Genomic DNA, 71536 nt, shown 5'->3' with positions numbered 1-71536 from the left:
AGTGTTTAGTGTGCAAGCTTTTAAGGTTCTTTAGGTAGAGAGGTACCACTGTTACCATAGTTACCAATAGTCAAATTAGACAAGCAAGATGAAGTGATAAAGGATGCAATATTTGCATAGTGAACAAGATAGGCTGCAATTCACCCAACAGTGTGCATCCCAGGAGCTTCCTATTACAAGCACAGTGTGATCTGGACATTGTTTTAGACATTTGGCGATTGATTCTGCACACTCTAGTCCATTTAGAGCTACCATGCAAAGTGCACTCTTCTGCAGGAACTATTCTTTGCTTTGCTTTAATGAGAATGTTGTTGCCTTCCTAACCGCTTGACTGTTCTTCCCGCATACAGATTAAAAATAACTCCAAAATCAATAAAATGGCTCAGTATGGAGCACAGAGGAATCCTGCAAGCTGGGTCTCTCATATAACAGCAGCCGTGGTGTCTCAACCTGGTATGTAATGCATTTTACTTCCAATCCGTTTTAACCTATCACCTAAGAAATACAACCCCAAAGTGGAGCAATAATGTCATGTCTGCAATTCTCCCACAATAATTTGCTGTCGTTTGCAGAGGTGAATTCTGGGAAACCTGCACAATTTAACAATGTGGTGTCCAGTCTAGTTCAAGTTCATGCTGTTGGTATACTCTACCCATAACTCTGTGCCTGCCAACTTTTTACATTTATGGATTGCAATTTTCTCTAGTATTTACAAAGAAATAAGAATAAAATATGAGAAAACAAAAATATTTATTTCCCCTTATTCTTGATAAACTGTTTTTTTTCAGCTGGAGCAGAAGGCGAGATATTTAATTATTTATTTCTTGAGTTTGTAAAATCATTTCTTTGTTTTTAGAGAATGTAAATAGAAAGAGGACAGAAAATAGCATGCTCCAATGTAGCCAGTTATGTGGACACTGTTACAAGCTGTTACTGTAATGAGCAAGAGGTTTGGCATCGTAACAAAGAATTCTGATTGACCAGTAACAACATTTCCTTTCTTAGTGGTCAGCACTGGAAGTCTGAGACATTAATCTGTTCTTGAAAAACCCTGCTAGCACATAGCATCGCCCATGACCTTTGCTTGATGATGGTTACAAAAACATCATCACAGATATTGCTGTATCTTAGATGTCATGGCTAGAATTAATTAAATGTTAATTAAATTGCACTTAACATTTGTTCACAAAAACACTGTATGTTAGAACCTCAATAAAGTTTTTTTTTATTATTTGTTGTTTGTATGTTTTTGTTTGTTTTTTTCCTATATATAATACCCTTTTAGTCCATCCTTTCCAATTTGAAATAAGGGGGAATTCAGTTTATGTGGATTATAATTTACCCCTATATCTGCGTATCAGGATACAACTCAGTCAATCTTAGATCTGCTATTACAACGGCCTTATAACTGTCCATGTTCTAAAGAACTGTTTTAAATCCATTCAGGATTTCAAACAATATTTGTATTATAATTGTGCACATACACAGATCACTTATCTAAGAATAAACCACAATCATAATACCACAATTTAGTTCCGAACATACTATACCACTTCCCACAAGAAAGAAAAATAAATGCCTGGAGATCAGCCAAACATGGTTTCAGTTTGATTGTAATCATATGATTTTAAATACATTTTTATTAATATGATTATTTTTTATTTATTTATTTTTTCTAGTTATAAGAGATCCAGCTGTTGTTGAGAGGACAAATCTGTTGAACATGGCTAAGCTCAGTATAAAAGGTCTCATTGAATCGGCTCTAAGCTTTGGCCGTACTCTGGATACAGACTACCCTCCTCTACAGCAGTTCTTTGTTGTAATGGAACATTGCCTGAAGCACGGGCTTAAAGGTATACGCTCTGTATTGACGTGGGATGTTACAGTGGTGTCTACTGGAAGAACCTTACTTAGAGCTATCTATGTATTCAGAGGGAAATGATCTAATCGATGTTTTTATATTTAATCATACCTACGATTTGTTCTGTTGCTGCTTTCATTTGGGTAAATCTGAAGGTTGAATGTATTTGACTTTTACGATGTATTTCCTAATTGCCAATTGTCATCAGTTAAAACATATATGGTAATATTTTGCAAGTACTATATCAAAAGAAATAACATCTGTTGTGTTAATATAGTTCATATATTGCACGTTGCCCATTATGAAAGAATATTGACTATTTATTGTCCATGTATAGAGTACATTGCCCTTTAAACGACTTTCAAATAATTATAGAAGAAAATAGTGTGATCCAGTCACTCAAGGTCACTTTTGCAGCAGCTTTATTGGAATAACAGACAAATGAAGCAACGTTTCCACCTCCACAGAGGTCTTTGTCAAGCTGACAAAGATATTTGTGTAGGTTGAAACGTTGCTTCATTTGCCTTCTGCACATGTGACCTTGAGTGCCTATTTTCTACTGCATGGATGGGAGTTAGCCAGCCCCACGTTTGGTAGCACCGAGGTCTGCATATTATTATAGTTGTGCAGATTTCTTCCTTTGTATATTTCAAATAATTATAATCATTCATTACATCCTGCCATAAGAAGTGGACACCATAAGGTTATTACATTAATAGCATTCATTTGATCTGTATTAATCGACGCCTTGCATAATGTTGCATAGAAATGTAAACAGCTGTCTTGGGTTAGCATAAGTACTTTGATATTTATATATAACCTTTAGGGCTGTTTTGGAACAACTGGAAATATCAATATGTTCAAAACGAATGGCTAAGCAAGAATGTCCAGATAATATATAAAAATAATAGTTATTAACTTTTACAGAGTGTGCTTCAATATAGTATGGTTACAAGTTAAATATTGCATTGGGAAACATTATATGAAATATAATATAAAATATTCATGGGTACACAAGGAATGTGGGTCCTGTTCTAGTGAGCTTGCAGTCTATGGTGCGGTTGGAGGTGATGGAAACCAAAGATATGATTGAAGTATAAAAGGAAGTTTAGATGATGAGGAAAGAGTCATTGGATTGATGAGACATCTGAAGTAGAACAAAATGTCATGTTTAAGCAATGCATAGGACATCATTCGGTTGGTAAGTTATATATTTATTGGTGTAGTGTTTTTTCAGATACTGATCAACACTGTAGAATGTTGGAGTGATGAAGTGAGTGAAGGAATTCCATAAATACTGAAGATTTGTGTGAGGGAAGTTATGACCGAAAAAGGGGTATAAGCTAAAGCAGACAAAAGAAGTTATGTCTGTGTAGATTCAGGACATTAACTCAGGACTTTTTCTGAAAATGTATTGGAGCCAGCCAAATCACTAGTAAATGTTTGTAGTAGGGGCTACATGATGAATGAGGTAACAAAGGTGTCCTTGGTGGCATGAAAAAGGAACAAGTGGCAGATGTGTCAGCCGTATAGGACAATGTTGACTAATCCTTATCTCACAGATTTTGGAGATTCAGCATACAGAAAATATCTCCATTTACAACAACAGTAAAAACACATAATTATTATCATACTGAACAGAACCCCCACATTCAACCTATCCTCAGATAGCTATTTATCAGATAGATAAATGAACACTATAGAGTCAGGAACACACCCTAAATCACCCACTATCCCTCCTGCCCCCCTCCCCCCTTAGTCCCCTAAATATAGGAAAATCTTACTTTCTGTCAAGTATGCTGCTGCTGGCTCTGCCCCTTATCTGGCATCAGAAGTGATTCTCTAAGCCAATCACATTGCTTTCCCATAGGATTGGCTGAGACTGTCAAGGAGGCAGATCAGCGGCAAAGCAAGCACAAGCCAAACACAGCCCTGGCCAATCAGCATTTCCTTATAGAGATGCATTAAATCAACACATCTCTATGAGGAAGTTTCAGTGACTCCATGCAGAGGGTAGAGATACACAATGTGCAGCACTGCCCCAGGAAGCACATCCAATAGCCATCTGAGGAGTGGCCAGTGGAGGTATCCCTAGGCTGTAATGTAAACCCTGCCTTTTCTAAGAAGAAAAACGTGTTTACTGCAAAAAGACTGAAGGGAATGATTCTACTCACCAAAACAAATACAATAAGCTGTAGTTGTTCTGGTGACTATAGTGTCCCTTTAATCTTATTCAACATATCAAAGCTTGGAAGGTTTTAGATTTTAAGCAAGAATGTACTATTTTTTATATATGACCTGCAACAGCGAAAAAATTGTGACAATCCTAGGCATCTGAGGTATTCCTAAAATTAGTACAAACAGGTCAGCCTCTGTTAACACACGTTTCCTTGGCTGTATAGTGATCTATAAATTATAATAAATACATGCATGTTTCCATAATTACATCTATTTCAAAATTTATTTTTTAATGCTAACTCAAGTATTTATATTGATATGAGCAAGCACTAAAAACAGAATAATGTTTTTTGAAGCAGTAAATGAGTAAGAGAGACGTTATTGCTGAACAAAGACATAACAATAATAGAAAAACCTGTTCTTGAGTAACAAACTAGTAAAACCTGTTATATAGCTAATAAACAAATGATGTATGCATCACAATCTGCATACATAGAACCAAACTAGTTCCTTTCCTGGTAACCATTAATATTGTTTTTTTAATGTGTTCTTTTTTTTGCAGTGAGAAAGTCCTTTCTGAGTTTCAATAAGTCAATATGGGGACCTCTGGAAATTGTTGAGAAATTGTGTCCCGAGGCAGAAGAGATTGCTGCTAGTGTTAGAGACTTACCAGGACTCAGGTGTGCTATATTTCCAGAAACCTCTTGTTGTTTATTGACCATTATTACAGTGGACAGGCAATCTCTAGCTCTGTGAAAGCTGTGTAAAAGTAATGGACATTGTAGAAGTTGCCTGTCCAACATCTAACACTACTTTTGTCAATTTTACATCTTTCATTATTTTTTTATTGATTCATCATCAACATCTTGATTATTTTCCAGAACACCACTTGGTCGTGCGAGAGCTTGGTTGAGATTGTCAATGATGCAAAAAAGGCTGGCAGATTATCTGCGTTGCTTAATTTTGCGCAGGGACCTTCTGAGGTTTGTAACCATAAAATCTTTTATGCCATTAAGTTTATTGCATTTTAATATTTTCCTGCACATTAATCATTATGTAAGTATAAGTGGATATAATTGGCCAAGCAGGGCCCAGGTGACTACAAACTGACTTCCTGCTTCAGACATTATAACTAAAGTGTTTTTAGAATCATGTCTATAAATTGGATGTAGTTTGATGTCCAGTGGCAACATCCCTTTGCTTCTGTGCATTGTTGTCTATGCATTGGTTTGTGAAATATATGTTTGTGCTATGTTTTGTGTAATTATACATCACAAGTGCAAAGTTGTAGGACATATGTTAGTAGAATATTGCATAGCAGTGGTTTAGACTTCATGTCTTACCACTCAGCAGACCTGACCCACAACTGACCAACATATAAGGAATAAAATAAATTGCTATGTTTAATTGGATAGTTTTCACTTTCCTCTACAGTGAATATTATGAAAATCATGCAGTAATGATGGAGGAAGAAGGGACCGTTATAGTCGGACTATTGGTGGGACTAAATGTCATTGATGCTAACCTCTGTGTGAAAGGAGAAGATCTGGATTCACAAGTATGTCCCAAAGTATACTACACAATTTCAGCAGATAAGCATTCACCATTCTGGTAATCTGAGTTTGGTCTCCACCCATGGAACCTTTGTCTACTCATTACAAAAATGACATGCCAAGCCTTGGCTTGGGTGAAATCCAGATTGGCAGAGTTTATTTTCATTTTGACAATTTTACTGATTTCTAGTGACTGATATCTATAAATAAATATGCCTCATTAGTTAAATTAGTTTTGAGCTTTAAATAGATATCAATATGATAGGGTTGAGGTTCTCCCCATCCATCTTCAAATATTCTCTATGAATAGGTCTTCAATTTATCCTTGACTGGATACAGGTAGATGTATGAATCCATTAATTATAGAAGATCAGTCTTGATTTGTTTAATAACTAAATCTCTGCTTATATCTATAGCTTTTTAAATACATAATGTGTTTGTATTATGTTGTTTGAAGAGTGTTACCTTTTATTTGCTTATTAAATATTTTTTTAACATTAATGGGCAGTAGGACCAATGTTTTTCTCGTGCTTGTCATCTCAACTCAAATAGATCTAGATATCAATATGAAAGGGTAAGGTTCTCAATATCAATAAATAGATATCAATATGACAGGGTTGAGATTCTCCTCAGCTATCTTCAAATATTCTCCATGAATAGGTCTTCAATTTATCCTTAACTAGATACAGGTAGATGTATGAATCCATTAATTATGGAAGATCAGTCTTGATTTGTTTAATAACTAAATCTCTGCTTATATCTATAGCTTTTTAAATACATAATATGTTTGTATTATGTTGTTTGAAGAGTGTTACCTTTTATTTGCTTATTAAATATTTTTTTAACATTAATGGGCAGTAGGACCAATGTTTTTCTCGTGCTTGTCATCTCAACTCAAATAGATCTAGATATCAATATGAAACGGTAAGGTTCTCAATATCAATAAATAGATATCAATATGACAGGGTTGAGATTCTCCTCAGCTATCTTCAAATATTCTCCATGAATAGGTCTTCAATTTATCCTTAACTAGATACAGGTAGATGTATGAATCCATTAATTATGGAAGATCAGTCTTGATTTTTTTAAGAACTACATCTCTGCTCATATCTAAAGTTTTTTGAATACATAATATGTTTGTATTTTGTTGTTTGAAGAGTGTCACCTTTTATTTGCTTATTAAATATGTTTTTAACATTAATGGGCAATAGGACCAATGTTTTTCTCATGCTGGTCATCTCAACTCAAATAGATCTTTAATGTGAGATGTCGCTTAAGATCAAAGGTGTCAGAGTACAGAGTTCCATGAGCTCTAGTGAATCAGTTAACAGGGTAATTCTAAAGTGGAAGGTAACATGCAAATACTTTTGCTATATTGGAACACTTCCACCACGGTTAACATCTCCCCCTAGCTTCTATAAGTAGTGTAGTGCCCTCATTAGCATGAACTCTGCTTCTTGGTCTACCTCTTAGTTAATGGATTTGGTCCACAGGTCCTAATGGCTCATTAAACCTTTGCTGTTACTCCGAGAACATTTACCAAAAGTCATATTCTCTTCTAGCGGAGGGACCAGAGGAATTACAAATAACCTCTGAGGAATATATTTAAGAAATGATTCTCATTTTATTATAAAAGAATGGAATCTTCGAAAATTACATATGTAAAAATGAATAGTAGTAGTAAAAATATACTTATTACTTTTACACCCATGTCCCATGATTGCTCAAGGAATGATGGCAGGATACCGTTGGTTGGCAGGTTTTGACTTCTGATAATTACACTTGTGATAATTACACTTGTATAATATTACAAAGTGGCCCTTTAAAACTCTACACAGACTTAGAGTTGAAGAAGGTAAAATATCCATTATGCATTCTTCAAATTCTGATTTCCTGTTATTTTTTTGTGGCAGGTTGGAGTGATTGATTTTTCAATATATTTAAAATCAGAAGAAGATGACACTTCCAGAGAAGGGAGGTAATGTTAAATGCCATTTGCTATACCGTGCTTTGGAATACATTTATGTTTGACTGCTAAATTTTAATAATTAATGAAGTGATTAATGAACTATCTGGGCTCGGTTCAGCACATGTCTTGTAGAGAGACTCCCATAATGCCACACCCCAAAACACATTTATTTTATATATACTTACAGATACATAAATGGCACATTCTGCTGCACCTTGTTCTTATTCATGACATTTAACCATGGTAATGCAACCACAGCATCGAATCAAATTGCACATAGTCACATTCCATATTGTTAGTATATTTCACAGCCAATATAGATGTTGGGGGAAAAAAATGATTTTAAGGAATTGTAAATGCATTTTAAACAATTAAATCATAAGAAGGAGGGGGGGCGGAGCTAACCGTGCAGCAGAGAGGTCGCATTTTTTGGAGCTCCGTCTCTGACTACCACAAAGCTGTATTATATGGTGGAAAACGGGCCAGATATCACCCACAATCAACCCTGGTGTAAGCAGGAAGGCCATGGTCAGAAAATCTAAAAAGGCGAAAGCCGTCAAAAGCCCGCACGGGAGGGATATCGGAGAAATGCTCCGGGCCACGCAACAGGCCACATGGTCCAAAATGGCGCTGCCTGATGATCTGTCCTCGTACTCATCGGAGGATTTCACTACAGGAGTCCCAGAGGGGGCCGCATACAGACACCCTTCGGAGGGCAAGACCAAAAGCCTACCAACCGGGGACCCGGTCACGGCTGACCAGCTCAAGGCTATGTTGGCGGAACTCCGCAAAGATTTGGCAGCAGACATGGCTGGCTACCGTAAGGCCATAGAAGGAGCCACAATAAAAATTACTCAGTTGGAGGCCTGCACTAGCACCCAGGGGGAGAGGCTTCAAAATGTCGAACAGAAATTAACTGACCTGATCAACGGGCAAACTGCGACCGCTGACCGCCTAGACGCCATGGAAGATCAGAGGAGACGTTACAACCTCAAAGTAAGGGGGATACCGGATTCAGTAGCTCCTACGGACTTACCCCACTATATCAGGCGCCTCCTGGAAAGCCTGTTCCCACCGAAACAGGTGAAAACGGTTAAACTAGATGGCATGTTCCGGCTGCCGAAGTCACCTCGAGCTCCGAGGGCGGCGACCGCGGATCTCATTTTGCGGTTTCAAACACTGGCAGACAAGACCGCTCTTCTCACGGCACTGCGGGGCAAAACTCCCCTAAAGTTTGAAGGGTCGTTGCTCACGGTGTTTCCTGACCTGACCAGAAATACGATCAACTGGCGGAAAACACTGCAGCCCCTTCTACACCACCTCCGTACCAGAGACATCCAATACAGATGGGGCACTCCTCGGGCCATACAGTTTACCCATAACGAGACCCACTTCAAGGCACAGAACGGGCAGGAGTTGGAAACCCACCTGCAAACCATCGGCATACTGCCAAAGGCGCCAGAAAACAACAGAAGCCTGTCCCAGTTGAACCCGGCCGGCATCCGAGAATTCGTCCCACGGGACTCCCCTAGATTCTCTTCTGGCGGATCGCCCACCTGAAAAGATGGAGACCAGCCACTACTAGAAGGATTACCCTCACCACCCCGTTCCACCAACCACGCAGAAGCAATGGTCTGCATAGTCAGAGACTTCAACACTCGGACTTACTAACTCTCTCTGGACACTAACATATAACGTTGTCATAATCTTACTTATTAGATATACTTTTGTTTTTGTTTCTCATACACCTCAGTTATAGGGGGTACAGCCTATTTCTTATGTCTTTAGTGGGCAATACAAGGGGGCTTCGCTCTCACGAGGATGGCCACCGTTTATGACAGCCAACCACACAAAAGAGTACACGCCCAACTAAACTGCAGGTTCCCTGAACACCCGCACACAGACGCTGGCACGAGCACACTACACATAAAGGCACAATACAGCCAAATTGTAGAGTGATACCCTGACATTCCTCCCCCCCCCCCCCCCCCATGGGGGGAAGCCCTTTGGAGCCAACTATTTAACCACTAGGCTACACGAATATTGATCCATCACAGGGCCTAATCATTACAACACTGATATGTTTTTCCTTTTTTGCAATATTCATATCAATATAAAAAGTGCAAGAATAATATAGCCACGTTTGTTTTAAATGCATGTGTTACTCGTGAACAAATAGCTGTTGTGGCATCGTTCACAATGTTGTTACCACTTTGCACACAAAAATAAAGAATTTAAAAAAAAAAAAAAAATCATAAGAAGGAGCTTACAATGTTGAAGATCTCAGGGGGCTTCTCGATAAATTGGTCCTTCTTCTTGGCTGCATACGGTCACCAAAAATGAAAATATCTTCTGACCAAACTCTGAAATGGATAGACCTCCTGTTTATGCAGGAGAAAATTAAGGAGAATAATCCCTACCAATACAACATTTATAACAGTGATTGGCAGGGAGCCAAGATGGGGGCAGTTTTTATTTTCATAATTCTTAACAACACATTTGCTCAATACTTTTGTAATCCTGGAAAGTCTCCTTATTTATTTAATCTTATATTTCTGCACTACTAAATTGCACAGTATAAACCTGACTCACATACTACACACATTTACCGGCCTTAATTTGTATCAGTTCCTCAACCAAATGGATACTAACCCTGCTACGTCATTTACTACTGTGTGATATGTTGTTTCTCTTTTTGTTCAGATTTTGAATTTGTTTTGTATACTGTTCACTATTAGGCCTCATTCTTCATTGTGGACCTATGTCCACAACTCTCAACTCTCAACTACCATCTATACAGCAAGGCTTCTCAATGTAACTCTTGGAACTTTCGTATCTCTTGCACTTTGTATGTTTCATATTTCTTATATAACTTGAAAAGACTGGGGGGGAAAATTACTATAACAAAAAAAACAAAACAAAAAAATCCAGGAAAGTGATGTTTCAATTACCTTTATTAGTTTAGTTGAATTTAATATGGTTTGTGCATTCACTGCTGTGACTTTGAAATCTTTTACCTTTCTTGTATGTTCAACAACCTGTTTCTTGTGTTAAGAAACGTACACATTTCAGCAATTTTGGACCAGAAAAACTATGTTGAAGAACTCAATAGACAACTGAAGTAAGTTTCCTTACGTTTCAATCATGTGTTTGATCACTCTGAATAAATGTAATTGTAGCAGACACAGTATGACTCGTCCCAAGCTTAGGATCCAGACCTTTTCCACTCAAGGTCAGTGCCCTTCCTTCCAGCACTACCTGACTAGTTGTACCAAGGATTTTCCAGAAAGAGAAATTCAACAAAAGGGGTAGAGTTCCTCCACTCCCTGTACAAATATCACCCAGACACTTGATAAAATGGGGAACAGTAATGCTTTATTGAGACACAAATCCACCAATAACAGTAAGTAGCAGGCAGTCACGCTAACACGTTTAAATAAATTACAGTATGAATGAAGCACCATGATTATAAGACAGGGTGGGAAAAGACAAAGACAAGGGCTGGGTACTTAAAATAATTGCCTAACAGTGAGTTTGAATTTTTACTGAAACAATGGGACAACGCCCTGCTAGTAAAAACAACAAGTCCTCTGCATTGTTGTTTTGATGAAATTTACAGACATGATGGAGGAGGAAGGGAACACACAAAATGGACACTTAATACATTTAACATCCATCCATCCACACAATATACAAAGTATGAACTATTTACAAGCAGATAATTACCCCTAGTATCCACTTAGTCCAATTTCAGCCATGACCAAGAGTCCATAGTCTCTGAGGTTAAGGCTGGCCTTCAAGCTCCTTCATGAGCCATATTCTCTCTGTTTAATTGACCGTAGATGACATGAGAGCAGTTCCATAAGGAAGACATTTAAAAGCGGTGAAGTTTCTATTACAGGAATGATAAACACAAAATCCCTTCTCAGGAAAACCACATTAGAACCAATACATTACTGATTTATTAACAATGGTTTGGTGCATATTCCTTGGGACTGGGTGGTTCTAGTAGATTTGGGAAGTAAACATAGATGAAAAACTCCTGAATGAATGGTGAATCTTTATTACATGCAAATGTTCTTTATAATATAGAGTGTGTTTGATACTGTTCATTTTACATACTCTTTGTTGTGTTTTTTTGCCATTTTAGTGGTACTGTTAACAGTCTTCATACAAGAATCGACACAATGGAGAAATCGAACACAAAACTTATTGAAGAGGTAACTTGTTTTAATTGTATTAGTTTTAAATACATACAGACCATATAAAAGGTTTCTGGCTAGTAGGTTTTCCATAAATTCCAGCTGTGTGATGTTTTTTGAGTCTGGCTCTCATGGATGTCGATTCAGTTGTCAGTTGCTTATTGCCATTTAGCTCATATAGCATTCAGTAGCACTTCAACGTGCAACACTCTTCCACTTTCCCACTTCAGTTTGTCCTTTGTGGAAGGTGCACTCACAATATATAGTTTTGCCATTTTTGGGACAATGCACCTGCATATTGTGCACCAACCTTTTCAGCCTTTTTCTCTGATGGGGTTTATTCCCCTATTAACACACAGGATGTTAAAGATTCCAAAGAATATGCAAAAAATCCGTTACCAGTTCTTCCGCTGCTTTCTTTTTTAAAGGAACACGAAAGCGTTAGGAATACAAACCTGTATTCCTAATGCTTTAGTGTTCCTGTTCCTAGCATTATAAGTTCTCCACCCACTCTGCATATTCCATAACATTTAGAAGATAAAGCTTTTTACTTACCCTTACCCTTTTTTAAGCACAGTGGCTTCCTCGATGTTGCTTACAACTTCATGGAGGAGACATGGACTCTCACGACATGGGCCACTCCAATGCACCCTTTATGAGAAGCTTTGGGGACCTAATGCACATGTGCCGCAAGTGCTGCATGTGCATCCAAGCCTCCCCATAAGAAGTGCTTGTGTGTCTGGGTTTTTATTCGGTCAGTGCAGAAAAAGTGTCTCCGGTGGCTTTCAGTGTAACCGCCACTGCCGGTGTGTTTAACCCTTGAAGGTAAACATTTCAGTTTCCCTAAAACAGCAATGTTGTACCTTGAATAGTTGAATAGTTTACAGGAACACTGCACCCACTGCGGTGTCATTGCCTGGGAGACTTTAGTGATCCTAAACAATAATTTTTTTTAATAATTATTCTAGAACTTTCCATAGATATCTCGAATAACAAGATACGAGTAAAAATCATTACTTAACGGATTCCCACATAATGTCCTTTCTCACACTTTTTTGTATTTATTATTAGATTTTATTTATATGTGTAATGTCCTTTTTTTTATTTTAGTTGGCAATAGCAAAGAATCACATTATTAAACTTCAGGAAGAAAATCATCAGCTAAGGAATGAAAACGCAATGATTTTGATGAGAGCTCATCAACAACTACAGGTGCGTTTGTCTTATCTGTCAAGTTAAAGGGGTAATGTCACTTATCTGGAAATTACATCATTGAATAACATCCAGTAACAGCCATGTCAGCTCTACAAGAGGAGAAACATGACCATTGTTTCTGTTTCTCCTTCTTTCTCTATACTCTCTCTATGCTGACTGCCACGTACAAAAGGTGGAATTTACACTGATCAGCCACAACATTAAAACCACCTGCCTAATATCACGTAGATCCATCTCATGCTGCCAAGACAGCTCTGATGTGTCGAGGCATGGGCTTCACAAGACCTCTGAACGTGTCCTGTGGTATATGGCATCAAGACATTAGCTGCAGATCCTTTAAGTCCTGTAAGTTGTGAGGTGTGGCCTCCATGGGTCAGATTTCTTGTTCCAGCACATCACACAGATGCTTAAATGGACACTATAGTCACCAGAACAACTACAGCTTATTGAATTTGTTCTGCTGAGTAGAATCAATACCGTCAGGCTTTTTGCTGTAAACACTGTCTTTTCAGAGAAAATGCAGCGTTTACGTTACAGCCTAGTGATAACTTCACTGGCCACTCCTCAAATGGCTGTTAGAGATCCTTCCTGGGTCAATGCTGCCTAAAATGCATCCAAACATTCAGTGTCTCCTCCCTCTGCATGCAGACACTGAACTTTCCTCATAGAGATTCATTGATTCAATTCATCTCTATGAGGAGATGCTGATTGGCCAGGGCTGTGTTTGAATTGTGCTGGCTCTGCCCCTGATCTGCCTCTTTGTCAGTCTCAGCCAATCCTATGGGAAGCATTGTGATTGGATCAGGCTACCACTACTGATGATGTCAGCAGGCAGTGGGCAGGTCTAAAGGAAACTGAGCCAGAGCTAGCAGGTCCAGACTTGAATACAAGTAAGGTTTCTATATTTAGGGAGGCATGAGGGGGGGCTAGATGGTGGTTTTAACCCTATAGGGTCAGGAATACATGTTTGTGTTCCTGACCCTATAGTGCTCCTTTAATCAAATTGAGATTTGGGGAATGTGGAGGCCAGACAACACCTTGAAATCTTTGTCATGTTCCCCAAATCATTCCTGAACAATTATTGCATTGTGGCAGGGTGCATTATCCTGCTGAAAAAGGCCACTGCCATTAGGGAAAAACCACATTGCCAAGAAGCGGTGTACGTGGTCTGCAACAATCTCTAGGTAGGTGGTACGTGCCAATATAACATCCTCATGAATGCTAGTTCCCAAGATTTCCCAGCAGAACATTGCCCAGAGCATAACACTGCCTCTGCCGGCCTGCCTTCTTCCCATAGTGCATCCTGCTCTTCCCAGGTAAACGACGCACAGGTACCCAGCCATCCACCTGATCTAAAATCAATTTTAATTTATCAGACCAAGCAACCTCCTCCCAGGCTAAAGGTAAGAAGGGAGGGGGGATATAATGCCTGTTTTATTTTGTTTGTTCCCCCCTCCCCACTAACACGCAATCCCTCCTAACATATAGACACACACATCACCTTCACACACAGCACTCTCTCTCACACGCGCACATTACCCACACACACACTCATATTCCTCACACACAACACGCTCTCACACACAGCTTCCCTTCACAGACATGTTACCCTCACACACACACACGCACACACACAGCTCCCTCTCACACAAACATTACCCTCACACACACACACACTACCCTCACAAACACATACACAGCTCCCACACACATACATCACCCTCACACACACACACTTTACCCCTCACTCACACCTCACTCACACTTCACTCACACACACACACACATACTGCATACTCCAACAGAGCTCTGCACATGGTCTGCCCTGGAAGAGCATTGAACCAACATGCTCACTTTGAAAGAGGGCGTGCTTGTCATTGGTGATGACAAAACACACTCTCTCTGCCCCGCCCCCTTCTTAGTGGGCCACTGTGATTAAAAAATGCCCAAGCCAAATTTTTTTCCCAGTCCGGCCCTGATGAACAGTGTGGGACATTTCTCTTAAATGACTGGTTTGCTTTTCGTTCACTTGAATGATAACACTCTGCCCAAGGCTTGTGCGGGAAATACAGTATGCTTGTGGTGCAGAAAAATAATACTGTTTAAGTCAGTCTTGGTATAGGCTATATATATATATATATATATATATATATATATATATATATATATATATATATATATATATATATATATATATATATATATATATATATATATATAATATAGCAACATATTTGGCTCTCCTTTAGTGTAGGCAAGAATATAACACATTAAGCATGATGGTCTGCTGGATTGTAAGCGAGGTGTGTGTACATAACGGATGTGTTATGGAGGAAACTGTTTAGGTGAGCCTGTGTAATGTTGCTAATTAAGTTAACCCCTGGAGTGCCTCGATATAGTGTAAAGTGTACTCAGCCATAGGCAGGTGACTAAAAAATCAAAGATAACGCAAACTATAACATAGAATAAAATTGACGGCACCCTCAGCATGGGTGTAGCAGGGCATAGTAGAGCACCCTGGTGCCAGTTGTGACAAAGAAATATGTCCTTGAGGCATGCAGGTGATGTGTTTGGGGTGGCATGTCCATGTCAGCCAATGCCTCGGCTTGGTATAGTGGGTGAGTCTCTGGGTTTTGCTGCATGAGGGAGGTATGCCAGTGTATCAACTTCGCTTCTCTAGGCTTGAGAGGGTGTTTGTTTCTGGGATCCATGGTCCCGGACTATGTGAGAAACCAAGTCCCTCACTGCCAGGAGACTGTGGGGGCTTTGGGTGGTCCGCCGCTTGACGCGGGTGCCGAGTTTACGCCGTTGCGGCCTATGCTGTGCAGCTGTGGCCGGAGCAGCCCTCCGCCCCGATGTGTCTGAAGCAGGTTTTACAAATGCTTTCGGGGTGCTTTGCCCATAGGAGGCTTAGGTTTTCCTTGGCTCTTGCCACTCCGCATGTTCCCTTTTGCCTTGTGCCTTTTGCCAGAACCTCTCAAACACCTTATCCAAGAGTTGCAGCATGCCGTCCACCAAGCCCGGTAGGATTGTCTCTGGCCTGTGCAGCTTGCGCCCCTTCTCAGGGAACTTGTCCGCCATCTTTAATTCTTCAGCCGGATACACCATGTGGCAGGCATCTGTCGTCTGAGTGTGGCATGAGTAAAAGGGACTAGCCAGGGGGGACCGGGATAACCCCTGCTGGTCCATGGGGGGATAGCACTAATCGAGTGTCTTAACGCCAGTCAAAGCAGCCGCCCCTCCTCCGCCCAGTTGCTGGTAGGCTGCAAAGCCTCGAGTCAGGGTTTTCAGTGGCGAAGAAGCCCGCGAGAGGTGTCCCCCGTACCACTGGCATTTCAGGAACAAGCTTAGTCGTACTGTGCGTCCAGGTAAGTGTTTGGCTTGAAAATATTGTCGATTGTAAGGTGTCAGACGCGGGAGCACATGTAACACACGTCTGGACTGCTCAGTAGCCAGACTCTGCCCCTGTCCTATACCTTTAATCCCTTGTTATCAGTGATCTGGTTCTTTCAAGGGGGCAAGGAGACAGATCTGTATTCTGGAGAATGTAGGCCTACACAGTGGCTATACATTGTTCTAGACAGCAACTGTATAGTTATACATTTATTCTGAACTTTGATTTGTTTTTTTTTTATATCATCTTTATTGAAAAATGTATATCATTTTTTATAACATCTGATCTTCTATTTTTCTACTTATTATTGTATTGCTTCTGTACAAATAGTCCTTTAGTGATTTATATCTCTATGGAATGGGGGGGATAACCACTCTATGATTTTATGAGATATAAACAAAACAGAATCGCATAAATGAAAAAAGATGAAACTTCTAAAATATTTTCTGAGCTTAAACAGCATGAAATTCTTATTAGACCAGTCAAATAAGAGACGCTATCCCTTTAATCTAATATGCATATGTTGCATACACATTTCTCATTTAGTATTGTGATTTATTTACAGGCTACCAAGGCAAGTCTTGAAGCTGAACAGTCATACAGACATTCAAGACTAGCACTGGGTGAAATTTACAATGAAGCTTGTTCACAACATCACGAAGATTCCGAAATGGGGCATGTAAGTTTATCTCCAAATGTATGTGATAGAAAACATGGGTGGGGAGAAATGAGACTTCATTTAGTCATTCAGGATGTGATCCCCTAATATGTGGATAGGGAAATATTCTGGCATTTGTAGAAAATAAACATTTTATCTTTATGTTGTGATTTGTTACATGGATATCAGGTAAATGCCAAATGTTACTACAGTTACGACGGTTGGACTCCTTACCTTGGGCTGGGATGCCATGACACTCCTGGCACCATAACCAATATAAGGCACTGTAGTGGTTATGGTGCTTCAAGTTCCTCTAGGTGAATAAGTTGATGGAAGATGTTCTATTTTATGGGCTGTGATTGGTTATTCATATTTTGTTTTCAAATAAATCAATTTCTGTTCTCATTAACTCTCAGAATCTTTGCACCAGTTTTTTTCTACACTGGTGGACAGATCTGAGTAAAGAAAATACCTTCCTGTTTCAAACAACCTCCCACTTTTAGCTTTAAAATGTTAGCTCACGTGTACTATTCCTTTATTTGACAGGATGCAGAAAGTGAACTCGCACCTATGGAAATGCAGCATGAAATTGAACTTGCAATGAACATATTGGAGAAGGACATTCATGAAAAACAAGATACCCTCTATGGACTGAAGGAACAACTCGAAAATGTAAAAGCAATAAAAAATGAGATGTATCAGAAAATGCAGGTATGAATATCTGCTGTTATAACGTATAACTTAAATGTTCTCTGAACTGAAGCGTTCCATTATATCACCCAAGAATTGACAGGCAGATAGTCCATTACAGGAATTTCTAGAGTTATAAACCACCAGATCTAAAATAGAGTGGTTCATGGATGTCTTCGAATCCAAGAATTTGTTGAAGCAGTGACATCAGTAACTCTTTATCTTACACCTTACTCATTTAAAAACTTGAACCTCATCTCTCTCCCTAGCCATTCCAACTGACTATGACTATAGGGAGCAGAGATAATTATTGATGGCAGGATCTAAACTGAGAATTAGAGACACGAGATTCTCAGCATTGCCTCATGCCGTGAATGCCAGTCCTCTTGGTTTGATGATTCATATAACATTGCCGACTGATATAATATTATTTCTTTACAATGGCCAGACCCTGAAATTGCATTTATGCATTTAGAAAAAAATTACTTAGCACTGTTACAAATGTTACAAACAAATCAGAAAGTTACAGCATAAAAAGAAATGAAAAAAAAAAACCTAAATCCTGCAGCAAAAAAAGAGAGACATTCTAACATTCCTATGCAACGTAAGGGATATATCCATTAGGAACCACTAAATTCTGGTATCTTCCCCCCAAGTTGTAATATAATGACCACTGTCCTGTACTAACTACGATTGTGAGAGAATATGGTATTGTTACTTTTAAAGCATTCTGAAGAGGACCCAGACGACAGGGATGTCGCTGACAGACTGGGAGAGAAAACCAATCAAAGCACAGCCATGAAACATCTGGAACACAGGTAGGATATAATTTAGAACATTGTTTACTGATCAAATTAGTTTGCTGTTTACTATGAGATAATATAATATTCCAGAACATGATCGAAGGATGCTCCAAATAATAAAAATACCCTTATTGCCTTTAAAGGATATCATTCTTTCTCCTTGTTCACCAAGTAATGTGTGTGTATATATATATATATATATATATATATATATATATATTTAACTAATCATGTAGTGATGACCTGGAAGCTTGTTTATATATTTCTTTTGAAAGAAAACTTTTATTCTGGATCAGGGGTGCCCAAAAGGTAGCTCCCCAAATGTTTTACAACTACAGCTTCCATGATGCTAAGGCATTCAAAGGGAATGCAAAGCATCATGGGAGTTGTAGTTTTACAACATCTGGGGATCTACCTTTTTGGCACTCCTGATCCAGATGTTTTATTCCAGGAAAGGCTGCTGTCATATAAATCCATTTATCTCTTTCTGGACCAGTGTTAGGAACCTATCATTGTTAGCTAAAGATTGAACTTTAATGTTATAATTGGTTCAGATATTAAAAATATTGATCTTGTTGCATTTACAGAAAGTAACCAAAATTACTTTTTTTTTTCTCTCTCTCTCTCTCTCTCTCTTTTTTTTCCCCCTCCCTTATATATCTCCCACATATAATGTATCTACTCTTTGGAAATAAAGAGATAAGGATTTGATTTACAAGACAAGGAGCATCACAATGTCTTATATACAGAGTGCAGGATCAGAATGTGCTCCGCAATATAAACTTATTAAAGATATATCTTTCTAACATTGGGTTTAGTTGGATATAGTTATGTTTGCATAAGCACAAATAATACAAATAACCTGATACTCTGTAGACAATGAGTACAAACTTGGAAATATAAGTCACTAGAATATTTGTTATTATATATTTACACCTTTGTTATACTGTAATAAAAGCACATTCGTTGTGTGTATTAGACCTCTGTTTGCCATGATATGGGTGAAAAATGAAATATTTTGAGCTAAATATTTTAAAGTGGCAGTAAAAGTTATTTTTCTGAGTAGACCTTTTTGCACATTATATCTCCTTAATTAAAGAAGAAGAAAAAAGTTTAACTTTCTTGATGTTGCTCTATATTACATGTGCCTTTCTTTCACTCTCTGTTTCTTCACACTATTGGTAAGGTTTATTCTATATTATCTCCCAGAGGGCCAGGTTAAGGCAAGCCTGTTATTCTCACAGTATTTATTTATCGCTAGGCCTAAAGAAGTTAATTGTAGAGAAAATGATTCAAAGTATCAGTTCTGAAAATTAGTAATTGTAAATAAGTAAATTTTAAGTGATATTTATGGTATGTTTAATAAATTTATTTTTTGTTTGTTTTTTATATAAATTCTTTATTATTTGTCAAAATTCAAGTATAACAAGGCAAAATTGTAGAAAACAACAATAGTAGAAAATACAATGTCACATTTAAACAAACCGTTATTAACCCCTTAAGGACTGGACTGTTTTTGCGATGTTGTACATTTGCGACCAGGCCTCTTTTTTTACACTTTTGTGGTGTTTGCGTTTAGCTGTAATTTTCCGCTTTCTCATTTACTGTTCCTATACAAATTATATATTGATTTTTTCAGGACAAAAAAGGCTTTCTTTACATACCATTATTTATATAATCTCATGTAATTTAATTTTAAAAAACAAACAAATATGATGAAAAATGTAAAAAAATACATGTTTTTTTGACTTTTACTTGAAAAATCATTTACTCATCTACAAAAGCGAATAAAAAAACTGCTAAATAGATTAAAAATATTGTCCTGAGTTTTAAAATACCCAGTGTTTACATGCTTTTTTGCAAGTTATAGGGTTATAGGTACAAGTAGGATATTGCGATTTCAAAACATATATTCTTTCAAATTTATCAATAGTGACATTGTAACACTATTATCTGCCAAAAGTCTCTGAATAACACCCCACATGTACATATTTTTTTTAAAGTAGACAAACCAGGGTATTCAATATAGGGTATGTCCAGTCTTTTTTAGTAGCCACCTAGTTGCAAACACTGGCCAAAGTTAGCGTTCATATTTGTTTTCTGTGTGAAAAAACAAAAAAACTAAATTGAACGCTAATTTTGGCCAGTGTTTGTGACTAAGTGGCTACTAAAAAAGACTGGACATACCCCATTTGCAATACTTTTTGTTGTCTTCTTTTGCAAATGGTATGCCATCATGGGGGTAATTCTCATTCCTGGGCTACCATACGCTCTCAAAGGCAACATAACCAACCTGTCCATTTTCAATATAAAACTATTTGACCCATATATTTGACCCTGTAACTTTCAAAAACGCTATAAAATCTGTACATGGAGGGTACTGTTATACTCGGGAGACTTTCTTGAACACAAATATTAGTATTTCAAAACAGGAAAACATATCACAACAATTATATCATCAGTAAAAGTGCTGTTTGTGTGTGAAAAATGCGAAACAAAGTCACTTTCACTGACAATATCATCGCTGTGATAGGTTTTGCTGTTTTGAATCCCTAATATTTGTGTTTAGTGAAGTCTCCCGAGTAAAACGGTACCCCCCATGTACAGGTTTTAGGGTGTCATAGAAAGTTACAGGGTAAAATACAGTGCTAGCAAATGAAATTCTCTGCAATTTCGGCCTGGGTTGGCAGGCAGGTCCCTCAAATTGCAATTAATAAAATTACTTAATTATGTAAAAAATATTACATAAATATGCACGTAGAATTTAAATATATATGCATATTTATATATTTGAAGTCTACGTGTATATTTATATAATTATTTATGTAATTTTGTATATGGACATATGTATATTTCGTTTTATATTTATTTATTTATATATACATAGATATATATACAATTTCATTCTAAATGTATTTTGATATAAATATATATATTTTAATATCAAAATACAGTTAGAATAAAATTGCATATAGATATGTAATTTTTTTAAAATTTTTATTATTTTTAATTTTTTTAATTTACTTTGTATTTTATAATAATATATATATACACAATATATATAGTTATTATATATATTATATATATACACGTGTGTAATTTAATTAGAAGTGTATTTTTATATTAATATATGTACATATTAATATAAAAATACACTTAGCATGACATTATATATATGATATATAGACGTATATTATATAGGTATAATATACGTCTATATATCATATATATATATATATATATATATATATATATATATACACACACACACTGTGACCTTTATGGGCAAAGCAACACAGTCCTCTAGGGTAACAGGCATAGAACAACAGTCTCTGGTGCAAAAATGGTGTGGTTTATTTAGAGCGTGCACAAAATCCATACAGCAATCAGTTTGTTCAAAAACTGCAGCACAACAGAAAGGAAAATCTACAAAATAAATCCTAGCTCAAATTTGAGCACTAACTAAACATAAAGAAATGTCCCTTACTAACCAGGGTAATAAACTGCACAAATCAAAAAATAAGCATTGGTTTCACCAACCTTTAGCACATTGTTTAGATGCTGCTCTGCACAGACCTGCTCTCTCTCTGCAGGTCAGATTGTATCTGACTCTTTCTGCTCTGAGACCTGCTAATTAAAGCCTCAGCAGTTGCTAATTGGGCAGGTGAATGAGTATAGACTATGGAGGATTCTGGGTCCTAGATACCTTCCTTCTATTACCCTCCCATAGACTCTGTCACATATCCCCCCGCCAGCTTAGACCCATTGGTCGTAGCGACCTTTGACAACGAACAATGGACTCTGGATAAACCATCTGCATTCCCCTGGTCTTTACCAGCTCTATGCTCCATAGAGAAGTTATATGGCTGAAGACTAAGGAACCACCTAGTTACTCTGGCATTTGTTTCCTTGTTATGTCTCATCCACGTCAATGGCGCATGATCTGTGACAAGTTTGAACCTTCTCCCCAACAGATAAAACTTAAGTGTTTCCAGTGCCCATTTTATGGCTAAGCATTCTTTCTCAACCACTGAGTATCTCTGTTCATGGGGATTCAGCTTCTTGCTCAGGTACATAATGGGATGTTCTTCTCCCCTGTGTGCCTGAGAAAGAACCGCTCCTAGGCCCACATCAGACGCATCTGTCTGTACCACAAATTCTTTTGTAAAGTCAGGGGCAACCAAAATTGGGTCAGCACACAAAACCTCCTTCAGGGTACTAAATGCCTTCTCTACCTCGGGAGTCCACTTAATCATAACTGGGCCTTTTGCCTTAGTTAGTTCTGTCAACGGGTTTGCGATCGTAGCAAAGTTAGGTATGAATCTACGGTAGTAGCCCACTAAGCCCAGAAATGCCCGAACTTGTTTCTTTGTCACAGGACGTGGCCAATCCACAATAGCATCTACCTTACTTTTCTGTGGTTTCAGGAGACCCCTCCCAATAGTGTAGCCCAAATACTTAGCCTCCTCCAAACCTATCGTACATTTGGATGGATTGGCAGTTAGACCTGCATCTCGTATAGACTTTATTACTGCCTGAACTCGGGGAAGGTGTGTTTCCCAATCTGTACTGTGTATAACCACATCGTCAAGGTAGGCAGCCGCGTATTCACTATGGGGCCTAAGGATTCTATCCATCATTCTTTGGAAGGTGGCAGGTGCACCATGCAACCCAAAAGGTAAGACTCTATAGTGAAATAAACCATCTGGTGTGGAAAAAGCTGTTTTTTCTTTGGCCCGCTCCGTTAAGGGAACTTGCCAGTAACCTTTAGTCAGATCTAATGTAGTCAGATATCTGGACCGTCCTAATCTCTCTATTAGGTCATCAACCCTAGGCATGGGATAAGCGTCAAATTTTGATATCTCATTTAATTTTCTGAAATCATTACAGAATCTGATTTCTCCATTTGGCTTGGGTACCAATACTATAGGATTACTCCATTCACTTTGTGATTCCTCGATAACCCCTAGCTCAAGCATCTTTCGGACCTCTGCTTTGATGGCTTCTTTTCTGGCCTCTGGGATTCGGTAGGGTTTTAAGTTAACCCTTTTTCCAGGTTCCGTAATTATGTCATGTTTAATAACATGAGTTTTTCCGGGTACTGGAGCAAACACATCCCGATTTCTAAGAACAAACTCTCGGACCTCATTTCTCTGATGAGGTGCTAGAGTGTCAGCAATGTTAACCTCTGGTACTTTGTCTACTTTGGTCAGAGGAACTTTATCTGTCATGGCCATCAAGGCCTCTCTGTCTGTCCAGGGTTTAAGTAAATTTATGTGGTATATTTGTTCGGGCTTTCTTCTACCAGGTTGTCTCACCTTATAATTAACCTCATTGACTCGTTCAATGATCTCGTATGGGCCATGCCAGTTTGCCAGGAATTTACTTTCTACTGTGGGGATTAGTACCATAACCCTGTCTCCAGGTTGAAAGACCCTAAGTCTAGCATTCCTGTTATAACTAGCTTTCTGGGCTTCCTGAGCTCTCTCCATATTTTCCCTGACAATTGGCATTATGGCCTCAATGCGATCCTGCATTTGTGCCACATGTTCAATAACACTCCTATGAGGCGTGTGTTCCTGTTCCCATGTTTCCTTCGCAACATCAAGGAGACCTCTAGGATGTCTGCCATATAATAATTCAAAAGGTGAGAACCCTGTGGAAGCTTGGGGGACTTCTCTGATAGCAAACATTAGATGTGGGAGCAAACGATCCCAATTCTTACCATCTTTATCAATTACCTTACGGAGCATTGATTTTAATGTCTTATTAAATCTTTCCACTAACCCATCAGTTTGTGGGTGATACACTGAAGTTTTCAATTGTCTAATCTTCAATAAGTTACATAGCTCTTTCATCACTCGTGACATGAAAGGAGTACCTTGGTCTGTAAGTACTTCTCTAGGTAGTCCAACCCGGCTGAACGTAAACATTAACTCTCTGGAAATGGTTTTAGCTGAGGTATTTCTTAAAGGTATAGCTTCGGGATACCGGGTAGCATAATCTAGTACTACCAATATATATTGGTGCCCCCTAGTGTATTTAAGTAAAGGACCAACCAGGTCCATAGCAATTCTTTCAAATGGGACTTCTATAATGGGAAGAGGAATGAGGGGATTACGGAAAGTTTGGAATGGAGCCTTTCTTTGGCATTCTGGGCATGACTTGCAAAATCGCTCTATAGCAGAGTAAATTCCTGGCCAGTAAAATCTTCTTAGTACTCTCTCCCTGGTTTTTTCAATCCCAAGATGCCCCCCCAATACATGGCTGTGAGCAAATTTTAAGACTAGGTTTCTGTGGGATTGAGGTACCAGTAATTGCTCAACCTTTTCAACCCCCCTCCTCTCTATTCGGTAAAGTAAATTATTTTTTTCTGCAAAATAGGGAAGGGACAATTGGGTTTCCGGGTTAACAGGAGTATCTTCCACTACCTGAACATTGTTACGGGCAGCTACCAATGTTTGATCCTCCCATTGGGCAGCCCTAAAATTTCCTGAGCTAATACCTAGATGATGGAACTCCACCTCTTCCCTTAGATTGTCTACTTGGGAGGAATCACTTTCATTGTGTTCCCCTTCCTCACCCAAACATACGACAGTGGGTTCATTTTCACTATATTGCTCCAAATCAATCGTAGAAAAAGGGAAACCATTCTCTAACCCCACTGTTTCTGCCTCTACCTCTGTACGTTTATCCTGTTTTATTACAGTATCTTCCCAAATTTTCCGAAAGAGGGGAAAATCACGACCCAATACAGCATCATAAGGCAATGATGGTACCACCCCAACTCTATGTTTTATCACCCCTACCACGGTAGCAAATTCCACCTCGGCCGTGGGGTACATGTGGGTGTCACCATGTATGCATATTATATCCAACACGTGAATTTTATCTACTTGCTCACTCTGAAGTAAAGATCTCTTTACCAATGAAACCTCACTCCCAGAATCTAAGAGTGCTTGCACACTCCTCCCCTCCATATTTACAGATTTGACATGATTAATACCACCAGTACTTGTTAAAGCAGACATTTGTGTGTATACCAACATTGCACCATGTTTCTCCCCCCTCCCCAAATTACATTCCATAGGTTCATCAGTCTGTGGACAGTTACGTGCAATATGTCCAATCTCCTGACATCTATAACACTTTATCTCTTTCTCAGTCTGGCCTTGTGGCCGGGTTGGAAACCTGGGTACCCAATTTTCCAGGTAGTCAGTCTGTCTATGGGTCTGTACAGAATCTTTTTTTCCATTGGTTTCTTTAAACCCACCAGACTTCTTTGAAGGTATCCTGTTACCTTGCAATTTGGCGTTGAGGTAAGGTTCTTTACTCTGAGTTTCATTAGCAAACCGGTATCTCTCTGTCAAGTTCATCATTTCTTCAGGGTCCTTTGGATCCGCTTGACTGACCCATTTCCGTAGCGCTATCGGCAGACTCCTGAGGAAGCAATCCATAACCACCTTTTCAATGATTACTGCAGCAGAGTTGATTTCTGGCTGTAGCCACTTCTGGGCAAGTCTCAAGAGGTCATACATTTGTGACCTAGTAGGTTTCTCGGTATCATAAACTCAAGCATTATATCTTTGGGCTCGCACTGCAGGTGTAACTCCAAGCCGTGTTAGTATTTCCGCTTTCAATCGGTCATAGTCTTGTGCTTGGCTGAGAGGCAAATCATCATACGCTTTTTGTGATTCTCCACTGAGGCAAGGGGCTAATAATCCTGCCCACTGACCTGGAGGCCATCCTTCTCGGGTAGCAATCCTTTCAAAGGTTGTCAGGTAAGCCTCCATGTCATCAACCTCACTCACTTTATGTAAAAAGTCAGTAACTCTAATGCGGCGCCCCCTATCTGTAGTAGGGGTAGTTACACTTGACAGCAAGGTTTGTTGTAAAGCGCTTGTTAGTCTGTCTCTGTCTTCCCGCTGAGTTTCCATAATGCAGTCTATTTGTGTGGCCAACAAGCGGTTTGTCTCCTGTTGGACCACAACAGCCTGTCGCTGTGTCTCCATGAGGCTACTGATCTGCGCCGCTGTTACACGGTTTGTATCTTGCTGGGTAGTAGTAGCCTGTACCAAGGCTTTTACTAACTCTTCCATCTTGCTGGTTGTTTTTTTTTTTTTTTTTTCAGCCACTTGGTAAATACCACACACACCACACCTGCAGGCCTCTGTTTCAAACAACCAGTCTCAGTTTGCAGAGTCGCAGTACCTTAGGCCTCTATACCCACAGACCGTATAAATGTGCTTTAATTGCCCGCATTCTCCACCATCTTGTGACCTTTATGGGCAAAGCAACACAGTCCTCTAGGGTAACAGGCATAGAACAACAGTCTCTGGTGCAAAAATGGTGTGGTTTATTTAGAGCGTGCACAAAATCCATACAGCAATCAGTTTGTTCAAAAACTGCAGCACAACAGAAAGGAAAATCTACAAAATAAATCCTAGCTCAAATTTGAGCACTAACTAAACATAAAGAAATGTCCCTTACTAACCAGGGTAATAAACTGCACAAATCAAAAAATAAGCATTGGTTTCACCAACCTTTAGCACATTGTTTAGATGCTGCTCTGCACAGACCTGCTCTCTCTCTGCAGGTCAGATTGTATCTGACTCTTTCTGCTCTGAGACCTGCTAATTAAAGCCTCAGCAGTTGCTAATTGGGCAGGTGAATGAGTATAGACTATGGAGGATTCTGGGTCCTAGATACCTTCCTTCTATTACCCTCCCATAGACTCTGTCACAACACATATATAATTATTATTATTTTTTTTATTAACTTTAACTTTAATTTTTTTTATGATTTTACACTAGCAGGGAGACTGCCTGTCAGCACAGACAGTCCCCCTGCAGGCAGACACATGGACACCTATTGTGACCATGTGGTCGCCCTGTTGAGCGATCACATGGCCACAGGGGCCCTAATCTGCCATGGGGAGACTGTCTGGGCTGCAGGCAGTCTCCCCACAACGGGAGCACCGCCGATCGCCGCCAGGGCAATGACGGCGATCGGGTAAGTACATCTGACCGTTAGGACGGTTCAGGACCGTCATCGGTCGGCAACGCAAAAATGCCGATGACGGTCCTGAACCGTCCTCGGTCGTTAAGGGGTTAAAGGAACACTATAGCGTCAGGAACACAAAATTATTCCTGACCCTATAGTGTTGAAACAATAATTTTGCCCCCATGGTTCCCCCTTCCACCATTAAATATAGTAAAAATCTTACTTTTATTGCAGTCTGCTGCTGGCTCTGCCCCTGATCTGCTTGCTTCGCTGACATCATCAGAAATGATTCTGTCAGCCAATCACAATGCTTTCACATTGGATTGGCTGAGCTTGTCAAGGAGGCATATCAGGGGCAGAGCACAAGCCAAACACAGCCTTGGCCAATCAGCATCTCCTCATATAAATGCATTGAATAAATACATCTCTATGAGGAAAGTTCAGTGTCTGCGTGTAGAGGGTGGAGACAATGACTGTCAGTACTCACCAGAACAAATACAATAAGCTAGATTTTAACACATAAACAGTCCTTCCTTCAGAGAATGGAAGATATCATTGGTTCTGACCACTCATCGACATGTCTGTCTCTGCACGTTTACTTATTATAAGCTACACAAGCCTGGCTATAAGTCCACGTTGGCACTTGTTCTTTACAATATATGTGGCTTTGACTCACAGGCACCAGTGACCTTCATGTTAACGTTGCTTTCTTCTTCGATAACCTTTGTTTTGGGACCTCCTATCCAATATAACTGACAGAACCCTGATGATAAGCCCACTTTGGCATTTTCTAAATAATTGTGTGGCACTGATTGATTAGCACCTGTGTTACAAATCACATGAACTGAATTCAAGAAGTGAATGGAATGATGTTACACCATTATTGGCTCATATGACCTTCAGCGTGCAAACATGCCTCTTTAAGAGAGTGTAGAAGGATTTGTTTCAATGATTCCTGCTCCTGTACCTGGTCTCCAATAGAGAATGGAAGTTAACCTTTGTCAGGGATACTCCTAAACTTGTCTATATCTATTTATGTTTGCAGTATGAACTCTGCAATTAAGTTGGTGTGAATGTGGCTGCCTAGACCAGTGATGGCTAACCTGAACACCATAAATTGTTTCTGGATTACATTTCCCATGATGCTCAGCTAGATTTTACACTCTAAAAGCTAGCTGAGCATCATGGGAAATGTAGTCCAGAAACAATTTATGGTGTCAAGGTTAGCCATCACTGGCCAAGACCCTACTAAAGAAAATGGTAAGTCTCCTAAAACATGTTCCTAAAACATTTATTTATCAGACGTTTTACTTTGAAATAAAACAATGCATTTTTTTTTTTTTTTTACAGACTAGGAAACCTTTGGCTTTGCATTGCTAATAGCATACCACACCCAGTCATTGGGGTAATCATGGCTGGTCTAATTAGCCACTTGAGATGTACTGCAGCTGTTACTGAATTGTGAATAGCTCTCCCACTGAGGGAGAAGTCTTGATATCCAAAATGGAGGTTTGCAGTTTTCTGATTTCTCTAAATGTAAAGATTGTGAAATGTCTGCACAATTCCCAGTATTTACATGAAAGAAGGTGCTATATGAGATTAAATGTCCATGTCTCCTCGTGGATCATGAATTTAGAATGCCTTATCGTCTGCTCCATTAAGAGCCATCTGTTTGAATATAAAAGGACACTGCAGACCCCTAAAACACTTTAGCTTACTAAAAAGTTGGATGTGTGAAGAGTGTGTCCTATTTTTTTCATTTTACAAACAGTGCAGATTTCAATACAAATTGACACTTTTATTAGTTAACCTGGTTACACCCCCTGGCTTTCAAGCAGAAAACTGGTTCTGTTACTTCCTAGTTTGGTTAGCTCAGTGGAGCTAAACTCAAGAAGCAGGCAAGGCTCTGTCAGGGGCATTGAAAATATCTGTTAAGGACATTATAAGGCTCCTTAAAGGACCACTCTAGTGCCAGGAAAACATACTCGTTTTCCTGGCACTAGTGTGCCCTGAGGGTGCCCCCACCCTCAGGGACCCCCTCCCGCCCGGCTCTGGAAAGGGGAAAAGGGGTAAAACTTACCTTTTTCCAGCGCTGGGCGGGGAGCTCTCCTCCTCCTCCTCTTCACCTCCGTTCCGCCCCGTCGGCTGAATGTGCACGCGCGTCAAGAGCTGCGCGCGCATTCAGCCGGTCGCATAGGAAAGCATTTACAATGCATTTACAATTTACAATGCTTTCCTATGGACGCTTGCGTGCTCTCACTGTGATTTTCACAGTGAGAATCACGCAAGCGCCTCTAGCGGCTGTCAATGAGACAGCCACTAGAGGACACAGGGGGAAGGCTTAACCCATTAAAAAACATAGCAGTTTCTCTGAAACTGCTATGTTTATAAAAAAATGGGTTAACCCTAGCTGGACCTGGCACCCAGACCACTTCATTAAGCTGAAGTGGTCTGGGTGCCTAGAGTGGTCCTTTAAGGGACATTAAAAGGCTCTGTCAGGAGCATTGAAAGACTCTGTGAGGGGCAAACACTGTTAACTGTATTTTTCAAAGTGTTTAAATCTTTTTGCTCCAAGTCTAACTCAAAATCCCTGCTTAAATTCAGTTCTTTTTAAGAGCGTTATCGAAATCAGCATCCTTTTCAGTCAAGTTGTAAGATTTGTATTTTTTAAAGTGTTTTTTTGTAACCAATAAACAACCATGAATTTGGACAGCTGGTTAACCCCTTAAAGGGACACTCCAGGCACCCAGACCACTTCTGCTCATTGGGTGCCAACTCCCACTACCCTTAACCCTGCAAGTGTAAATATTGCAGTTTTTCATAAACTGCAATATTTACATTGCAGGGTTAACTCCACCTCTAGTGGCTGTCTATTAGACAGCCACTAGAGGTCACTTCCTGGGTTCTAGCACAGGTTTCCTGTGCTAGAGCGTCGCTGGACGTCCTCACGCTGTGTGAGGACCTCCAGCGTCGCTCAAAACCCCATAGGAAAGCATTGAAATGATTTTTCAATGCTTTCCTATGGGGAGACGTAATGCGCATGCGCGGAATTTCCGCGCATGCGCATTAGGTCTCCTCGGCCGGTGAGCGAGATTAGTCTCGCCCACCGGCCGACGTAATCACTAGGAGGAGCGTCGCGGAGGCGGAGACAGCGGCGAGGGACATCGCCGCTGTCCCAGGTAAGTCACTGAAAGGGTTTTCACCCCTTCAGTAACCGGGGGGTGGGAGGGAGAGGGACCCTCCAGTGCCAGAAAAACGGATCGTTTTTCTGGCACTGGAGTTTCCCTTTAAGGACGGAGCCAAATGTACACGTTGTGAACGAAACAAAATGTAAACAAAACCTGGCATTTGCGCTATGTCTGTCACCTTATTATATATCATTTTATTCAGGGGGAACAGGGCTTTCATTTACTATCAAATATTTAGCTATGAAACATAATTTAATATAAAAAAATGGGAGAAAATAAGATTTTTAAAAAAAAATTTTTAGTTCTACATGACATTTTAACTGTCAATGTCATAATACTGTTTGCTTTTACTGCAATAAAATACACATATTTGTATTCAGCAAAGTCTCACGTGTAAAACAGTACCCCCTATGTACAGGTTTTATGGTGTTTTGGGAAGTTACAGGGTCAAATATAGCGTGTTACATTTGAAATTGAAATTCGCCATATTGGTTACGTTGCCTTTGAGACTGTATAGTAGCCCAGGAAATAAATTTACACCCATAATGGCATACCATTTGCAATAGTAGACAACCCAAGGTATTGCAAATGGGGTATGTCCAGTCTTTTTTAGTAGCCATTTGGTCACAAACACTGGCCAAAGTTAGCGTTAGTATTTGTCTGTGTGTGAAAAATGCAAAAAATGCCAATTTTGGCCAGTGTTTGTGACTAAGTGGCTACTAAAAAAGACTGGACATACCCCATTTGCAATACCTTGGGTTGTCTACTATTGCAAATAGTATGCCATCATAGGGGTAATTTTCATTCTTGGGCTACCATAGGGTCATAAAGGCAACGTAAGCAATCTGGCGAATTTTAATGTGAAAAAAATGAAACACAAGCCTTATATTTGACCATAAAACCTGTACGTGAGGGGTACTGTTGTACTCGGGAGACTTCGCTGAACACAAATTTGTGTTTCAAAACAGTAAAAAGTATTGCAGCAATAATATCGTCCGTGTAAGTGCGGTTTGTGCGTGAAAAATGCAAAAAACGTCACTTTTACTGGCGATATCATCGTTGTAATACATTTTACTGTTTTGAAACACTAATATCTGTGTTCAGCGAAGTCTCACGAGTAAAACAGTACCCCCCATGTACAGGTTTTATGGTGTCTTGGAAAGTTATAGGGTTAAATCTAGTGCTAGCAAATTAAATTCCCTTTACTTTCGGCATGGGTTGTCAGGCAGGTCCCGCTAATTGTAATTAATTAGGATACCTAATTATGTAAAAATATTACATAAATATATGTGTAGAATTAATATATGTGTGTATATATATACATATGTGTATATATATATATATATTTTTTTTAAATATTTTTATTTATAGTGATATATACGTATATATTTATGTATATAGATATATATATATATATATTATTTCATTCTACGTGTATTTTGATATAAATATATATATTATCACAATACAGTTAGAACAAAATAAAACATAATATTTTTTAATATTTTATTTTTAATTTTTTTATTTTATTTTTTTACGTATTTACATATTTTTTTATATTATATATAAATATATATATATATAACAATAATTATATATATATATTTAATCAGTATCAGTCTACGTGTAATTTGATATTATTATATATATAATTTTATATATATATATATATATATTAACCCCTTAACACCGCAGCCAAATGTACAAGTTGTGAACTAAACAAAATGTAAACAAAACCTGGCATTTGCGCTATATGTCTGTCAAACCGTAATTCACCTCTTTCATATTAAATGCACCCCCCCTTATTATATATCATTTTATTCAGGGGAAACAGGGCTTTCATTTAATATCAAATATTTAGCTATGAAACATAATTTAATATGAAAAAAATGGGAGAAAATACGATTTTTTTTATTTTTTTCGTTCTACATGACATTTTAACTGTCAATGTCATAATACTGTTTGATTTTACTGCAATAAAATACACATATTTGTATTCAGCAAAGTCTCACGTGTAAAACAGTACCCCCTATGTACAGGTTTTATGGTGTTTTGGGAAGTTACAGGGTCAAATATAGCATGTTACATTTGAAAATGAAATTCGCCAGATTGGTTACGTTGCCTTTGAGACTGTATAGTAGCCCAGGAAATAAATTTACACCCATAATGGCATACCATTTGCAATAGTAGACAACCCAAGGTATTGCAAATGGGGTATGTCCAGTCTTTTTTAGTAGCCATTTGGTCACAAACACTGGCCAAAGTTAGCGTTCGTATTTGTTTGTGTGTGAAAAATGCAAAAAACGCCAATTTTGGCCAGTGTTTGTGACTAAGTGGCTACTAAAAAAGACTGGACATACCCCATTTGCAATACCTTTGGTTGTCTACTATTGCAAATGGTATGCCATCATAGGGGTAATTTTCATTCTTGGGCTACCATAGGGTCATAAAGGCAACGTAAGCAATCTGGCGAATTTTAATGTGAAAAAAATTAAACACAAGCCTTATATTTGACGCTGTAATTTTTGAAAACACCATAAAACCTGTACATGAGGGGTACATGTGTACATACTTACACACAGATACACACATACAGTGGTGTATTTAGGATTTGTGCTGCCCTAGGCAGGAATCCCCCCCCTTAATTTAAGTTTTCCCCACCCCTTCCTGTCAAGGCCGCACTTTGACTGACAGACACTCACTCACTGACAGAAGCATACACTCATTGACAGACACACACTTACAGACACATAAACACATACACATTTCTCCCAACACTCACAAATTATTATTTTTTTTATTTTATTTTAAATCCACTCAGCCTCCCTGGGAGAGCTGGAGTGTACTACTTACCTGTCCAGTAGGGCTGCTGGGCGGGCAGGCAGGGGGCGAACAAGCAGAGTAGGCGGCGAGGGAGCTCTAATCTTCCTGCTCAGCTCCCTCACACGCCGCTTAGTGATGCCGGTAGCAGGAGTGACGTCATATTCCGGTTCCCGGCTTCATTAAGCGGCGCGGAGGGAGCTGAGCAGGAAGAGCTCAGGTGAGTATGCTCCCTCGCTGCCCACCTGGGGGGGGGGGGGCTCAAAAGTGGCCAGCCGGCCAGCTCTTGAGCCCCCCAGGACGCGAAGCAAACAAGGGATTTGCCTGGGCGTTTGGGGACGGCTTGCGGAAGACACGTCCCTGCAGACATACACACAGATACAAACATATACCTTGAGATACACACACATACCTACACACACAGATACACATACCGGCACATAGATACACACATACCTACACATGCACACGGGCGCACACACACACATCCCTACACACAGAGACTCCCATACACACACAGATACAAGGTAATAGAATATACAGGCAAAACTCCAGGTACTGAAGGTGTATTTATTGAAGGGTAGAACACCCCATAAAAGTGCGACCTTAATCATGCTTAAGTCCCTCTAGAGCCAAAACGTTGCACTTTTATGGGATGTTTTACCCTCCAATAAATACACCTTCAGTACCTGGAGTGTTGCCTGTATATTATATTACCTTGTATTCTTGGACGGATTAGCAGTGTCTGTCTAATGCAGAGTACCTCTGAGGCTGTGGGCCGGAGTGAAGAGCGGAACCTGAGTGCAGTGGACTACGTTGTCTGTGGTACACACAGATACACACACACAAACACACACATTACATACTCACAGATACACATTGCCACTCACAGATACCGACACTTACAAATGCACACACATACTCACAGATACACACTGACACTCACAGATGCACACACATACTCACAGATACACACTGGCACACACAGATGCACACACTGACACACACATTATTATTATTATCGCCATATATATAGCGCCAACAGATTCCACTTTACAATATTATGAGAAGGGAAATTTAACTATAAATAGGACAATTACAAGAAAACTTACAGGAACTATAGGTTGAAGAGGGCCCAGTTTAAACGAGCTTACAGTCTATAGGAGGTGGGGTATAAAACAGATTAGGACAGGAAATAGCAATCAAATAAGGTGGGAGTGAAGCAGAGCTGGAGGAGAGAGTAGAGTGCTGCCCTTTAGGAGAGAGCAAGAGACAGGTATGTAAGGTAGAGGTTACTCGGGGAGGCCATAAGCTTTCCTAAAGAGATGGGTTTTAAGGCACTTCTTATATGATTGAAGACTAGGCGAAAGTCTGATGGCAGTAGGCAGGCTATTCCATAGGAAGGGAGCCACCCCCGAGAAGTCCTGCAAGTGTGAGTTGGCCGTACGGGTGCAAGCAGCAGACAGGAGAAGGTCATGGGCAGAGCGGAGAGATGGAGAAGGGGCATACCTATGGATCAGTGAAGAGATATAAGAGGGGCTAGAATTGGTCAGTGCTTTATAGGTGTGGGTTAGTACTTTGAACTGACTTCTATAGGATACAGGAAGCCAATGTAAGGACTGACAGAGATGGAATCTACAGGATTTGGCAACATACTGGATGTGAGGCCAGAGTCAAGTATGACGCCAAGACAGCGCGCTTGCAAGGATGGACTTATGTGGATACAACTAATTTGAAGGGAGAGCAAAAGAGTAGGATCAGTATTAGGAGGATGGAAGACATGGAGCTCAGTTTTAGAGCGATTGAGTTTCAGAAAGCGGGAGGACATCTAGTCAGAGAGGGAAGAAAGGCAAGCAGTGACACGTTGCAGAACGGCAGAGGAGAGATATATCTGGGTGTCATCAGCGTACAGATGGTAGTGGAATCCAAAAGAGGTAATTAGCGTCCAAGAGAGGCAGTATCAAGAGAAAATAGAAGGGGACCAAGGACAGAGCCTTGGGGGACTACAACCAAGACAGAACGAGGGGAGGAGGTATCATTAGAAAAGGAGACACTGAATGAGCGTTGGGAGAGATAAGAGGAAAACCACGAGAGGATGAAAAAAATTGAAGCTGTGCCACTTTCCAACAACACAGTTTGGCGCTGTATTCATGATCTTGCTGATGACATCCATACTGAACTAATTTCTCGACTGCATCAATGTGATGGGTACTCACTGCAATTAGACGAGTCCACAGATGTTGCAGGGCTTTCAATTTTGTTGCTTCTGTGTGAAACTTTGAAAACTCATACCACTGGTGGAAACATATTTAACTGTATCCAGAAGTTCATGAACACACACAGTATAAATTGGGACAAATGTGTAGATGTGTGCCATAATTGAAAATTATATGTGAAGATATGGGTAGTCTGCACTCTGCTCTGCTTTTGCATTCAGAAGTCCATTGGCTATCACGAGGTAAAGTCCTTGTTAGAATGTTTGAATTGCGTCGAGTTGTTTGCATATTTCCAGGATCATAAATTTGGATTATTTGATCGATTAACAAACACATTGTGGTTATCCAAAGTAGCATATCTTGCAGACATATTCCCAAAATTAAATGACGTATGTTTATCACTCGAAGGAAAAAGCATTAATATTTTTAATAGAAGGGGGGGCGGGGCCGGACCGCCAAGCGGAGCAGACGCATGATACTATGGCTCCTGCTATTTTCCTGCAATACGATTGAAAAACGCAATTTCTGGCGCTGGCACACAGCAAACAACCGCACTGTGAGGTGCTAAATCTGGAGATCGGTCAGCAGCCTGATTCCGGGCCACTTTTGGGGAGAAAATCAACCACTATCAACCATGCCATAGGTGCCATCATTAAAGCAGGCACAGGGGCATGGTTAAGTAAAACGGATGTAGTGAATGTCTTCAAGTTACTTCCCATGCACCCTTCCCTTTGGCACCTTCACAGCATTAAATGGCAAGGGTTATATTATTTCTTCACCCGTCTCACTTTTGGCTCCAAAAGTAGCCCACGTATTTTTGACACATTTGCAGAGGCTTTGTGTTCGTTATTACTTAATGTGTGTGTAAATGTCCTTCAGTTATTCACTATCTGGATGATTTCCTCACGATTAAGAATAACACACTCCCCCCAAGTAGTTTGAAACACGTTGGCTTTGTTTGATTCCCTCACAATCCCAGGCTCCCCGCACAAGATGTTGGGTCCCGACACCAACATGCAATTTTGGGGGATATAACTAGACACTGTACACATGCAGGCTAGCCTCCCTCAGGACAAAATTGAGCGTACCCTGGCAAGCATAGAACACTACCTACTGCAAGGGTGTTGCACCCAGAAAGAACTGCAATCACTGCTGGGATCGCTCAACTTTGCAATGCGGATCATTCCACAAGGTAGATCTTTCATTTCACATCTACTATCCCTATTTCCACAATTCACCTCAGACACTTCACGTATCACGTTAGACAACCACGCAACCTCTGATTTACGGATTTTTTTTTTCCTCGCCTCTTGGAACGGGCGAGCCATGTTTATACCACGCCACTGACACTTCACCTACACTGTGGACAGATGCCGCAGCAAACAGGTTTTGCAGCCATCTGGGGAGATCAATGGCTTTGGGGACCATGGCCGACCAAAGTTAAATCACTGCCCAAATTCATAGAGACCTCAGCTTTATTTGAGCTGTACCCAATCGTGGCGGCGGCCATTGCCTGGGGACCACATTGGTCCGGTCACATGGTTAGGTGCTACTCTGATAATATGGCTACATGCCATATTGTCAATAAAGGCCGGTCAGCGCCCCTGGTAATTATGAGACTCCTAAGACGACTGACTCACATGGGTAGCGGCCACCTGTCAATTCTTTATCACATGTATTCACGTTCCGGGGTGCACCAACACCGGTGCTGATCACTTGTCTCGATTTCATTTTCAGGATTTCTTCATGACACTACCCTCCGCTTCCAGACTGGCAACTCCTGCCCCACTTTTCCAGGACATAATGGATTAAAGGCTTTGTTAGATCACGCACGTCACATTTCTCACCTCGCACTTTCAGTAAACACTAGGAACACATGCGACAGGGCTTTTCACGTATTCAAGAAATTCATCACTGAATTCCACATCCACGACATGTTCACGTTAGAATCAATATTGGGTTTCACTTCTTTTTGCCACATCAACCTTAGATTATCATTTAACACTATAAAGGCATTAAAATTGGACGCACATGTCCCCTCACAAAGACTACCCATAGACAACATATTCCATTCACTAGTCAATTTTAGATTCTTCTCCTTTCGAACCCATAACTAATACCGTAATAAGGACAGCTATATATTTAGCTTTTTATGGGTTCCTCCAACTCAAGGAATTCACGACTAGGACCATTACAACCTCCGACTACCTAAGAATTATGGACTTGCAAAAAACAACCATTACTTACTCTTTTTAAAACAATCAAAAACCAGCACCGTAGGTCATACTATTGAAATCCCCTTGCATCCTACTCCTAATAAATGGTGCCCCGTACAAGTTTTTGACGCTTATTTTCTTTCACTCCACAAACAACCTCTACAACCTTTGCCCGAGCTGCATGGTAACATTCTGACAACAAAATTTATGCTTTATGTACGTCCACTGTTGACTAGGCTCGGCCTAAACCCCAAATCATTTCTCAGGTCATTCTTTCCGAATTGGGGCAGCATCTGCTAATCACGTACCCACTCACATTATCAAGGCAATGAGACGCTGGAAATCCTCAGCCTACACACTCTACATACCCAATCCCGTTAAAGAATTAAGACAAGCTTTCTGTGACTTATCTAAATAAAGTTGGTTAACCGTATTAGGTCTTATGGTATTTTCTTTTAGAGGCTGTTTACCCAGCAGCAACTAAGTCCTGGAAACCAAAATTTTGAAACAGAAAACAAAAATGTTGAAAATCTTAGTGCGCATGTGTCACGCGTGCCACAATTCCACAGTGGAAAGCATCGCAACCTGTACGTTTGTTCCACCGCCAGGACCTCCCAGCTAGCGCACACATGTGCACCATCGTCTGCCCGGCACGGTATAGACGGAAGTAATACAGACAGGGGAGACGCAGACGTCCGGGGTGCTTATCCCTGGAAGCTCTCCGAAAAAAATAAAAGCAGAGCCTCCCGAGCCTCAGCCCTCTCACCATACTCCTGGGAAAGAACTGGGGCTGTCTTAGATAAGAGGCAATTTATAGTGCCAAAGGTTAATTGGGGGAGGTTCTTGAAAAGTTTGGGGGATTGCCTGCCTGTTTTTCCCCCCAAAGATTATTAATCCCATTTGTAAAGCACTGACTCTAATCTGAAGGGAAAAAGAGTGTGTGTGAATGTAAGCCTGGAGTATATCTGTGAATGCTGGTATGCGCACGTGTGTGAAGTGTATACCACTTCCACACAGACACAAATACCCAGACTGACAAAGCAGTACACACGCAGACACACAGATACACAAACAGGAGCCAAGAGTGATTGTGTGGAGAGGGTGAAAGCCATTCAATAAATACCTTTCTTTGCAGCCCCTGGTGATCTATTGTCTGTTCTCCTTCCTCCCTGGTGGCTCTCGCTATCCTGTCTGCAGACCATGCAAACCGTGTGGCAAGCTCTGGCACGTGCAGTTTCAGAGCGCTGCCATGGCAATGCTCTGTGATCGGCTAAACGGAAGGTGCACAGTGCTTTATATCAGTTTCATATGAACCCTTAAACCCAGCAGCACATATTGCTAGCCACTGGGCCCTCGGTCATGGACTGAGGGCCCGACTGTCTCGAGTCCCAAGCGTGTGTCCGCGTAATCCACCAGAAATCAGCTGGCGACCCATAGTTTGGGAAACCATGCTATAGGTTTTCTATTACTATCAGCCAGTGGCTCACTGGGTCAAACCCAAAGAGAATAGTTATCCTAGAGTAGTGTGTAAATGTGTGTTTTGGATGTATGTCTGATAATATATTAACATTTTGCTATTGGGGTACATTTTATGGAATTTGTCAAGAGATACTCAAGTGCAAAAAAATTAAATAGGGAACTGAGACGACTAATTCTATTGTCCTCACCTGGATTTTAGTTTTAAACCAAATATACTTTACCTATTACACACTAGATTAAAGGATTATTTTTTAAAATCCTGTTTGGATTACTCCCTCGCCTCTTTTGTACATATATACGGTACAAATAGTTTACAGCACCACAGATTTTGGACGTGTTGATATGCAGAGTGTTCCCTGTATCCAACATTAAAAAGGCATTTAATTCTGTTTACACAGTTTGTAAGCACAGACACTTCAGATTATAAAAAAATTTATTCAAAGTCAACTTTTGCATTTGAACAAATGAAATTCTACAGTTAACAATGTCCACTGTACTCCGTCCACTAAAATTTTAAGAACATATTCCTCAAGTCCATACAAAGTTTAAACACAAAATGTAATTAAAAATAAAAAAACAACTGTTTTCTTCCACAACTTCCTTTAGATAACGAAATCATTTACTAATACATTCCACGCCATCCAGCTGCGCCCATGCTCTCATGCTGGCCATAGTAGCCGCCACTGTTTCCAGTACTGCCCCTTCCTGGTGAAAATGGGAATATAAAGGGGAAAAAAAGGAAATTTATAGTTGCAGATTTTAAAATCTGAGTCTGAATGTACTTAACCAGTTAGCATACCCCCACCCTGAAATTACTTCTGCCCAATATACAGCCAGAGAATATGAAAAAACACAAATCAGCATATTTATACTAACCATAGCCACCTAAGCCATCAGGATTTGGATAACATCCACTGTAGTTGCCAGTCATACCCATTCTGCTCATAGCACCATAACCAGTGCCATCTGTTGAAAGAATAAAGTTTACAGAACATCAACAAAACAACATGCAAGTATTTTTACACAGTATGGTTGCAGGTCTGAAAGGACAATCTAGTAATGAGACTGAGAAGCAACACATGAACATCATTAAATTGCATACCTAGTGCTTCTCTGCCATAACAACCTAATCCTGTGCCACCACCAGCTGTTGAATTCAGGAACAACTCAATGTATCGATGTTCTATACAAAGGAAAAAAAATTATATATAAATATAAAGATTCTCATTACCCAGCTTTGTCTACGATTTCACAGAAAAGCCATAATTTTTAATTTTAAATGGAGGTACTTACGCATGTTATTTTTGTCTTTAGACATTGCTGCTACTGCATCCTCATGTGTAGCAAATTCTACATCTGCTTCTCCTGTTGCTCTTCCATCTGCACCAATGTCTATGTGAACTCTGATTGGTGCCAGAGGAGAAAAGAACTGCATAAAAAAAAAAAACGAAACATTTTAAGACTAGAGGACATTACTATAAACTGAATTATAAGATGTTTGTTTTGTTACACATAGCTACATGCACAACATGGGGAAATAAGGCTACATATTTACACTATTATAGTAATTAGGAGCCCATAAAGTACAACCTAACCACTAATACTTACACCAGCAATGTCACTTTCTGTAGCACGGAACGGTAGTCCTCTCATGTGAACAAAGTGCCCACTGTGAAATCCTGTGGCTCCATCACCACCACTGTAAGCCTGTGCGATGCCTGGATAGGGAGGCAAAAATTGATTATTCTCCTGTGGAGCTTAAGGTTTTGTTTAATGCCTTTTAATAAAATAAAAAGTAAAGCCTTACTTCTCCCCTCTCTAAGTCTGTCATCAAAACCATCTGTTCCATAGCCATAGTTGTTATAACCACTGAATTCATCAAAACCACCATAACCTAAAGAGTAAGGAGAAGGGAAAAAATATATATATCCATCAGAAGTCAAAGATCTCAATAGCTTTGATTTTGCAGTAGCTCCATATAGGCATGAGGGCAGCTCTCCACTGGACTAAAAGAGTGAGCCTTCAGTTTCATTCTACATACAGAACTTGGCCAGTGCCAAATAGACAATACTTTAAATGGACATCAAAACCACCTTAGCTTTTTAGTATATAAATCATATCTGCAGCCTCACTGCTTAATTAACTGCCATTTAGGGGTCAGTGTTTTTTGTGTTTATGCAGTCCTAGTCACACCTATTTGCATGTGAACAGTATCCGTATACACTTCCCATGAAGAGTCAGCTAAAGTTTAAACTTACTCCATTGCAAACTACGTAAAATGTTTGATTCTTATCCCCTGTTCTATTCATAGCTTACTAGACCAGGTCGGAGGCTCCATGATGTAATTAAAGTTCAATTTACAGAGCTGGATATTAAAAAACTTTTAAAGATACAAGCGATTGAAAATGAAACTATTTTGTTTTCATGCAGCCTGAGTTAGTCACAGCCAGAGATGAGACTAGGGCTGCATAAAAAGAAACCTTTTTTAACTCCTAAACATAATTGAGCAGTGAGACTTCAGAGGCAGCATCCATACACAAATACAGCTTTATGAAGTAAGATTAGTGTTTATGACTATACTGTCCCCCTTTAAGGAAGCAAATTATTATATTTGACACGATCAAATGCAGAATAAAAGGCAACTTACCACCTCCATATCCACCACCTCCGCCACGCATTCGGTCATAAATATTCCCACGCCCAGCACCAGTGCCAGAATAAGCTCCACGACCACCTGCCATTGGTCGGTCATACGGGCCAGGACGCTGACCTAGCATTCTCCTCGGAGGATCATAAGATGTTCGGATCTCAGTTCGACTACTCTTAAATATCTCAATATATCTACGCAAAAGTTTATAGAAAAGGAATATCAGAATTTCATTGCAATTACACACAAAATAAAACCAAACACTGTCATGTTAATCAAAATAAAATTTACAAATACTGATCAATTTTGATAAGAAAAAAACAAAATTTAAAGAAAACAAGAAGTAAAGAAAACAAAAAAGTAATACATTTTATTGCTTAACATTGACTGGAATATAGTTTAATCATCACACCACCCCTCCCACCAAAATGGAACCCAAAAATAAAAGACAGATTCACCATCCCAGTCTGTCCATCCCCACCTGTGCCCTATTCTCTCCTTGTGTTTCCCCAGAGCATTTTCTGCTATCTCCTTTGAAGCAAACTGCACGAAGGCCTCCCCTGTGCTTCTCCCCTGGTAGTCGACCGTCAATGTTATCCCATTTGGCACGATTCTCAACCCTTTAACCCAAGGACAAATAACCCCATCAGGGGAACAGTGTTAAAGTCTGAAACAATCCCAACAATACTGACAGCTTTAAATTTCCCATCACCTAGCAGCAGATCCATATTTAAAAGCTAGATTTCCCACCACCCCGCAATTACCACATTTACACAGCAACTTTTAACTACACGTAACTTATTGCTAAACTGGTGTCTTTTGTGTCCCAGTCCTATGGTTTTTAAAATACACAGAAAATGACTAAAAATGGGAGCTGACACTGGCATGTACACTACAAAAGCTTCTGGTACAAGCAGAATAATTATGTTACTCAATATACCTGAGAAAAACTGTACAATCTCCTCTTTGCTGCACCCAAAAGGTAGCCCTCGTAGTCGCACTGTTCCATCAGTGGCTGTGTCAACATCTCCAGTGCTATTGTGTTTCAAAACCCATTCCATTTCTGTGTTATTTGACTTGAACACTGGAAGAAAAGGTGGTTTATATATTAGTATTTAAGACAGAACGAGATCCCAACATTTTTTTCACAAATGCCATATTAACACCTGGAGACACCTAAAATTACCTTCAATGTATCTGTGTCCCATATATTTACGGTCTTTCTCCAAAGCTTTTTTAAGATCGTCGTCTGTTTCCAGAAGAATGAAAGCCTCCCCACTTGGACGTCCTTCTTTGGATGTGGTGAAGTGAATACCACTAATTCCATCAAGTATGGCGCAGTCTGAACAAAAAATAAATGCAATTAAAGTCTACATTTCATATACACACATACATAAAAAAACATCTAGATTCTATATTGTTCACACCAAGATATAAGTGGGATTTGTGATACGTGCAGAGCCTATTTGAAGTTTTAATTGAATATAAGAACCAAAAAAGGAAGTAATTTTGATAGAAAAAAATATATAAATACACACATACATCGCAAAAAACAAAACATACAAATATTGAACACTCAAAAACTAGAGAAATCTCAAACTATACTTCATGGCAAAATATTTTAACCCCTTAAGGACCAAACTTCTGGAATAAAAGGGAATCATGACATGTGTCCTTAAGGAGTTAAATAAAATATTGGATAGAATGCAGTCAGTGACATACAATGACCAAAGTTGAAACTTGGAATGAATGTCTCACCTGAAAAGAACTCAAGCACTTCTTCACGTGTGCAAGACCATGGCAGGCCACGAACTCTTACAATGTATTCGTCTGACATTATTTCCTACAGTCCTGAAAACAATTAAGGTTCATTAGTCAAAAGGACAGATAAACATTTATAAACTAGCTATGGCACTTACATTTTAAACACTTATATAGACAAAAGCCTGGTAGATACAATGCACCACTATATTTGGGAGGGTAAGGAGAATGAAGGTGGACTTTAAATGCAAGTAGATAGATGCACTTTATATGGAATCACTGTCTGGTTTTTGTACCATTTGCCAAGATGATACTGCAGAGTTCCAGAACACAAACCCTCCAAGAATAAAAGCATATGCAACATGTTGCACCAGGGGGAACTATCAGACTCAACCTAGCCTCAAAGCATGATCCAAGCCAGTGAAGAAAACTCAATGAAGTTACAAGTGTATCACATATATAAGTACTGTGGATAATTATATCTGCAGCTCATAAAATGTATTCCTTTAATAGACAAGAAGAGTAATTGTTTTAAAAAAAGGGAAAAATTAACAACTAAACGTATTGGCAATACTCTACACAAGAATCTTAAGCCTTATGTTGGTTAATGTTCCTCAGCATCCAAAATTAACTTCTAATAGGTCGAACATAGGAAAAAAATATATATAAAAAAGCGCCGAGATAACCAACACAATGTACTCAAGATCATCATGTGCAATAGTTAAGAGTTTAGACAAACTTTGAACAGTCCTCGGATGACATGCAAAAAAGCATAACATACTCAATTGTAATGTTCACATGTTAAACACAATGAAAATTAAGCGACGTTCTCTCGAAATTAGCACACGATAAAGCAACGTGTTTCTTCCTGAAAACTGAACATATCCTAAGTTTCAGTGTTCAGACCATCTGTTTGAAATATAGCCAGTCAAATTTTCCCTTTTCTGACAACCTGATGAGTAAGAAGAAGCTTATTCGACATCAGCGGGAATCAAACCTGCCCGACCTCATCACAGACTGGAAACTTGTGTTATAATCGGGAGCTATACCGCCCCATTGAAGGGCCCGTCATTCAGCCACATTCACACACGATATCCAGCAATCCCAGTAACTGGGCGCCCAACACGAGCGGTCTGTGAGCGTTGTCTCCCGGTAACAGGGCACCCAACACATGGTCTCCCGAGAGCGACACACACAGCGAGGTAACCCGCTCACTATGGGAGACACATGGCGCAGGCGGGATTGCTTTACGGCCGAGTAGGCCGTGAATCCCAAGCCAGCCTTCCCAGCCGCCAACGGAAGGCTTGGTAACCTCTCAGCTGCCGCTACCATCATCGAGGGCTCCAGGCCGCCCGGGTTACTCACCCACATCCCGGGGTACCGGCTCTCCCACACGGAGGGCCCGGGTAACATTACACAAAATGGCGGCTGCGGCCTAGCCTGACACGCCGCACGGCAGCGAGGGATTCATATCGCTGGGCGGTGGGTACTAGATATCGGCGATACCCCGGCTCGCGGCCCGGCCGACCGATACGGTGAGAGGAATAGAAAAAAAACAAATAAAAGAATAAAAATAATAATAAACCGTCCCCCGGGCAGACCTGGCTGGGCCGCTCGGAGTAACGGCTGGTGCCCACACCGGCACTATGGCGCCATAGGACGGTGATCCTCCTCAGAGGCGAAGTGCGGGGAGGGCGGCTCACCTGTGTGTGGCGAATCAACTGCAGCGAGCGGTGAAGAACGGCTGAGTGGCCAGTAACTGCTCCTTTTCATACACAACCTGCGCGCTCCGGCGTGCTCTGCGTGATGGCGTCACTGCCGCGAGGCGTCGTGGCTCGAGCGGGAAACTTCTCGGGGAGGAAGTGACGTAGGGCAAACGGAGACTTCCGCCCTGAGTGCTTGTTGTTGTTGTGAGCTGCAGCTACTTCCGCCCTCATTGGTTATTCATTGGCAGTGAGTGCAACAGATAGTCTTTCCTCTATGATGGCTTATCACTGCATTGATTTTATTTTTCTTTAATATGTAACTAATTTGCTTAGTTAAGCAGTTAATATTGTTCTGTATTATAAATCATGGCGTGTCCCCCCCAGGAAGGTTAATGTGATAGAAACATTTAAATACATAAAGGGAATCAACAAAGTAAAGGAGACGACTATATATAAAAGAAGAAAAACTACCACAACAAGAGGACAGTCTTAAATTAGAGGGACAAAGATTTAAAAATAATATCAGGAAGTATTACTTTACTGAGAGGGTAGTGGATGCATGGAATAGCCTTCCATCTGAAGTGGTAGAGGTTAACACAGTGAAGGAGTTTAAGCATGCGTGGGATAGGCTATCCTAACTATAAGATAAGGCCAGGGACTAATGAAAGTATTTAGAAAATTGGGCAGACTAGATGGGCCAAACGGTTCTTATCTGCCGTCACATTATATGTTAAACCTTTTAAAACAGTCAGTTTGGTTTGGCTAATCTATTGTATGGAAATATGCAGTATTCAATAGATTATTTTAAGAAAATACAGCATGTGGCAGTTTCAGAGAGGGGATATATAATCCGTGTAACCACTGCAACTCCCTCACCTTGCAGCATGCAATGTTATTATTAAACTAATTATCATTATAAATAATAATAATTAAATAGTACTGCTGTGTGGATCAAACACTCTACAGCCGGGTATCTCAGGGCTCAGAATTAACACTAGCCTTTAGCAAGCAGAAATTCACCCTTGGTGAGTTGAGTCATGGACCCTCCAGGCTTGCAGAGGCGAGTAACTTTTCAGGTCTGGCTAGTAGAGAAATTTTAATCCCTGATTATATCTATAATGGTAACTGGAAGCTTGAAAATGTTTCTACCATTCTGGTATGGTTACCTTCATAATGAAAAATTCAAGTGATTTCTGCAGCTTAGTTTATGTTAATACTAAAAGGGTTAAATCGTGTTTAGTCACTCTACTCAGAATTATAGCAAACAGAAATTCAAATACACCATTTAGGCAAAAATAGCAAAACTCTGCCAATAGCTTATTTGGATAATATTTTACGCTGTCTGTTTGCTTAAATTTTGTCATTCAGATTTCAATTCTGTAAGTTTTTCAATTTAGCAACTAAGCTCTTCAGTGTATCCTGCTTTCAAGGAATAGTATTTGTGGGCATATTAAGATCAAAGTAACTGGTAGGGCTGGCCTGAGACCAATCATCCATTTTGCAACAACATCAATGATACCACCATCTCATTTACTGCACCACTTTCCTGTTTAGTGTTGAAACCTATTTTCTTTACATTACAATACATTATCCACTTACAAAACACTCTATTTTAATTAAATCAATAAATGCAACTAAATCTCTAATTCCCCTCCACTGGAAAAAGCCATTCAACCATACTTATATAAATGTCTTTATACAGTTAAAGAAATGCAAGATAAGTACCAAAAAAAACTGGTTTTACTGGATTTTTCCCCAGCTGCAGCATAGATGTCAGTTAGTAGCTGCTAAAATCTCTCTGCATACCATCATAAATTGTTAGCTTTCAGACACAAACCCAGCATTTCAACCTATTTCTATGTAATTAAAGGGACTCTCCATTTTCCTGGCACTGCAGGGCCCTGCAGTGCCCCCCTCCCTCCCAACCCCATCCCATGTTGCTGAAGGGGTTATTATTCCTTCAGCCACTTACTCGAATCCAGTGCCGATGTCCCTCTTCACTGGGTCAGGTTACGCCCACACTCCTCACCCACCAACGTCAGCCGTCGGGGGAGACCTAATGCGCATGCAGTCAATGCTTTCCAATGGGGATTTCGGCGACGCTGGAGGTCGTCATGCATGTTTAAAACACTTTTTGCGTTCTAAGAACATGGAAGTTCCTCTAGTGGCTGTCTGATATACAGCCACTAGAGGGGGACTTAACCCTGCAGGGTAATTATTGCAGTTAATAAAAACTGCAATAATTACACTTGCAGGGTTAAGGGTGGTGGGAGTTGGCACCCAGGCCACTCCAATGGGCAGAAGTGGTCTGGGTGTCTGGAGTGTCCCTTTAATCAGTTCATTCCTTTCTCATATCCTCTGTACAGTCTATGCTCACTCATTTTTTTGTTTTTTGACTTTGCTAAATGTTTCAGTATTGTGATGGGAAATTGTTATAACCAATATTTACTTATTTATATAATAAAAAGCATGTTCAGTAAAAAGTATTTACACAAACAAAAAAGTATTTAACAAATCAGAACAAGTATAATTGTAATATGAACAAAAAGCATACAATTTTATCAATTTGTGAGTCTTGGATTTTGTTAGCACGCTTACATTTTTCTGTATACAGAGTTAAAAAACAAAAAAACAGACATTTGCAGTCAGGACTAAATTAAATATTGTTTAATGAAATAAACACTTATTTTTATTTGTTTCTTCTCCTTTGGCATCTGAGTACTCTTCGCAATACCAAATGTACTCTTTTCAGGTAGTTTTTCATCGCTTCTCCAGTTTCTTAAACTTTGCCTCTGTAAAATAAATAAAATACATTTTATCATATTATATATGGAAAATATCACTAAAACAAAACAACCAAAAATATATGTAAAGTTTGCACCTAGTCGCTTTGAATAGGCATCTAGTTTATAAGCCGCATTTTCCAAAGATGCCACTTGTTCTTCAATCTGATTTATTTGTTCCAGATATGGCTGAAGACTTGCATCTGTAAAAGACTAAAGTCAGTCACTCTTTCTGTATTATGAAGGATGATAAGTTAATATGATCACATTTGTATAGTGCAGAAACCATGGTCGGAGTAATATATGTTTTTAATTTAGATTTTCTTTTTTTTGTTTTTTAAATCACATCAATAATTTATTACGATTGGTGAGAACTTTTATATACTGAGGAGAATGTAATGCATACATGTATCATGGGAAAAACATGGAGTTTTGGGGTGTTTGATGTTTGTTTTCCTCAATGTAAGGATTTCAGGACATAGCGTAATATTCCCAGGATCACATGTCTGGAGCCAGAACCTTTATATTCTATATATCTCACTGGATCACAGGTGATTGATTTCTCCCCCCATTTCTACAATAACACGTACATTCATTATAAACAACGTTTTCTATATGTAAACTGTATGTTACAGTAACTGCATGTAAACAGGCTTGTGAATTTTTTTCTATTTGGGGATAGATTAACAAAAGGGGGTATTCACCTACCTACAAGGGCTCCTGCCTAGGGACTAAAGAATGTCTTTGGGGAACAATTTGATCCAGCTGCAAGACATGCACATAATGGGATTTGCCTAATTAGATAAACAGGGACCTATTTGGTTAGACAGGGAATACAATAGGCTTGTGATGTAAGTAACTCAGGGACTACCAGTAAAAGGTTATTTATTTACAGTAAAACTGTTAGTCTAATATTTTCCAATGTACTCACAGGTTTTGTTCAGGTCCTTGAGATTTCTACTAATATTTTCTGATATATCTTTCATTTCCATGTACTTCAAACATGTTAGTTTATTCATGTTTTCTAAGAGCTTGTAGTCTTCACATGTGGCTGGCAAAAAACAGTTATGTTGGAAAATGAATACTTACACAAATTAAAGTAAATTACAATGATGTGGTATTTTCCTCATCTATTCGAATCAGTATCAGCTTCTTTATTAGAATAATACTGTATTTTAGAAACATCAAAATAGTGTTAAAAGGGACACTATAGACACCAAAACCACTTAATCTCATTGAAGTGGTCTGGGCGCGGTGTCCCTGTTCCCTTAACCCTGCAATGTAAAATATTTCAATTTTAGAGGAACTGCAATGTTTATTTGGAAGGTTAACTCTGAATCTAGTGGCTGATTTCAGTACATGGAATGTAATTGAAGTTAGTGGCTCTGGGGTTATGTCCTCTTAATTATATAAAAGGCATGTTTCCCTGTATAACTGGTTCCCCTAAGCAAGAGCTAACAGACCACCTGACCCTCTGAAATACTACTTCCTACCCACCTTATGTTAGGAAATCTTTGCTTGTAGGAAGTGGATTGTACAATATGGTCTTTGTTAAAAGTTGGTGTGAGCACAACTGTGACTTTGCATGCATGAGGGCCCTCTACCCCTTATGGAGCTCTAGTTTACTACCATGTAATATGATTACAATCTCAAAACAAAGTATTCAATATGTGTCTTGCACGTTAGTACATGAGCAAAACTGTATCAAATATTTTTGAATCTTACAGTAATTTGGCTTTGCAGCAAATTTAAACTGCCTTGTTAATTCATTGTTTAAAGCCAATAAACTGCAACAGTGCTGGGTACTCTATTCCAAGACAAGAATCCAGACTCGAATATAGTGTTTTTTTTCTTTAAAATTGCATTAAAAAAAATGTATAACAATAAACGGTGCACAGCCTGGGACTCACAGTAGGTCCTCGGTGTCTGAGGAAGTGCTGTGCAGGTACAAGACAAATTAGCATCTTTCCTGGTGTGCACCCTCCTCGCTGAAGTATTAGTATTTATACATTTCTTCGTGATATATTGATGGAATCAAGCTAAAATATTTATTGCTACTATTGAGCCCCTATTTTTGTCCTGGAGAATAGGACCCGGAGCTTTTGCAGTTTAACCGCTTAAGGACACATGACACGTCTGACATGTCATGATTCCCTTTTATTCCAGAAGTTTGGTCCTTAAGGAGTTAATGTGATTTCTGTGGGTGGAGAACCTTCCTGTCTGGACTCTGCTGGTAAGATTTATGGATTCGCTTTTGTCATGTATTGTTGATGCCATTGGGCTCTGAATGGAATCTGTTTAATTATTCAAATCCAATGTGCAAATCCATGAACAATAGCCAAATTTGCATCCAAAATGTATAAATGAATACATTGAGTTTTCTCATTCAGTTTGGCAATATAGCTGCAAATTTGGAGCTTTATAGATAGCTCTCATTTATAGGGACAACACTGGACAGATATACAGAAAAGGCCAAATAATAATAAAATAAAGGTCAACACACATTTATGTTGTATTCTATGGAGCAGTAAAGTACACATGTTAAATACAGTGAACCTCCAAACAATCAGATGGCTATTGTAATACAAGCTTTTGAGTATGGAAAACATTCATTGTATTCATCAGAATAAGTTATCAATGTTAATTACAGTATTTTTACATACATATCAATAGTGTTCTCATCATTGTTTTCTAGTTCATGTATACAATTTCTAATGCTGATACTGATTAGAATAGCAGAAATCGCCTACTGCTATTCAGACTAGTACATCTTATATTTTTTATGGAGCAGGCATTTTAAACAGATATTCCACACATATCTCAGAGGATCTAACTCTGTTAACATAATTAATCATGTGCAAAGAGTTCTGTGGCAGGACAAAGCCACAGAAAAATCTGCATGGGCCACGTAAAGCCTTGAAGGGATATTCCAGGCACCCAGACCACTTCTGCCCATTGGTGTGATCTGGGTGCCAACTCCCACTACCCTTAACCCTGCAAGTGTAATTATTGCAGTTTTTATAAACTGCAATATTTACCTTGCAGGGTTAAGTCTTCCTCTAATGGCTGTCTATCAGACAGCCACTAGAGGGACTTCCGTGTTCATAGAACACGAAAAAAGTGTTTTAAGCAATGCTGGACGCTATGTGAGGACCTCCAGCGTCGCCGAAATCCCCATAGAAAAGCATTGAGTAATGCTTTCCTATGGGGATGTCTAATGCGCGTGCGTGGCCATTGCCGCTCATGCGCATTAGGTCCCCCCCCGGCTGATGACGGCGGGGGAGGAGAGCAGGTGGACTCCGGTAAGTCACTGAAGGGGTTTTAACCCCTTCAGCAACTTAGGGTGGAGGGTGGGAGGGAGAGGGGCACTCCAGGGTCCTGCAGTGCCAGAATCCCTTTAAGGTAACTTAATGGCTGACTGATTTAAATTGACTCAACCTTCAGAATGCTATAAAACACAAAGACTTAGAATACTTTTTCATGCTTCCCAGAATTCCATATGATATAAATGAAAGTAACACTCACCTAATAGTTCCCCAGTGAGATAGCAGGACATTTTGTTAAACATGTCTTTGCAGAGCTCATTGATATCTGCTTCTGGTGGTTCAACTGCTTCTTCAGCTGTTTCGACCGTTGGGTCATCTAAATAAAGTTTTTTGAAATTTTCTATTACTGAATGGTCAACATACATAAAAAATACAATTCAAACGTAAGGCCAGTGAAAGCATAGCTAACTTAGGGATTTTTCCAGCTTGGCTATTTTGACCTTAAAGGGTTTTTCCAACCCTTTTTGTATGAATAGAGTAATGCCACCTGGCATTATTCTCTATGTCCCCCCAAAATAAATAATTTAAAAGATTATTTTAAAAGACGTTTTACTGTACTCACCTAAACCCAGCAAAGCTCTTGGTGACCCCCCTTCTAAAGTCACAGTTGTCGCACCGAGGTCCAATCAAAGGTTTCTCATAGAGAAGCCTTTCACTTGAGGATTTAATGTACTCAGAGTGCATGCGCGCTCTAAGCCCGCAAGGGAAGGGGGAAGAGGAGGGTGGTTGATTTAAAAAAATATCAGATGGGATGGGGAGGAGGAGGGGAGACAAGAGTTTTTATCTTGCAGACTGTTTTTTTATGCAGTCTGACATTCTGGCTGCCAATATAACGTGTGCAACTTATATCTGGATGTGCAATGTTTGAAGCTTGAACACATGCTCATCCAGACTTCTACCACCATGGCCACTTCAAAAAGCAGAAGTGGTCATGGTGTTTGGAGTAACCCTTTAAGTGTGAAATTCATTTTGAATTTTCACTTAAATCTGATATTGTTTTATTAATTGCTATTACCGGTACTTTGTTTTCCAAGCAATTGTACTATAGATGGCCGTTTATGTTTTTTTTTTTTTTTTTTTTAATGTACACATTTGTTTTTAACAGGTAGAGCATATTTAAATTTCTTTAACCCCTTAAGGACACATGACGTGTGTGACACGTCATGATTCCCTTTTATTCCAGAAGTTTGGTCCTTAAGGGGTTAAAGGACCACTATAGGCACCCAGACCACTTCAGCTCAATGAAGTGGTATGGGTGCCAGGTCCCTCTAGTTTTAACCCTGCAGCTGAAAATATAGCAGTTTCAGAGAAACTGGCTATGTTTACACTAGAGTTAATCCAGCCTCTAGTGGCTGTCTCACTGTGAAAATCATTGTGGCAATCACTCTCTCCTTCTTGGGTAACAGGCTTCCCTGGGAGCAGCATAGGGCCTGGCAGGGTCACTACATATGTCAGCTCACGCTAGGAGTTGGCAGCAGCACAGAGAGTCTGGCATGAGGTGTAGCCTAAACAGAAGCCCTCTTCAAATCTACTGAACCGCCTGAGCAAGTTTCTCAATTGTTCTGTGCTTTTGTATAGTGTACAATTGCATATAGTGTATTACCTGCCCTAAACATTATATTATGACCCTTGACTTTGTCCTCTGACCATGCTTGCGCAAAGTTTACTCTATGCAGTGAGCCCATGGGCAGAGTGCTTCTACTGTGTTTTAAGCACTTGTATGGTGCTTTCCTGTTGGGGACCTGCCCCTTATGGCATCATTAGTGATTTGAAAGGCATCAAAGGGACACAGTAAGTCCTTAACCATCTCATTGAATTGTTTATACTGCCAGGAGTCCCATGGCACTGTCTCTGCATTCAGTGTCAAACCATTTTCACACACAGCTGGCCACTACAGAAGGTATGGCTAAGGCAGAGATTACACAAATCCTTATAGCCATACCAATTCATACCAGCAATGGGTGCTATTATAGGCTGAATGCTGTCAGCTGACACACACAGCCGATCACAGCCATCCATTGTTGCTCAGGCTATTGCCTCCTTATTAGCCCATGCAACACAAAGAGGATGGGCTGCTGGGGACTCTCGCTTAGCATTACCCATGACCTTTATCAGTTAACAGTTTGCTTTTTAGAAATGTTGTGATTATAAAGACATGATCAAACCTTGAGATGCTGGAGGCTGTGGTGCAGGAGGTGCTACTGGCTGTTCATCCAACTGCGGCTTTTCAGGTCCCTCCATTTCAGCCATAACTGTGAGAGGTCCTTGGCAGAGTTCTGTAGGTTTGACAATGAAGCAATGAAAACTATAATCTGAAATAACCAAAATAAGTGTCACAATAAAATGGTGACTCTAGATGAGTTTAGGATATCATCTGTTAACCCCTTAAGGACACATGACGTGTCTAACACGTCATGATTCCCTTTTATTCCAGAAGTTTGGTCCTTAAGGGGTTAAACAGCATACATTTTTTCTCAATGGGAAGCCTGATATGCTTTCAGACTTTAATTGGTGCCAAGTTCAGGACTTCGACATTGAAAACAGGGCTTAAGACAGAGGAACTAGGGTTGAGCAGACAGGGGGACTCAGGACAACTAAAGGCAAGAAAGTGCCCAGGATCTCCAGGCAACATAACAACCTCATAAAAATGAAGTTGTTATGGTGCCCATATTGTTCCTTTAATCACTTATAACCGAAATTATGATGAATGTAAATGGTTTCTTCAAGAAGCAGCAAATTCAAAGATGAAAAAAGATGTCACTGTAGCTGAGTTGGAGATTCTTAAAAAAAAAACTGCTATTTTAACCTACAAATTATAGTTTTGTTTTCAAAATCAGTTCAATGTGCTGTTTCACGAATAAACTACTTGCACTGAGTAGGATGAAAGAGTTGAAAAGGATCATTCACTCCAGTGTAAATTGTTTAAAATTCTAAGTGAATTTAAAGAAATTCGTCAAGCACTATAGCTACTGCTGTAGTGGTTTTGGTGCCAGGGGTGTCCTGGTGCCTCTCCCACTGCAAGTAGTCAAACTATTTCACAGTGGTTTGACTTCGGGATGTAATGATTATGATGCTTAGCCTGTGCGTTTTGATTCAATGCAGTTTGGAGATAAGTGAATAAACCCCTAAAGTGTAAATTGTTGTATATTCAAAGTGAATATCAAATTTTAAGCCAAAATAACTGAAAGGAAAACATAACTCAGTTTTATTCAATAAACTCCAACTTTTAATAGATCAAAGCCATAAGATCAGCTATTTCAGCCTCAAATGTGCTATTTGGACTCAATTCGCCAAATTTCAGTTTTTAGTAAATAAGCCTGACTTGAGAGATTTTTTTTATTTATTTTTTATCCATTTCAGCTATTGTGTCATAAAGTCTGGCGTTCATTTTGAAATACAGATAACTGATGCCTAATGGGTTTACTATCTAAACATTAAATTGTATTGAACTGAAACCTAAATTGGAAAATGAAAGGTAAAATAGCAGATTCCATAAAAATCTACAACTATAATAACTGATTGGCCATTTTTACTTTTTTATTTTTTTTTGATTGAGATTACAATTCATTGTTTAGTGAATAAACCACTTAAAGAAAGTAACCTGTTATCAGCTACAAATCAAGTCTCTCTGGGCTCGTGTGAAACATTTTGCTCACCTAGCAGCAGCTACTTCCGTGTTTACATCACAGCAGCTACACGACCCGGTGGCACATGTTACAACACGTCACCCTAGAAGTGCGCTTTGAGGCCTCGGCGGCCATGTTTAGTGCTGGCAAAGCTGCCCAATCTCCCTGCCACACTCCAACATGGCAGCACTACTTACAGTTTGTGCTGCTGGATATCTAGATCTCTCAAGGTTATCGTGTAAGGTTGGCCTAGTCGTTTGAACTGCACTCTCCCATCAGGGTTTTCAGGTGTCAAGATCACAGACTTCGGTAATGATACAATGAAACGGATACAGTGTTGAGTAACTCCTTTGGGTGAATGCCTGATAAGGGCACAGTGTTGTGTTAACGCCGTCATTTCCTGCCTTGGTACAGTACAGACCCCTGGGTAAGACATGTGCTCATTTCTGGGTGCCACTGTACTTACTATATTCTGTTGCGATTGACCTTCCTACTTGTGCTATGAGGCTTATGTATCCAGAGTAATACTGGGTTAACGTTCTAAATGTTCAGGGGCATTCCATTGTTACCATGGTGACTGCTCCACTTTTAGAACTTTTTTCTCCAGACTTACTATTTATACAGAACCCCCTAAGACAGTGTTTTGGATATGTCTGTATAGTATGCTGGTTGGCACGGTACCTTTTTTTATTCAGTTCAGGACAATCTTTGTGTAGTATATTTCTGTGAGGCTGGGTTTTTGAAGATCACTATCTATAGTATTTGTCCTTGTGAACAGTCATTGTTTTGGACGAGTGGTTAAAATAGCCCCAGCAGCTCAAACAATATAGGACTCCTCATACATTGTTGTAAGATGTATTATGTAGATGGATGTCCTTATTCGAGCAATGCTAATTGAGTTATTTATGTGTTATTGAACCTATAGGTGACAGATTTTATGAGCTTTTCGTTTTTTACTTTTATTTTTAACCACATCTAAACCAATAACAGACATGATCTATCTGTATATGAACACGGACAAAATTTGGATACAGATGGTATAATAATAGTGATGGGTTTACAGATATTATTTAAAAAAGGTTCAGTAATGCTTCTAAAATATTAGTGGCAAGTTTATTTTAACATTTAATTTGCTTTCTTAAACCCTTTTAGGCCAGGTTCTCTCAATTAAAAATAGTACAGTATAACATTTATACACATGGGAGCATAGTTAGTAAAACTAAACAAACTAGTTAGTAAAAATAGAAGTAAAACAGAATTTTCCTTTATTCATTTGAATAACACACGAAAATGTAATTCTATTTCATTTTTTTTATTTATTTATTCACCCTGTACAGAAATATTGTTAAATGTTTTAAATCTTTTACCATGTCCCATTTCTTGCAAGGTTTTAAATAGAATGCAGCCACAAGGTTTTACCATATAGGTTGTTATTGTTTAGGATTAGGGTGTGGGGGGAGGGTTTACCATTTACAGTTGTGAAGCAGTGTCCAAAATGGAGTCCTAGCAGAAGTGTTTTCATTTCTTCAGAGAGAAAACTGCTGCTGGGGCATTCAAATGTATGGTGTAAGTTTAAATTTACACCATACATTTAAACAAAAAGGTGTTACAGGGTGGGACATGAAAGGGTTAGTTGCAGGCGATTGTTTTTTTTTATTTTTTTTATTCTGTCAATTTACTTATGAATATATAGACTGAAACACAATACATTGCACTTTGCTTGTGAATGGGAGTCACGCTTACTGTCCTCAAATCTTTCTGTAACTGTGCTTTATTGAATATGGAATCATTGAGATAGTGATCAGAATGGGAAATTTACAAAATGCCAGATTCTGCTCTTGACAATCCCTTATCTCCTTGATATGGTTGTTAGTAGTGTCCTCTTTGGAAATAGGCATACCTCAGTAATTGAAACCCTATATGTATTTACATAACAATACGGGGGATTTCCTGCTAGCTATCCAGTTGTGATGGCTATCATGGTGACAGAATTTATAAAATGTAAGTTTAGAAATAAAAGTGTCACTATATGTACCAACATTTATTCTGCTAAGAACCTTGGACTTTTAACAGAGTCAAAGGGTTTCCTTCTGCAATGGTAAAGGCAGTGTCACTTTAGTAAACAATTTTAAGTAGGTGCTTGACTCTGGTATATTGAAAGTGGCCATTCCAACCTAAGGACATGCACTTAATAGAAAGGTAACCTGGATAGGGGTCTTCTTACTCCAAAGGTTAAATGAGAACTCTAAGCACCATGACCAATACAGCCCATTATAGTGTTTGTGGTGTCGGCAGGATTCCGCTTCCATCTTTCTCAGTCAATCTAATTTTTTTTTTTTTTTTTATAGCAGTTTCACATGCTGCTAATGTGGATGTGTATCGTCCATATTAGCAATATCCATTTTGTACAAATTTGGATGGCATTAATTGGCATCAGCTGACCTGCTTCACCAAAGGTAGTATGGAAATTCAGCCTCCACATTAGACGTATGGTATCTGAATGACCAAGTTGTAGACTGCCAGGGAACGCTCAGTTTGTGTCACGGGAAGTCACAAAGCAAGTTGATTGTGTTCTTGTCAATATTGGTTTATGAGTTAGAAAACCTTTTACATATGTTTTGTAATAGAATTAGTTTGTGCTCCTTTTTCTAACATTGGGCAAAGAATGATGAGATTGGAAGAAATATGCACTATTGAATTTGGATTTGTGTTAGATTATAGGTGTGTTTGGGTTCAAAGGTAAAACTTTGTTTGGCAGCAAATAGTATTGGATTCGCAACGTTACATTACAGAAGGAAATATCAATGCCAAACCAGTTAAATCCAGCAGAAAAACAGACACTTTTATTTTATTGGACGAGGCAAGAGGGGTGGCCAGTGCAAGAGTATTCTGGAACATCTCTATTGAATTACGAAAACTATAATGTAGAACAGTAAATGTGTTTAGAAACCTGATTTCTAAACAATATTGTTTCCAGCCATGCTAATCTGTTCCATTGCTGTGAAGCTTTGAAAAAGTTTGTACATTCCAAACATGAACTTGAAGAAAAGAGGAACACTTGAAAAATATACTGTTCACAATGTGTAGTTTTGTTTAAAATACCTCTTATTCATAGGTTATTCACTAAACTCTGAATTAAAGGAACCCCACCCCCCATGGGGGACCTTGGTGCTGACTCCATCTTTGCCTCCTCCAATGTCATCGCAGTGAGGAATTTAAAGGACCACTATAGGCACCCAGACCACTTCAGCTCAATGAAGTGGTCTGGGTGTCAGGCCCCCCTAGTTTTAACCCTGCAGCTGAAAACATAGCAGTTTCAGCGAAACTGCTATGTTTACACTGCAGGTTTAATCCAGCCTCTACTGGCTGTCTCCCTGATAGCCACTAGAGGCCACTTCCGCGATTTACACTCCTCATGGAGTCCAGCATCAAATAAAATCCCCATAGGAAAGCATTGAGTAATGCTTTGCTATGGGCGGGTTTGAATGCGCGCATGCCTCTGGCCGAGCATGCGCATTCGGTTTCACTCTGGAGCTGATGGCGGTGGAGGAGAGGTCACCGGCGCTGGATTAAGGTAAGTGGCTGAAGGGGTTTTAACCCCTTCAGCGCCAAAGGAGGGGAGCACTCCAAGAGCCTATGTTGCCAGGAAAAAGGGTTTGTTTTCCTGGCACTATAGTATCCCTTTAATGTGTATGTGTTGAGAACGCCAGCCACGCATTAGGCCTTCACCATAGGAAAGCATTGCATCAATACTTTGCTATGAGGATTTAGAGCTCACTGGACGTCCTCATTCAAAGTGTGAGCTCATTCAGCGTCGTTTCACGGAGTTAAGCACCTCTAGTGGCCGTGAAGCACCGCTAGTGGCTGTCTGGTAGACAGCCGTTATAGGCAGTCTTAACACTGTAATGAAAACATTGCACTTTCTCTAAAACCGGGTTAAGGGGGCAGGGACACGGCACCCAGACCTCCTTCAATGAGATGAAGTGGCCTGGGTGCCTACAGTGTCCATTTAAAAGTGAATTTAATTAGGCCAAAGTAGCTGAATTGGAAACATTCTCCAAATCAGCTGTTTTCAGTTTGGCTATGTTGGGATAACATTTTAACTTAACTTTGACTTCCTGACAACCCACATTTTAGTGAATAACTCAGTTAGTTTGATTATGTAAATTAGAGACAAATATTTGTAGAGTTAAGAAACTTGTAAAGCCAACATGACTATTTACATTTGCGCCTGTTGTGATCCAGGGAGGCGATATCTGTTCCGCCCCCCTGAAAAAGAATCAGATTTTTATAATGCTGAGGATTTTTCTCTCCCTTTCTCTCTCTTGCTCGCTCACTTGCCAAGGTCAAACATTGGTATAATTTTGATTAGTATTTTTTTTATTTATATGATCTTTTATATTTGCTCTAGAACAGTCCTCTATCCCTGGTTAACAAGATGACTTCCGAAGCAACTATTTCCACATCGAGGACCAGAATTCAAAAACCAGGCTACCGGGACTACTACTACTGGTTGCGCTCATTTGTGGCAGGAGGTAACACATTTCTGTTTGTAACATGTGGTCATTTAAATCACATTAACATGTTTATTTTGTAAAACCTGGATTCCTTTTACATATATCTGCCCTTAAAGGGATATTCCACTGGTGCAGTCCAACTGTAAACTATCAAACCATTTAAGAAAGGTTTGATACTTAACGGGCTCTGTTTGGCGCCTGCGTTGCTTTCTGTCTTGAGTTTGTATTCTCTGTCAAAGTTGTCCTACCTTGGGTGATATTTGTAAGCTGTGGGCACAGGATGGTTTCTTTATCCTGCTGCTCACAGGCAATCATAACTTCTGTAGTGGTTAAGGTGCAAAGGTTGTTCCTTTTAAAACTCTTTAAAGGACTCCAAACACCATAATCACTACAGCATGCTCTGTCATAAATAATGGGGGCATGGAGTGAGGTCTAGCAGACTTTGGGTAAGACATCAAACCATTAAAAAACTGTTGGACTACTTACAATGGGGGAGGGGAGGGGCTGGAGGGGAATGACTCCATGGCACTTCTGACACCAAAACCACAACAGTGAATTGTGGTACTTATTGTGCTTAGAGTATTTTTTTAAACTTTGCTACATTTGTGGCTTATGGAATTTCCATTACTCAAAGACCGTAAATCATTTGCTTTCAAAAAACAAAAAAATACAGATTTATCCTTTTTTTTTTTTTTTTTTTTTTTCAGGTGTTGCAAGTTGCTGTGCGAAGACAACTATTGCGCCTCTAGATAGGATCAAGATTTTGCTGCAAGCGCAGAATATTCATTACAGACACCTGGGTAAGTTTATTATTGGACAGCATGGCTAAAAAGTTTAATTAGGGACCGTTGTTCAGTAAACTAGTTCAGTCCAATATTTCAGGTTTTATTCCAGCTTATATTGGGCTTGCCCACATGGCAATTTTCTAATGTTGCTTTTAATGTTAAAGTAGAAATAAATGGGGCAGGGCCTGACCGCCGAGCTGTGCAGACGTGGGCAGCACGAGCTCTTGCCTGGCAGGCAGAATTTGAGGTAAAATTGGTGGCTTAACAGGTTGCACTACCCACGTAGGGGGTAGACTCTTGAATCGAGTGACACCTCTATGGAGCTCGTCGAGGCCCGGAGCACGGAACAACATGTTCGGACTACTGGAGTTGGAGCCGGGAAGAGGCGTCCGCTCTCCCTGACACCGGACTCACCAAGCGACTCTGCTGGTCTCCTACCCCCCCTTTGGACCGGTGGGGGTTATCCCGGTCCCCACTGGGTGAACGGATTAATGCTCTCCCTGCTTCCTCAACATACCGCTCACAGCAGACACCTCATGATGCTCCGACCACACAAGATGGCGGAGGTCCTTCCAAAAGCATCAAGGGCCCATCCCAGACGCAATCAAATCCAGGCTGGACGCACTATTCCAGGCCTTCTGCCATCCAGTCCAAACTGAGAATGGGGAATAGATCACGGACGGCGACGGGAGAGACACCTCCGGGCAACGCTCCCACCCAAACGCCTCACCGCACCAGTGAACACCTGCCTAGGCCGAAAGCCACTAGACGCATGACCTCGAGACATCGACCAAACAGGTGGAAGATTGTACGCCGCTGGCGGCAGATGCCACCACAATCTTCCAACTGCCCCGTGGGGGGCCAGGACTTGGCCGTACAAAGATACAGAGTCAGTGTACAGAGGATGTCTACTCTCATAAAGGCCTGAGGCTGGAGGAATATCTCTTGTACCTGTCGCCCCCCAGCTGATACCGGGACACCGAATGCATGCTCAGCAGACCTGCCACCCCAGGGAATTGGCTGATGCGACCCGCAGTCTGGCAAGTGGACTCCGAGGAGGAAAGCAGAGGCCATTAGGGACTGTGCCCACTGCACAGTGTTCAATGCCTTAATGGGTTAATGTTATGTGCCCTACTATCGCACATGTCTTTAGTGCAGCAATGTGTAACACTCTATGCCCCTAGTGTTTAAAGCTTGTTAACTAGGTCAGCTCAGCATATTTAACTTTAACTTTGCCAACCTAATTATCCAAATAGCATTCCAGACATATACTCAGCCTGTTTGTCTAAGCACCTTATGCCTTTGTAGGTACGTATATTTCATATGAAACACTGTAGTTTAAAACGTTCAGCTTCACTTACAATATTAGGCTACTACTATAAGCATGTTTTTTATTATACTAACTCTTCCTCCATTTGTAAATCAACCTTTTTTTTTTTTTTTTCTTTTTTTCTTACCGCATACTATTAATAAACACAACCTACTTTCAGAGGAACTCACAAGTATATCTCTACACTCGCATCTTGTCTCAACGTGTGTGAAATGCGTACTAATCGCATAATTCTTACGTGCTATGATGTACTTTGTTTAATTAGCTCTTGCAAATCTAATCTTGACTGTTTAAACTCTACATCTGTTCATAGTCCTGACACAACAGTTTAGCATGTTTATATTTTACTTAATTAATATAACATGAGGCAGTCATTTTAGGAGATGTTTAACCATGATGTGATATCCCTATCTTGTGTACTTCTGGTTCATCTCCCTTTCTTTATTCTGTACCACCCAAAACATATGCCTTAATAAAAGAAAGGTTGATTTAAAAAAAAAAAAAAAAAGTAGAAATAAATATGACGTGCTGAATGAGATTCAGAGATTTATTTGCTACAGTTTCTGCCAACAAGGTTCGCACTTTTACCTATTTTGACAATAAGGGGCTTTTTTTTTTCCAATAAAGCATAAATATTGCATGAGTTGTTAAGCTGCATGTGTAGTGACTATAATGTGACCCAATAATCTTAATTATTAGGAATAGCAATGGAGAGCAGAAACCTGTTTCACAAGATCTGGCTACCAAAACCTCCTTCAGACATATAATGTATTATTACCTATTAAGTATATTGTGACTTGGTTAGAATTTCTCAAAATGTTTTTGTTTCATTTATAATATTACATCTAAATAAGGAACGCCATTTCTTGCATTCAGTGTTATTAACATCAAGTGTGAATTGAGAGTGAAATTTAAATATTAGGTAAAAATAAACAAATTGGAAGCATGGGAAGAAACTTCGCAAACTTAGAGGATATTTCCAATTTTGCTATTATCCTAAAATCGGAAACTCACTATGAAATCCTGTCAATTCATGAAACTGCTCGATAATCAAATAGTAACTGACCATCATTATTGCATTAATGTGATATACACCCAACAAATTGTTTACTGCCTGACAGCCCTTCTCAAGGTCCCTTTGCATCTCTGTGTTTAATTTTAGGGGTGCTAGCTACAGTATTTGCAGTCCGTCAGAAGGAAGGTATCCTTGGGTTGTATAAAGGAAATGGAGCCATGATGGTACGAATCTTTCCTTACGGAGCCATACAGTTCATGGCATTTGACAAGTACAAAAAGGTTTGTTTCATGATTTTTTTTTGATTTTTTTTTTTTTTACTGTCTTGTTTTCAGGTCCTGGTTTGCTCCTTCATTCCGAAGCCAGTCAGAATGTAAGCTGCATTCAGTGTTTATAGGGGAACTGGCGTTTCCCTCAAAGTGACAGTTCCTAATTTTCTCATCCTGGTATTACTCTTTTTTCCAGTTCATCAGTATCTTAACGGAGTGACCTCAGCCACTCTGTTCCTGTGCTCCTTTAGCATGTGCTGTGGTTGCAGTGCTGGACAGTAGGAGCACTGCCTGTAGGAGGATTCTAAACTTCTTGTCAGTCAACTTCTCAGCATATGCAGACTCTGTGTTGAAGACGTGATTGACAGATAGGGCTGGGATCCATTTTAAATTAAAAAAAATATATATATTTTTATTCCAATGTATACGTTTGTTATAAAGTCTGCCTGCATAATGTATACACAAAATTTACTTTAAAACCACATACACTTCTGTGTACCATGGTAGGTACTTTTTAAATAACATATTGCCATCTTTAATCCATCCCTTCTGTTAAAATCCTCAACAGAATTCCAAGTGACTTCTGGTTAGCATATGTGCCTAGCAACTTAGATCTTTGCTCATAAAACCTGATATTGAAAGATCTTCTCCAAACTTTTATAAAAAGAGCTTTTGAAGACCTAGAATGTGCCCTATGGGCATTTATTCCACAAATGGAATAAAGAAAGTCAATTACCACAGCTGTTTATATTGTTAAGGATTTTTGTCACCTCTTCACCAGAAGGTTAAAATAAGATTTATAATATTTTTTGTTTTTTTGTTTGTTTTTTTTCTTTCAGTTAATAAGCAAAAAAATTGGAAAATCTGAGCATGTACACAGGTTGATGGCCGGATCGATGGCAGGTAAAATACTTTAATAATACAATGTGTCTGTGTAGATTTTATACTCCATAAGAAGGCATTTTGGAACTACAACTTCCAGCTTCTATGCTTCTTTACCAGTTTTTGCCATAGTCTTGGGAGTATCGAATGGATCATTGGAATGGTAATTTCACAAACCAATATATTGGCTCTTCCAGCTCAGTAGTAGCGGACATTTAGGTCTCCAGCTCTTTTGCCTTTGCAATTCCCATAATCATTGGGCAGGATGGTATAATACTGACCTGGCTAAAAGTAGATGTACCCTTGCGTTTTAATAAAAAACCTCAATGCACCATTCGCCCTGAACGTCGACTGGAGTTTGCCAAAATGCACGTGACAGGCCACAATGCTTCTAGGGCAGGGGTGGGCAATCTGCGGCCCTCCAGATTTTTTGGACTACATCTTCCTTGATGCTTTGCTAGTATTGTGGCCCTAAGAGCATTACAGAGATGTAGTCTAAGATCTGGAGGGCCGCAGATTGCCCACCTCTGTTCTAGGGGAAAATCCTTTGGATAGACAAAACAAAAGTAGAGCTTTTTGGCAAATTACAACAACTCCATCAACGGATTGATTTTTGTTTAGATAGTTCTGTACACACAGTCAGATGCTACAATGTAAAACAAGTCTGTTTGTTCAACTTCCAGGTATCACTGCAGTGATTTTCACATACCCACTGGACATGGTCAGAGCACGACTCGCATTTCAAGTTAAAGGAGAACACAGATATAATGGGATTATACATGCTTTCAAAATTATATATACTAAGGTATTTCTTAAACTATTCTCGTCTAAATAGGTGATAGTTTAGGTAGGTAAAAAGGGTAGTAGAACATTCATGGATAATATTCTGCCCCAGAGAAGCATTGCAATGTGCTGTACGTTAGAGATGTGTTTATTTATTACAGACATATATATCCATGGTGAAAGATAAATAAGATGTATCTGTTATAGACCAGGGTGAGTCATTCAATCAGGAACCTGTCATTCTGTAGGTAACCATCACCCTCTGGTAGACAGCCACAAGTGGCAGTCGTAACTCTGTAATAAAAACATTGCAGTTTCTCTAAAACCGCAATGTTTCAGCTGCAGGGTTAAGGGGACAGGGACAGTACACCCAGACCACTTAAATGAGATGAAGTGGTCTGGTTGTCTATAGTGTCCCTTTAATTCCCAAAGAGTTTATGGGATAAGTAGCTTTTCCCCAATAATCTTATAAATTATGTGCATTACAAAATTGACATGACCATTCTATGCTCACTGCTGGAAGAACTAAACTGTGAATATTTTAGTGTGGAGTAAGATTATCTGCATTTGGTATTTTTTTTACTTTTGAAAACGTATTATTATTAAAAAAAAAACTTTTGCAGGGACACATGTGCTGAAGAATGTGTAGGCTAGTTTCCATGTTTATGTAATAAATATGCAGTTAGTGGTTTAGAAATAAAAATGTGGGGGAAAAAACCACAAAACAAGTATATAGAAATATAAAGTACAACCTGGAAAAATTAGTAGGTATAAAATGCCAAGTAGAAATAAGTCTCTGAAAAGAGAAAATGACAACAAAACAACATAAGTGAATAGTAAGTAGAACACTCACAAACAGACAAGGTATTCAGGCATGACCTGTTCCTAGTACCCCTTTAAGGGTACTAGGAACAGATCTTCTCTGGTATGTCTTCCCTATATAAAAAAAAAAAATTAATAGCCACAATTAAAATGTATTGTATTGCACTTATAGACAGAAGAAATTGATGGGCATATCTCCACAAAGTGGTAATCTCAGCAAGGCACTGATCTCCAGTTTTAGGAACGGCCCACAGGCAGCAGTAAAATAGAGCAGCAGCAATAAAAAAAAGGGGAATAAAATAAACAAATGCAAAAATATATCAAAATAATCCAGCTAGTTGTTTAGGCGAAAAACAATAAACATGGTTGGTGACTGGAGTATGAACTAAGAGGCAATGCATTATGCTAATAGATAGAAAGATAGGGAGGGTTGGTATGAGGTATTTAAAGTAAAATCACAGTTTACAGCAATCAAAGAAGAAGAATAACAGATAAAACAAAATGATGAAAGTGATGACCTTTTGAGTGTCACGGTTTTCTACAATCTTGAGCTTAAAGTTTTGTGTTTTTTTTTTTTTTGTTTTTGGTTTAGGAAGGAGGGCTTCCTGGATTTTATAGAGGACTCATCCCTACTGTTGTTGGAATGGCCCCTTACGCAGGTAATATAATCTGATAATGATCTTATATACTATACAAAACCAGTATTATCATTCTATGATTTCTACTGGAAGAAGAGAAATAGAGCTAATTTGACACATAAGGCATGTCGTTGTAAGATTGTAGTGTAAAATTAGATTCTATGCATTTATGTTTGTTTTTTTGGGGAAATTGGTCCATAAGGGGAACAAAAATCATGCTGGAGAGTGTTTAGAGAATTGATGACTAGATTTTTTTTTTATTATTATTCCAGCTGTTGTTGGCTACTTTTGCCAATCAGTTGACATAGGAAACCTGTTCCACAGCTGGTAAGCTAACCTGTGCCATTATAGGTGTGGGCAGAAAAAAAAGGAAACATTCACAAGTTGCTGACAATATTTCAAAGCCAGCTTATATTGTGCCCTGTTTGTATTACAGGATTTTCATTTTTCACCTTTGAGACCTTGAAAACCACGGGTTTGAAACATGCACCCGAGCTGCTGGGAAAACCATCCCGGGACAATCCAGATGTGATGGTTTTGAAGACACACGCAAGCTTGTTGTGTGGTGGTGTTGCTGGTGCTATTGCACAGACTATATCGTGAGTTTGCATTTTTTCTAGCCGGTCAGCTGAAACAAAACAACTTTAAATCGATCACAAGAATATTAGAAATTGTTGCGGTTGTGTCCTGAAATTAATGGCTGGAAGGAGAGCACTATTTTGCTGTGAAGCGTGGCACACTATGCATTAGGGAAACCTGACTTTTTCATAGTAAAGCAGAGAGGTTTCTTGCTCAGCACAGAGAGCAGTGTTTATAAAAAAAAATGTAAATTTAGCCTCATGTTAAAAATCATTGTTTTAACCCCTTAAGGACCAAACTTCTGGAATAAAAGGGAATCATGACATGTCACACATGGCATGTGTCCTTAAGGGGTTAAAGAAAAAGAAAATTGCCTCTATTAACGACATAGCATCTTAAATGGAGGCTATAGCTACAAAATCAACTTTACCTTACCAAACAGTTTTGGTGTATAAATTATGCCCATGCAGTCTCACAGCTCAATCCTCTGCCATTTAGGAGAGGTGTGGCCCTAGCCACACCTCCTTACATGTGGCTTACACAGCCTTCCTAAACACTTCCTGTAAAGAGTCATCTAATGTTTACACTTCCTTTATTGCAAATTCTGTTTAATTTAGAGTTTCTTATCTCTTGCCTTGTTAATAACTTGCTAGACCGTATAGGAGACTCCTGAATGTAATTAAAGCTCAATTTACAGAGCAGGAGTTAAAAACTTTTAAAGTAACTTAACATCTGATTGAAAATTAAAGCATTTTCTTTTCATGCAGGCTGTGTCGGGCACATCTAGGGGAGGTGTGGCTAGGGCTGCACAAACCGTAACAAAAGTGATTTAACTCATTAATGGCAGAGAATTGGGCAGTGACACTCCAGAGGCATGATCTATACATAAAAACTGCTTTATTAAGCTAAATTTGTTTTGGTGTCCATAGTGTTTAAAATAAAATTTAAAAAGTTTAATGTGTAGTATATATACACACCTATATTCTCTTGTTTTGTACATTTGTAACTAATGTTGATTAGTAGTGATCGTTTTTATTCTGTTGCATTGAGTGTTGGGTATGTCTTTAAGAAAGTCAGTCTGTAGTGGGTAAAAACTAATTACAAAAACACCTGATAGTAGTGTTGGAGTTCAGTGATTCTCAACCATTATGTAATTAAGTAGACTGATGACATATTTTCCAGTAAATTACACACTAAAATGAAGGTGTTTTTGATTTAAAGGTTCCATTTCTGAAATGTACGGTGTTTCTGACCTACTCCTAAGTCCAGTCAGAAGTACATCAGGTGTACACGCCCTTAAGTCCAATCAGAAGTACATCAGGTGTACACGCAATACATGTTGAACGCTTTGGAAAAGAGTACCATAATACCTCTTTTTAAAAAAGTGTTATAAACAGTGGTATTTAATTCTGTTACTTCATGTTTCCTAAAGTGTCACTGTTATTTAGATGGACCATTCATATTGTCTGGGCTGATAATGGCAACATCTGGTGTTTGTTTTTTGTTTTGTTTTTACTAATACTTCTAGAATTATTGTAGCTATCCTTTGGACGTTACCAGACGGCGTATGCAGTTAGCAGCGATCTTGCCAGATTCTGAAAAGTGCAGGTAAGCCTCTTAAGCAATCTGTACTTTACAACAATGCATATATACATACAAAAAAAAAATGAAATAGGTACACTATCCTAAATATGCCTGCATTTATATGGTACTATAACAACTGTCAATACAGCGCTTATAAGGAAGTCTGTGCACAGCCGTACAAAATGGGTTATATTGAGCAAACTTTGGAAATAGGTAAACATTTTATGAATTGACAATAAATGTCCTATTTTACATATATGTTTAAACATGATGTAACCTTCTGATATCTTCAGATATCTATATATTCTATTTATTTGAATGAACATTTGTAGGGGTGATTGAGCGCCCCAGACTGCACCTACCAATTGTTCATATTAAATGTTTGTGTTTATGTTGCATACTTGCATTCACATGGCTTTAATGAGCCACTGAAGTAAGATAGGTTACAATGAAGTATACATTTTTAGGAACTGCACTGGTAGTGTTTGAATTGTAGCCATCACAATTCACGTTTTTGTCATAGGGTATTTATTTTAACCTGGGGGATAAAGAACATCAAAGAGCACATTATCATTGCTGTAGCTATTTGCCATTTCTGAATCAGACAAGGAGCTGTTGCATGATCCCTTGTATATACTTGTACTGCGTGCATTATAATGTATAACAGAGTTGGTGCCTGCTTAGCAGACAAACATGTGTCTCTTTGTTACAATGAGGGTAGCTGATCCCTCATGCCCTAAATACTGTCAGATCCAAGTATTTTAAGTGCTGGAGGTGGAAACTTGGAGGCTCTGCTAGGCAAGTCCGAAATAGAGAAGATGTTAATCCAGGTGAGTTAAATGTTCTCATGAGTCATGATATGTGCCATTCATCAAGTTACCTGCAGTGGTTCTTTTTAGATGGTAGTAATACCATTACTTCAAATTTCCACTTGCCCACTACGTATTGGCAAGTGAAAATTCAGACTTGGTGAGTAGAAATTCACCCCTGCTGAGAATGTCGTGGACCCTCTAGGTTTGCAGTGGCAAGTAACTTTTAGGCTTGGCTAGTAGCGTAGAACTTGACATTTTGAGCCTTGGTAATACCATAAACAATATAAACATTTAGTGTATGAAATTCAATTACACTCACACTTATTGTAACATGGGGTAGTATATTATGTTCATGTAAATTAACACATTTTATTATTTACCTTGCAGAAATTCAATCCAATAATACTTTTTTCCCCTTACTTATTTTCAGGACAATGCTTCAGACTCTAAAATATGTTTGCAAAGAACATGGAATAAGGAAAGGCTTGTACCGCGGGTTGTCTCTGAACTACATCCGTTGCATCCCTTCCCAGGCAGTGGCTTTTACAACCTATGAATTTATGAGACAGATTTTGAGATTAAATTAGTGGCCAATTTAATTTGTACACTTACTACTACTTGTACAGTGTAAAATAATATGCTGCATTAAGGAAAATTAATTTTCCTTTTTTGATATCCTTTTTTTTATATTTTTTTGTAACTGCCTCCCAAGTGTTGAACAAAAATTCAGTTTTCTTTGGTTCTAGATCAAATCTTCTGTCAACTAAAATTTACTTCCTGTTTGATAGTTGCAAAATCCAATTGCACTACTACGATTTGTGTGTATGTTAGTATGTGTTAAGTTTATTTTTATTGTGATTTGTATGCAATAGGATGTCTCATATTTATAGTTTCTGTAATTTAAAACAAAACCTGTTTAGGTAAAAATATAGAATTCCAGCTGGCTGATAAGTATGTTTTTATTTATTTTGACTACTCAAAATATATTTTGTTCTTATCTTTAATATTGGGCAAAGTAATTCGGATGGATCACCAATATGCTATAGTACTTGGTGTCACTATTAATGATGTTAAAATTTGAACAGTAAATGTAGCATAGAAAAAGTGCACATTTTATGTTTTATTCTCTGTTAATTTGCACAGTCGTTCCTTTACGGGAAGGGGGTTGGAGTGTTTTGTACTTCACACTTGTATATAGTATTTTCTTTATTTTGGAGAGGTCTCAATCAGAAAAATTGTTGGTATTTTAAGAGAGATCTTGCTTCTTTGACATAAATTACCTGGAGCAGGGTTCATGCTTGTTCGGAGAAAAGTATTAGATTTCCAGACATCAAGGTAATATGGAAGGCACGATACATCAGTGCGTTTTAATATTTTAAAAAATGCACTCTTTAAAAAGGAAACATTAGAATTGTAGACTTGGTTGTTTTTTTTGCACACTATTTTCAAGCTTGTACAATTTTAGCATATGATCAATACGCTATGCTAATTTAAAAAAGCCAATAAATCATATTTAGTAAAGAAATTGTGGATTGCTGAGACATTCAAAAGCTTTTAAAATATAAATTCAGACCAGGTTTACCCATCTACTACTTTTTCAAATGTATAGTAATTTATTTTTTTCAGCCACAGAAATACTTACAGAGGAAAGATACAATAGAATTTTGGTCCCAGTAAATTTTAAACTGTGTGAATGTGTAATATTAGCCCAATCTGAGTGTGGAATCTTAGGGGAGAAAGATGATCTAAGATGCCACCTTCCTTATAGGTTAAGTTAACCTAATGACATAGGAAAGTTGGACCAGTGAGCGTTGATGCAAGTGCAACATTAAGCACTTTAATTGCATTCCCAATACTGTCTGCTTCAAACTGGTACCCAGTGTGTGCTGACGGCATGGAAGCATGTTAAGTAGGCTAGGGGGCCATGATGTATTAGAAGTAAAGCAAAGGACTACCCGCTGCTTCTCTCTAAAAAATTTTACAGAACCCTGGATGTTACTTGCATAACACCAAGTGATACTTTGAGTCCATTAAAACATGTTTGGACTGACTCTCTTTAACAAATATCTTACTATTCTACAGCATTTTTTTAGCCATCTGTGGTTTACTTAAGAAAAATTAGAATTCATTTTTAAAACATTGTCCTTTGAAGTGGAAATAATGAATAGTAGCTACTGTTAGAAAAGATTCACTCAAAATAAAAGGGCATTTTAAGACGCTTATTAC

The 71536-nt window shown here is 39.2% G+C and overlaps 4 protein-coding genes across 13 annotated transcripts in view; 2 read left to right on the top strand and 2 right to left on the bottom strand.

Moving 5' to 3' along the window:
• RUFY2 (RUN and FYVE domain containing 2) overlaps positions 1–19626 on the top strand; it is a 25236-nt gene extending 5610 nt beyond the window's left edge. For both annotated transcript variants that reach the window (XM_063435137.1, XM_063435136.1), the window contains exons 2-14: positions 351–453; positions 1680–1853; positions 4602–4719; positions 4921–5022; positions 5474–5597; positions 7506–7570; positions 10617–10682; positions 11712–11781; positions 12874–12975; positions 16938–17051; positions 17577–17741; positions 18447–18538; positions 19221–19626. In XM_063435137.1, the coding sequence (XP_063291207.1) occupies positions 378–453; positions 1680–1853; positions 4602–4719; positions 4921–5022; positions 5474–5597; positions 7506–7570; positions 10617–10682; positions 11712–11781; positions 12874–12975; positions 16938–17051; positions 17577–17741; positions 18447–18538; positions 19221–19329 (1377 nt within the window). In that variant the 5' untranslated portion in view covers positions 351–377 and the 3' untranslated portion in view covers positions 19330–19626. The remainder of the gene's footprint in view (positions 1–350; positions 454–1679; positions 1854–4601; positions 4720–4920; positions 5023–5473; positions 5598–7505; positions 7571–10616; positions 10683–11711; positions 11782–12873; positions 12976–16937; positions 17052–17576; positions 17742–18446; positions 18539–19220) is intronic.
• Positions 19627–39860: 20234 nt separating this feature from the next.
• HNRNPH3 (heterogeneous nuclear ribonucleoprotein H3) lies at positions 39861–45667 on the bottom strand. 2 transcript variants are annotated; one of them, XM_063433592.1, is made up of 12 exons: positions 45557–45667; positions 43851–43943; positions 43279–43434; positions 43033–43176; positions 42574–42712; positions 42093–42286; positions 41253–41339; positions 41054–41163; positions 40739–40874; positions 40548–40628; positions 40322–40411; positions 39861–40167 (listed from the first exon to the last, which is right to left on the bottom strand). In XM_063433592.1, the coding sequence occupies exons 2-12, from the start codon at positions 43927–43929 to the stop codon at positions 40061–40063; spliced, it is 1323 nt and encodes a 440-aa protein (XP_063289662.1). In that variant the 5' UTR covers positions 43930–43943; positions 45557–45667; the 3' UTR covers positions 39861–40060. The 2 variants fall into 2 exon arrangements, with proteins under 2 accessions (XP_063289662.1, XP_063289663.1); XM_063433593.1 differs by having other exon boundaries at positions 39861–40150; positions 45557–45666.
• A 2544-nt stretch (positions 45668–48211) lies between these two features.
• LOC134574615 (biogenesis of lysosome-related organelles complex 1 subunit 2) lies at positions 48212–55580 on the bottom strand. 5 transcript variants are annotated; one of them, XM_063433750.1, is made up of 6 exons: positions 55492–55580; positions 53834–53944; positions 51868–51984; positions 49274–49393; positions 48441–48545; positions 48212–48351 (listed from the first exon to the last, which is right to left on the bottom strand). In XM_063433750.1, exons 2-6 carry the CDS (start codon positions 53916–53918, stop codon positions 48320–48322), a joined length of 459 nt encoding a protein of 152 aa, XP_063289820.1. In that variant the 5' UTR covers positions 53919–53944; positions 55492–55580; the 3' UTR covers positions 48212–48319. The 5 variants fall into 5 exon arrangements, with proteins under 5 accessions (XP_063289820.1, XP_063289819.1, XP_063289818.1 ...); XM_063433749.1 differs by having other exon boundaries at positions 53834–53980; positions 55492–55573; XM_063433748.1 differs by lacking the exon at positions 55492–55580 and adding an exon at positions 55325–55431.
• On the top strand, positions 55514–70968 carry SLC25A16 (solute carrier family 25 member 16). Of its 4 annotated transcripts, none has more exons than XM_063433745.1 (10): positions 55514–55603; positions 59706–59829; positions 60519–60611; positions 63089–63222; positions 64050–64113; positions 64776–64897; positions 66290–66356; positions 66772–66934; positions 68454–68522; positions 69741–70968. In XM_063433745.1, exons 2-10 carry the CDS (start codon positions 59733–59735, stop codon positions 69895–69897), a joined length of 966 nt encoding a protein of 321 aa, XP_063289815.1. In that variant the 5' UTR covers positions 55514–55603; positions 59706–59732; the 3' UTR covers positions 69898–70968. The 4 variants fall into 4 exon arrangements, with proteins under 4 accessions (XP_063289815.1, XP_063289813.1, XP_063289816.1 ...); XM_063433743.1 differs by lacking the exon at positions 55514–55603 and adding an exon at positions 55634–55721; XM_063433746.1 differs by lacking the exon at positions 55514–55603 and adding an exon at positions 55634–55721 and having other exon boundaries at positions 68443–68522; positions 69741–69826.
• Positions 70969–71536: the final 568 nt, after the last annotated feature.

Source organism: Pelobates fuscus, chromosome 10 (assembly GCF_036172605.1).
Source record: "Pelobates fuscus isolate aPelFus1 chromosome 10, aPelFus1.pri, whole genome shotgun sequence".
Lineage (NCBI taxonomy): Eukaryota > Metazoa > Chordata > Amphibia > Anura > Pelobatidae > Pelobates > Pelobates fuscus.
This window is presented reverse-complemented; position numbering and strand designations above follow the sequence as displayed.

Coding starts and splice junctions, on each gene's coding strand:
- HNRNPH3 (XM_063433592.1), bottom strand. CDS start 43,929: ATGTCAGACGAATACATTGTAAGAGTTCGTGGCCTGCCATGGTCTTGC. Junction 41,340..42,092: donor AGGTGGTGGATATGGAGGTG/GTAAGTTGCCTT, acceptor CTTACTCTTTAG/GTTATGGTGGTTTTGATGAA. Junction 40,629..40,738: donor TAAAGACAAAAATAACATGC/GTAAGTACCTCC, acceptor TCCTTTGTATAG/AACATCGATACATTGAGTTG.
- LOC134574615 (XM_063433750.1), bottom strand. CDS start 53,918: ATGGCTGAAATGGAGGGACCTGAAAAGCCGCAGTTGGATGAACAGCCA. Junction 51,985..53,833: donor ACAGCCTCCAGCATCTCAAG/GTTTGATCATGT, acceptor AACTTTATTTAG/ATGACCCAACGGTCGAAACA. Junction 49,394..51,867: donor TCTCACTGGGGAACTATTAG/GTGAGTGTTACT, acceptor GTTTTTTGCCAG/CCACATGTGAAGACTACAAG.
- SLC25A16 (XM_063433745.1), top strand. CDS start 59,733: ATGACTTCCGAAGCAACTATTTCCACATCGAGGACCAGAATTCAAAAA. Junction 60,612..63,088: donor TATTCATTACAGACACCTGG/GTAAGTTTATTA, acceptor GTTTAATTTTAG/GGGTGCTAGCTACAGTATTT. Junction 64,898..66,289: donor TCAAAATTATATATACTAAG/GTATTTCTTAAA, acceptor TTTTTGGTTTAG/GAAGGAGGGCTTCCTGGATT.